The sequence below is a fragment of the Nerophis lumbriciformis genome, linkage group LG10 (assembly GCF_033978685.3).
Source record: "Nerophis lumbriciformis linkage group LG10, RoL_Nlum_v2.1, whole genome shotgun sequence".
Lineage (NCBI taxonomy): Eukaryota > Metazoa > Chordata > Actinopteri > Syngnathiformes > Syngnathidae > Nerophis > Nerophis lumbriciformis.
Genome location: NC_084557.2, coordinates 7,608,066 through 7,673,270, shown reverse-complemented (window position 1 = coordinate 7,673,270; position 65,205 = coordinate 7,608,066). Strand labels below are relative to the sequence as shown.

At 37.8% G+C, this 65,205-nt stretch overlaps 2 protein-coding genes across 5 annotated transcripts; one reads left to right on the top strand and one right to left on the bottom strand.

Annotated features, from left to right (window-relative positions):
* The first annotated feature begins 5,217 nt into the window (after nucleotides 1-5,217).
* On the top strand, nucleotides 5,218-15,974 carry gcnt3 (glucosaminyl (N-acetyl) transferase 3, mucin type). The gene is made up of 2 exons (XM_061970367.1): nucleotides 5,218-6,192; nucleotides 14,986-15,974. Exons 1-2 carry the CDS (start codon nucleotides 5,348-5,350, stop codon nucleotides 15,386-15,388), a joined length of 1,248 nt encoding a protein of 415 aa, XP_061826351.1. The 5' UTR covers nucleotides 5,218-5,347; the 3' UTR covers nucleotides 15,389-15,974.
* Nucleotides 15,975-16,595: 621 nt separating this feature from the next.
* On the bottom strand, nucleotides 16,596-62,777 carry bnip2 (BCL2 interacting protein 2). 4 transcript variants are annotated; one of them, XM_061970369.2, is made up of 12 exons: nucleotides 62,079-62,776; nucleotides 44,369-44,464; nucleotides 44,197-44,264; nucleotides 41,766-41,942; nucleotides 38,182-38,364; nucleotides 35,012-35,114; nucleotides 34,813-34,944; nucleotides 34,654-34,740; nucleotides 34,491-34,589; nucleotides 27,126-27,161; nucleotides 26,901-26,928; nucleotides 16,597-17,289 (listed from the first exon to the last, which is right to left on the bottom strand). In XM_061970369.2, the coding sequence occupies exons 1-11, from the start codon at nucleotides 62,402-62,404 to the stop codon at nucleotides 26,907-26,909; spliced, it is 1,329 nt and encodes a 442-aa protein (XP_061826353.1). In that variant the 5' UTR covers nucleotides 62,405-62,776; the 3' UTR covers nucleotides 16,597-17,289; nucleotides 26,901-26,906. The 4 variants fall into 4 exon arrangements, with proteins under 4 accessions (XP_061826355.1, XP_061826353.1, XP_061826352.1 ...); XM_061970371.2 differs by lacking the exon at nucleotides 27,126-27,161 and having other exon boundaries at nucleotides 16,596-17,289; XM_061970368.2 differs by lacking the exon at nucleotides 26,901-26,928 and having other exon boundaries at nucleotides 62,079-62,777.
* Nucleotides 62,778-65,205: the final 2,428 nt, after the last annotated feature.

Here is a 65,205-nt window from a genome sequence, read left to right as displayed (position 1 = left end):
GTATATTACTTTGTTATAGTACATTATAAAACACACCAATAATCTTGTAATAGATGTATATTACTTTCTTATAGTACATTAATAAACACACCAATAAGAATGTTATTAGATGTATATTACTTTGTTATAGTACATTAATAAACACACTACTAATCTTGTTAATAGATGTATATTACTTTGTTATAGTACATTAATAAACACACCAATAAGATTGTTAATAGATGTATATTACTTTGTTATAGTACATTAATAAACACACTACTAATCTTGTTAATAGATGTATATTACTTTGTTATAGTACATTAATAAACACACTACTAATCTTGTTAATAGATGTATATTACTTTGTTATAGTACATTAATAAACACACCAATAATCTTGTAATAGATGTATATTACTTTGTTATAGTGCATTAATAAACACACCAATAAGATTGTTAATAGATGTATATTACTTTGTTATAGTACATTAATAAACACACTACTAATCTTGTTAATAGATGTATATTACTTTGTTATAGTACATTAATAAACACACTACTAATCTTGTTAATAGATGTATATTACTTTGTTATAGTACATTAATAAACACACCAATAATCTTGTAATAGGTGTATATTACTTTGTTATAGTACATTAATAAACACACCAATAATCTTGTTAATAGATGTATATTACTTTGTTATAGTACATTAATAAACACACCATATAAGATTGTTAATAGATGTGTTACTTTGTTATAGTACATTAATAAACACACCAATAAACTTGTTAATAGATGTATATTACTTAGTTATAGTGCATTAATAAACACACCAATAATCTTGTTAATAGATATATATTACTTTGTTATAGTACATTAATAAACACACCAATAATCTTGTTAATAGATGTATATTACTTTGTTATAGTACATTAATAAACACACCAATAATCTTGTTAATAGATGTTTATTACTTTGTTATAGTACATTAATAAACACACTACTAATCTTGTTAATAGATGTATATTACTTTGTTATAGTACATTAATAAACACACTACTAATCTTGTTAATAGATGTCTATTACTTTGTTATTGTACATTAATATACAACCAATAATCTTGTTAATAAATGTCTATTCCTTTGTTATAGTACATTAATAAACACACCAATAAGATTGTTAAAAGATGTATATTACTTTGTTATAGTACATTAATAAACACACCAATAATCTTGTTAATAGATGTATATTACAACTCCTTTGTTATAGTACATTAATAAACAACCAATAATCTTGTTAATAGATGTATATTACTTTGTTATAGTACATTAATAAACACACCAATAAGATTGTTAATAGATGTCTATTACTTTGTTATAGTACATTAATAAACACACCAATAAGATTGTTAATAGATGTATATTACTTTGTTATAGTACATTAATAAACACACCAATAATCTTGTAATAGATGTATATCACAACTCCTTTGTTATAGTACATTAATACACACCAATAATCTTGTTAATAGATGTATATTACTTTGTTATAGTACATTAATAAACAACCAATAATCTTGTTAAAAAATGTATATTACTTTGTTATAGTACATTAATAAGCACACCAATAAGATTGTTAATAGATGTATATTACTTTGTTATAGTAAATTAATAAACACACTAATAATCTTGTTAATAGATGCATATTACAACTCATTTGTTATAGTACATTAATAAACACAGCAATAATCTTGTTAATAGATGTATATTACTTTGTTATAGTACATTAATAAACACACCAATAAGATTGTTAATAGATGTATATTACTTTGTTATAGTACATTAATAAACACACCAATAATCTTGTTAAAAGATGTATATTACTTTTTTATAGTACATTAATAAACACACCAATAATCTTGTTAATAGATGTCTATTACTTTGTTATAGTACATTAATATACACACCAATAAGATTGTTAATAGATGTATATTACTTTGTTATAGTACATTAATGAATACACTAATAATTTTGTTAATAGATGTATATTACTTTGTTATAGTACATTAATAAACACACCAATAATCTTGTTAATAGATGTATATTACTTTGTTATAGTACATTAATGAATACACTAATAATTTTGTTAATAGATGTATATTACTTTGTTATAGTACATTAATGAATACACTAATAATCTTGTTAATAGATGTATATTACAACTCCTTTGTTATAGTACATTAATAAACACACCAATAATCTTGTTAATAGATGAATATTACTTTGTTATAGTACATTAATAAACACACCAATAATCTTGTTAATAAATGTCTAATACTTTGTTATAGTACATTAATAAACAACCAATAATCTTGTTAATAAATGTCTAATACTTTGTTATAGTACATTAATAAACACAACAATAAGATTGTTAATAGATGTATATTACTTTGTTATAGTACATTAATAAACACACCAATAAGATTGTTAATAGATGTATATTACTTTGTTATAGTAAATTAATAAACACACTAATAATCTTGTTAATAGATGCATATTACAACTCATTTGTTATAGTACATTAATAAACAACCAATAATCTTGTTAATAAATGTCTATTACTTTGTTATAGTACATTAATAAACACACCAATAAGATTGTCAATAGATGTATATTACTTTGTTATAGTACATTAATAAACACACCAATAAGATTGTTAATAGATGTATATTACTTTGTTATAGTACATTAATAAACACACCAATAATCTTGTTAATAGATGTATATTACTTTGTTGTAGTACATTAATAAACACACCAATAATCTTGTAATAGATGTATATTACTTTGTTATAGTACATTAATAAACACACTAATAATCTTGTTAATAGATGTATATTACAACTCCTTTGTTATAGTACATTAATAAACACACCAATAATCTTGTTAATAAATGTCTATTACTTTGTTATAGTACATTATTAAACACACCAATAAGATTGTTAAAATATGTATATTACTTTGTTGTAGTACATTAATAAACACACCAATAATCTTGTAATAAATGTCTATTACTTTGTTATAGTACATTAATAAACACACCAATAAGATTGTCAATAGATGTATATTACTTTGTTATAGTACATTAATAAACACACCAATAATCTTGTTAATAGATGTATATTACTTTGTTGTAGTACATTAATAAACACACCAATAATCTTGTTAATAGATGTATATTACTTTGTTATAGTACATTAATAAACAACCAATAATCTTGTTAATAAATATCTATTACTTTGTTATAGTACATAAATAAACACAGCAATAAGATTGTTAAAAGATGTATATTACTTTGTTATAGTACATTAATAAACACACCAATAATCTTGTTAATAGATGTATATTAATTTGTTATAGTACATTAATAAACACACCAATAATCTTGTTAATAGATGTATATTACTTTGTTATAGTACATTAATAAACACACCAATAAAATATTGTTAATAGATGTATATTACTTTGTTATAGTACATTAATAAACACACCAATAATATTGTTAATAGATGTCTATTACTTTGTTATAGTACATTAATAAACACACCAATAATATTGTTAATAGATGTCTATTACTTTGTTATAGTACATTAATAAACACACCAATAATCTTGTTAATAGATGTATATTACTTTGTTGTAATACATCAATAAACACACCAATAATCTTGTAATAGATGTATATTACTTTGTTATAGTACATTAATAAACACACCAATAATCTTGTTAATAGATGTATATTACTTTGTTATAGTACATTAATAAACACACCAATATGAATGTTATTAGATGTATATTACTTTGTTATAGTACATTAATAAACAACCAATAATCTTGTTAATAAATGTCTATTACTTTGTTATAGTACATTAATAAACACACCAATAAGATTGTTAATAGATGTATATTACTTTGTTATAGTATATTAATAAACACAGCAATAAGATTGTTAATAGATGTGTATTACTTTGTTATAGTAGATTAATAAACACACCAATAATCTTGTTAATAGATGTATATTACTTTGTTATAGTACATTAATAAACAACCAATAAGATTGTTAATAGATGTATATTACTTTGTTATAGTACATTAATAAACACACCAATAAGATTGTTAATAGATGTATATTACTTTGTTATAGTACATTAATAAACACACTAATAATCTTGTTAATAGATGTATATTACAACTCATTTGTTATAGTACATTAATAAACACACCAATAATCTTGTTAATAAATGTATATTACTTTGTTATAGTACATTAATAAACAACCAATAATCTTGTTAATAAATGTATATTACTTTGTTATAGTACATTAATAAACACACCAATAAGATTGTTAAAAGATGTAATTACTTTGTTATAGTACATTAATAAACACACCAATAATCTTGTTAATAGATGTATATTACTTTGTTATAGTACATTAATAAACAACCAATAATATTGTTAATAAATGTCTATTACTTTGTTATAGTACATTAATAAACACACCAATAAGATTGTTAAAAGATGTATATTACTTTGTTATAGTACATTAATAAACACACCAATAATCTTGTTAATAGATGTGTATTACTTTGTTATAGTACATTAATAAACACAGCAATAAGATTGTTAATAGATGTATATTACTTTGTTATAGTACATTAATAAACACACCAATAATCTTGTTAATAGATGCATATTACTTTGTTATAGTACATTAATAAATACACCAATAATCTTGTTAATAGATGTATATTACTTTGTTATAGAACATGGGACAATGCACATTAATGGACATATCAAACGTTTTAATGTGCCAGATTGTAGTCAAAGGCTCATTTTTCATGCTCATAGTTTTGCTGTTTTTATCTGCCACACGTAGAAAGCCGGTCAGTGAAAATAATGCATACATCAAACTGGTCCCTGGTGGAAAAAAGGTTGGGGAACCTCGGTGTGAAGGACAGTTTGGATCAATACATGCACGGTGCAGACCTTAGACCAGGATCAGTCACAGTAGGAACCTTATCTTATAGATCACTGTTTTCACCAAGTACCACCTCAGAAAACACTCGGCTCTCCAAGTATTACTATAATTGACCAGAATCTAGTATAGTAGCGTAGTAGGTCTAAGTATTCATTCAAAACAAGGCAGAGGTTTTATTTAACAAGTATATTCATTGTATGGTGCTACTGTAGACTAGAGCGGCACACAAATGGTGCCTAGAGTGCAAGTCAAGCAGACACGCCTCCTGACTAATAAAAGCCTTGGTGGTGCCAAACCTAAACACACAAGAGCATCCTCTTCTTGTCTGCAATGAACAAGAGAAGGATCTTTGACAAGTTCCTCAGAGGCCGCCTGCTGACGTCCGTCATCCTGGTCCTCGCCAGTCTTCTCACACTCTTCACCCTGAGGAAGCCGGACTTTAAAACGCCACAGCAGTTCTCCGCCGACCACCCCGGATGTTCTGCCATCCTCACAGCAGACCTGCGGCACCGCGAGGAGCACCTGGAGCGTCTTCTGTCCTCCACCCAGAGACGCCACCTCCTCCAGGAGGACTTCTACGTCAACCTGACCCGGGACTGCCAGGTCTACGTCAGCCGCAGAGGTTTCTTCACGGTTCCTCTCAGCGAGGAGGAGAGGGAGTTCCCCATCGCGTACTCCATGGTGGTCCACGACCAGATCGAGATGTTCGAGCGCCTCCTGCGGGCCGTGTACGCGCCCCAGAACGTCTATTGCGTGCACGTGGACCGGAAGTCCGCCGGGAAGTTCCGCGCCGCCGTGGAAGCCATCGTTTCCTGCTTCCAGAACGTCTTCATCGCCGACAAGTTGGAGAAGGTGACCTACGCAACATGGTCCAGAGTGCAGGCGGACCTGAACTGCATGGAGAGCCTGTCCAAGTCTCCGGTGCGGTGGCGGTACCTGCTGAACACCTGCGGCACAGACTTCCCCATTAAAACCAACAAAGAGATAGTGGAAGTCCTGAAGGTCCTGAACGGGAGGAACAGCATGGAGACCGAAGCCACCAACGACTACAAGAAGCAACGCTGGTTGTATCACTACAACGTTACCCGTGACGTCATCAGAACTGACGTGAAGAAGAGCCCGCCGCCCATTCGGACCCCGATGTTCTCCGGTAACGCCTACTTTGTGGTCAGCAGGTATAGAAGAATTATTGTAGCAAAATGTGTTTCTCTATCGCATTGTGTACTCATTTTTGTGTCTGTACCTCAATTTGTGTGTGTCATTGAGAGGCGTGTTTTCAATTGTGTGTCCTAGGGGTGTAACGGTACACAAAAATTTTGGTTCGGTACGTACCTCGGTTTAGAGGTCACGGTTCGGTTCATTTTCGGTACAGTAAGAAAACAACAAAATATAAATTTTTTGGTTATTTATTTACCAAATTTGTAAACAATGGCTTTATCCTTTTAAAGGGGATACATTATCACAATTTCAGAATTGTTAAAACCATTAAAAATCAGTTCCCAGTGGCTTATTATATTTTTCGAAGTTGTTTTCAAAGTTTTACCCATCACGCAATATCCCTAAAAAAAGCTTCAAAGTGCCTGATTTTAACCATCGTTATAAACACCCGTCCATTTTCCTGTGACGTCACATAGTGAAGCCAACACAAACAAACATGGCGGAAAGAACAGCAAGCTATAGCGACATTAGCTCGGATTCAGACTCGGATTTCAGCGGCTTAAGCGATTCAACAGATTACGCATGTATTGAAACAGATGGTTGTAGTGTGGAGGCAGGTAGCGAAAACCAAATTGAAGAAGAAACTGAAGCTATTGAGCCATATCGGTTTGAACCGTATGCAAGCGAAACCCACGAAAACGACACGACAGCCAGCGACACGGGAGAAACCGAGGACGAATTCGGCGATCGCCTTCTAACCAACGATTGGTATGTGTTTGTTTGGCATTAAAGGAAACTAACAACTATGAACTACGTTTACAGCATATGAAATACATTTGGCAACAACATGCACTTTGAGAGTGCAGACAGCCCAATTTTCATCAATTAATATATTCTGTAGACATACTCTCATGTCAGCAGGCCAGACGAGGCATAAAAAGACAGCAAGCTACAAACATCTACAATAAATAGCTTACCGCTACCGCTTACAGCTACACTGGCATCGACAAGTAGGAATGACAATAATCCATAGCAGCTGGCTGATTGACACCAGGTGTGGCCAGGTGCCAATCAGCCACAGCTGAAGGGACACAGCACTCAGGGAGACAAGTAGGAAACTCAAAACATAACTAAACTGTCAGTGACAAACCTGACAGTTTTATTGCAGCGCTGCGGTGTCGTCCTTCTGTGTCACAAGGAAAAGAAGAGGCAAGCTTTATGTGGGTAGGGGCGGGGGAGGCTCCCAGACCGTAGTTGAGGGGCGCAGGGGAGACGTTCCTCGTACTTCGGGGGTAACATCCTTCACTTTACCCGGAAGTGGGTCTTTACCGCTGAGGGTGAATGACGAGGCCGGCAGTTTGTTGCAACTTTGTGACTTTATTGGACGCAGCCATCCACCAAGCTAGAGCACCTGCACGCACTCACTGTCGCCGGTCCCTCACCTCTCTCGCCCACTCGTCACTCACCTCACATGCTGTCATATCTTAAAGGGCCACACACACACACACACACATACGCTACTCTCATAACAACTTACAAGACTTCATGGTGAAGCCAGAAGTCGAGTTTCTTAACATGGAGACATTCTCAATACTTTTCTTTTGTCGAGCACAAAGAAAATAACATTTTATTTAAATGTAAGTTGTGTCTTGGATCAAATATCCTATCTAGTTAAAGTTAAAGTTAAAGTGCCATTATGTTGCAGCTATTTAAAATAGTTTTGTCAATTTGTTCTGGCCTGAAATAAATTGGCCCTTTGAAACATATCTTTGTCTTTGTGTGTTGTATGTAAACCACATCGCTTTCTGAGTTCAGTGATGCAAATGCATGTCAATTTGATCAACAGATTGTATTATTCTCCAGTGCAATAACAGTACTGAAATGAAGGCTAAAAGGGCATTAATGGGAGCCTTAAAAAAAAGGAACTAAATAGTTACTTTTCACAGTAACGCATTACTTTTTGATGTACGTAACTGAGTTAGTAACTGAGTTACTTTTGAAATAAAGTAACTAGTAACTGTAACTAGTTACTGGTTTTCAGTAACTAACCCAACACTGGTTAGGCCTAAGCAGTGTAGAAAAATGGATGGACCGAGGACGGACTAATGACTGAAAACGCTGTTATGTTCATGCCGGGCCAGTAGTAGGCGGTGTGGAATTATAAACAGAGACATTGTTGTCGTGTGAACTTTTTTTCAAAGAACGCTGACAGTGAGCATTACCTCCGTCTGTATCTCGTTTTAATCGAGCAGGTCTGAGGCCGCTCAGGTTTTCTGCGGGTTTCAAGGGTGTCTGGTCTCATACCGGCTCTAATGTCAGACTCACTGCAGCGGAACGAGCTGGCTTTGTGCTGCGGGCCTGACGTTAACGGTTAATGGGGCATCCCTGCACCTGCCTGCACACACACACTGTAAACATAATAATAATGGCCCTAACTGTTTGCCTGTCCTTTTGTTAACCAGGATCTGGAAGATTAGAACAATGCAAGTTGTTTTTGTCTGCACTCAGGCCTACGAGAGAGTGCCCAGTCTAACTAATTGAGGCAAATTTGATGAGCTAGTCAATGCGGGCGAGGCCTCCCTGACGCTCCCTTAAGAGTTAAAGAGATGAAGTAATGCACGGCTGAGTATATGCTGGAATCGGACGGTCACACTCCACCATGTCTTTATGCTGGATGTCAATATTCCCGTGCAGGGAAGAGCGTTACGGTCAGTACACGCAGGCCTGTGAGATTGAAAGGCTTTACAGGAGCGCTCTTCCTGCTGGGAGCCGGGATGCCGCCATTGTTCACGAGCTGACAGCGATGAAGCCCACAAGAGCTGTCAGACCAGTCAATGGTCCCTCCCAATGAAAGACAAAAGATAATAGATGTTTTTTTGGAGTCCTTTGCTGAAAGACTTGTGCCAAGGCTCCATCACCTGCACCTGACTCTGGCCTTTGACTCTCCTGGTTGACTCACAAACACCTGTACACCAAAAGAAGAAGGGGTGTGGGTCCCACGGGGTACAATCTGTACTGTTGGACCCTGCAGACATTACCACTAGGCAGTACACTTCAGGTTGCCACGGTCATTTTCATTGCGGATGTACTTTGTGGACGCCGTCTCTGCTCTACACCCTGTAAGTCTTTGCTGTCGTCCAGCATTCTGTTTTTGTTTACTTTGCAGCCAGTTCAGTTTTAGTTTCGTTCTGCATAGCCATCCCTAAGCTTCAATGCCTTTTCTTAGCGGCACTCGCCTTTTGTTTATTTTTGGTTTAAGCATTAGATCAGTGTTTTTCAACCTTTTTTGAGTTAAAGGGGAACATTATCACAATTTCAGAATTGTTAAAACCATTAAAAATCAGTTCCCAGTGGCTTATTATATTTTTCGAAGTTTTTTTTCAAAATTTTACCCATCACGCAATATCCCTAAAAAAAGCTTCAAAGTGCCTGATTTAACCACCCGTCCATTTTCCTGTGACGTCACATAGTGAAGCCAACACAAACAAACATGGCGGAAAGAACAGTAAGCTATAGCGACATTAGCTCGGATTCAGACTCGGATTTCAGCGGCTTAAGCGATTCAACAGATTATGAATGTATTGAAATGGATGGTTGTAGTGTGGAGGCAGGTAGCGAAAACGAAATTGAAGAAGAAACTGAAGCTATTGAGCCATATCGGTTTGAACCGTATGCAAGCGAAACCCACGAAAACGACACGACAGCCAGCGACACGGGAGAAAGCGAGGACGAATTCGGCGATCGCCTTCTAACCAACGATTGGTATGTGTTTGTTTGGCATTAAAGGAAACTAACAACTATGAACTAGGTTTACAGCATATGAAATACATTTGGCAACAACATGCACTTTGAGAGTGCAGACAGCCCAATTTTCATCAATTAATATATTCTGTAGACATACCCTCATGTCAGCAGGCCAGGGAAGCTAGGGTCGATATTCTTCTCTTGATCATCTTCGGTGGCATACGGGACGGTGTGAGCCAAGACATCCAATGGGTTTAGCTCGCTCGTCTGCGGGAACAAACTGCCGGCATTGCTTGCCGTGCTACCGAGGTCCTTTGTCCCTGAATTGCTCACACACTCCGGCAGATTCAATGGGGGTCTGGCGGCAGATTTCTTTGACTTTATGGTTGGAAATGCATCTGCTTTGAGTGTCGCAGGATATCCACACATTCTTGCCATCTCTGTCGTAGCATAGCTTTCGTCGGTAAAGTGTGCGGAACAAACGTCCAATTTCTTGCCACTTTGGCATCTTTGGGCCACTGGTGCAACTTGATTCCGTCCCTGTTCGTGTTGTTACACCCTCCGACAACACACCGACGAGGCATGAGGTCTCCAAGGTACGGAAAACAGTCGAAAAAACGGAAAATAACAGAGCTGATTTGACCCGGTGTTTGAGAAAATGGCGGATTGCTTCCCGATGCGACGTCATCGCTCCGAGAGCGAATATTAGAAAGGCGTTTAATTTGCCAAAATTCACTCATTTAGAGTTCGGAAATCGGTTAAAAAAATATATGGTCTTTTTTCTGCAACATCAAGGTATATATTGACGCTTACATAGGTCTGGTGATAATGTTCCCCTTTAACATTGGGAACACTATAATAATTCTGCCCACGTTAATCAACATTAAACTGCCTCAAGCTGTTGCTCAGATTAAATAAAATGACAAAATTTTCCTTCTACATATAAAAAGTGCAACATTAAACAGTTTCAAGTCAACTCATCATGCTTAATTTATTACAGCATTAGGGAAGCCTGTAGTTGATTTATCATGTAAATGTTATATTTTGATCAACATGTGATAGCAGGGACCCTGCCATTCAAAACTAGAAGCTGCATTACTAATGATTAATGTGTTTATTATAATTTGGGGAGAGTCCACTGCCTAAACGCTAAGCACTGACTACATGCGCTCTGAACACGCACTGCTGATTGGCTGTTACCAATCAGATGGTTGTGTGGGTGGGACAATGCTGGGTGCTGTGTAGAGGACTAACAGAGACCGAGGCAGAAGGAAGCGGAGGCAGCTACTTAATATGTCCGTGTGGAAACTCGTTCGGTATACCTCCGAACCGAACCGAAAGCCCGTACCGAAACGGTTCAGTACAAATACACGTACCGTTACACCCCTAGTGTGTCCGTATTTTGATTTATGTGCGTAAAAAATGTTGGCGCATTCTACCTTCCACATTTCTCATCCAATTCAAACTGTTCCAGCCTATTCAGGAAACGCCGGCTTTCCCTTGAAAAATTCCCAGATTTCCAGGTTTTCCGGGCCATTTTTTTCAAACTTCCACCATTTTCAAATTTTTCAACCGATTCAAACCATTCCACCTTCAACACATTCCACTCATCCTGGACATTCAAACTATGTTTTCCAAGTTCAAATAAATTCCAGGATTTGCCAGAATTCCCGTTTTTCCAAACCCTATTTTCACACTTTTTTTCTGGCGACTACTCCTTCCACATTTTTCAACCGCTCCACCGTCAAAATATTCCTCTTAATCAGGACAAAAAAAAAGTTGTTTTTTAACTGGAAAAATTCCCAGTTTCCCCGAAATTCCAGGAATTCCGTAATATCATTTCTCAATTAAAAATGTTACTACTTTAACATTTCTCGACCGATTTGAAAAATTCCAACACCAACCATTTCAACTCATTCAGAACATTCAATTTATTTATTTTTTAACAATTTAAAAAAAATTCCTGCTTTTCCCGAAATTCCATGAAATTTCCATTGAAATGACTGGGACATTCTTCAAAATTCCACAATTCCCACATTTTTCATCCGTTTCAAACTGTTCCAATTCCAAAATATTCAGCCTGTTCAAAATTGTGTGCTCTATTTCAACAATTTATAGAAATCGGATTTCCAAGAATTACCAGTTTTCAGGGGCATTTTCCCCATTCAAAATTTGTCCATTTTTTAAACTTCCACAATTCCCACATTTTTCAACCTATTCAAACCATTTCAACATCAACACATTCCACTCATCCAACTAACACTTTCACAAGTCCCAAACCTAATTCCGTTTTTCCAGGAAATTCAAACACTTCAACATTCCAGCTATTCTTACATTTATACTACATTTTGTCAGCGCTTCATTTCAACTTCAGCGTTGAAGTATTCACACGCAATTCCTTAACGAATTGCCTCATCTAGTTTATTGATGCTGTCTGCTATTGAACATCAACATTGCCATTAGAGACGTAGTATTTGTAATATGTACCAATATTACAGCAGACATCACTTAAAACAAGTTGTTCGGATCCGCAAATCCTTGTGTGACGTCATAGGTCAACCAGGAAAAACTAAGTCAGTTATCCGCGCTAAAATTAAATGAGCACCCCCGGTGTACGGGAGGCGCATGACCAATTTGAGATTGTGCATGGTCACTTGGACTTCACATGTTGGTGAAAATACAAAAAAATCGAACGGTTTAAGAAATCAGTGAAAATACAAAAAAATCGATCTGTTTGAGAAATCAGTGAAAATACAAAACATCAAACTGTTTGAGAAATCAGTGAAAATACAAAAAATCGATCTTTTTGAGAAATCAGTGAAAATACAAAACATCAAACTGTTTGAGAAATCAGTGAAAATACAAAAAACTTGAACTGTTTAAGAAATCAGTGAAAATACAAAAAATCGATCTATTTGAGAAATCAGTGAAAATACAAAAAAATGTAACTGTTTGAGAAATCAGTGAAAATACAAAAAAATCGAACTGTTTGAGAAATCAGTGAAAATACAAAAAATCGAACTGTTTGAGAAATCAATGAAAATACAAAAAATCGAACTGTTTGAAAAATCAGTGAAAATACAAAAAATCGAACTGTTTGAGAAATCAGTGAAAATACAAAAAATCTAACTGTTTGAGAAATCAATGAAAATACAAAAAATCTAACTGAAAAATCAGTGAAAATACAAAAAATCGAATTTTTTGAGAAATCAGTGAAAACACAAAAAAATCGAACTGTTTGAGAAATCAGTGAAAATACAAAAAATCTAACTGTTTAAGAAATCAGTGAAAATACAAAGAATCAAACTGTTTGAGAAATCAGTGAAAATACAAAAAAATCTAACTGTTTGAAAAATCAGAGAAAATACAAAAAATCTAACTGAGAAATCAGTGAAAATACAAAAAATCGATCAATTTGAGAAATCAGTGAAATTACAAAAAAATCGATCTGTTTGAGAAATCAGTGAAAATACAAAAAAATCGAACTGTTTGAGAAATCAGTGAAAATACAAAAAAACAACTGTTTAAGAAATCAGTGAAAATACCCAAAAAATCGAACTGTTTGAGAAATCAGTGAGAATACAAAAAATCGAACTGTTTGAGAAATCAGTGAAAATACAAAAAAATCGAACTGTTTGAGAAATCAGTGAAAATACAAAAAAATCGAACTGTTTGAGAAATCAGTGAAAATACAAAAAAATCGAACTGTTTGAGAAATCAGTGAAAATACAAAAAATCGATCAATTTGAGAAATCAGTGAAATTACAAAAAAATCGATCTGTTTGAGAAATCAGTGAAAATACAAAAAAATCGAACTGTTTGAGAAATCAGTGAAAATACAAAAAATCTAACTGTTTGAAAAATCAGTGAAAATACAAAAAAATCTAATTGTTTGAGAAATCAGTGAAAATACAAAAAAATTGAACTGTTTGAGAAATCAGTGAAAATACAAAAAATCTAACTGTTTGAAAAATCAGTGAAAATACAAAAAATCGAACTGTTTGAGAAATCAGTGAAAACACAAAAAAATCGAACTGTTTGAGAAATCAGTGAAAATACAAAAAAATCTAACTGTTTGAGAAATCAGTGAAAATACAAAAAAATCTAACTGTTTGAGAAATCAGTGAAAATACAAAAAATCTAACTGTTTGAAAAATCAGTGAAAATACAAAAAATCGAACTGTTTGAGAAATCAGTGAAAATACAAAAAAATATAACTGTTTGAGAAATCAGTGAAAATACAAAAAAATCGAACTGTTTGAGAAATCAGTGAAAATACAAAAAATCTAACTGTTTGAAAAATCTGTGAAAATACAAAAAATCTAACTGTTTGAGAAATCAGTGAAAATACAAAAAAATCTGTTTGAGAAATCAGTGAAAATACAAAAAATCGAACTGTTTGAAAAATCAGTGAAAATACAAAAAAATCGAACTGTTTGAGAAATCAGTGAAAATACAAAAAAATCTAACTGTTTGAGAAATCAGTGAAAATACAAAAAAATCGAACTGTTTGAGAAAATCAGTGAAAATACAAAAAATCTAACTGTTTGAAAAATCAGTGAAAATACAAAAAATCGAACTGTTTGAGAAATCAGTGAAAATACAAAAAATGTAACTGTTTGAAAAATCAGTTAAAATACAAAAAATCGTACTGTTTGAGGAATCAATGAAAATACAAAAAATCGAACTGTTTGAGAAATCAGTGAAAAAAAAAGAAATCAAACTGTTTGAGAATCCGACTAATTTAGTGCATGGAAACGTAGCGACGGAGAGTCTAATTTGGTTGACTTCAGCACAGAATAAGATGAGTGCAAGGCGCTGACTAGTGGTGAGTACTGGGAAAGGAAATGTGAAGTTTTTTTTACACGTTCAGATCGTCGCACGGACACACAAATCTTACACGGAAAAAGTCAGGTATAAAAAGAAGACATCAAAATACGGACACACAAATTTAAACACACGGTTCTGATGACACACACAGATGGAGACACAAACGTGTACACAACAATCGGACTACAGACACACAGAGTGAGATAGTTCTGCTCCAATAATCCTTTCATAAGCAGGGCCTTTGTGGACCACGTGCTTCATGACCGGGAGGTCCGGGCCCTGCTGCAGTGGGAGAAGGACACCTACAGTCCGGACGAGCACCTGTGGGCCACCTTGCAGAGGATGCCCTCAGTCCCCGGGGCCGTGCCCGCCAACGCCAAGTACGACCTGTCCGACATGCAGGCCTTGGCGCGGGTGGTCAAGTGGAGCTACCTGGCGGGGGACGTGAGGAAAGGGGCCCCCTATGATCCGTGCTCCGGGGTGAATAGAAGGGCGGTTTGTGTCTATGGGCTGGGGGACCTGCAGTGGCTCCTGGGACAACATCACCTGCTGGCCAACAAGTTTGACCCCCTGGTGGATGATCTTGTCATCAGGTGCTTGGAGGCCATTCTGCACTTTAAAGCTTTAGATGCCAGATAATTCACTCTGATTCTACCAGACATCCATTTTCTACTGCTTGTCCCTTTTACAATTCTAGACAATAATCATGCAATATGGACTTTTATACAATCACCACACCAGGCTGGGGTTCTTGTCTCTGACCATTCACTTTAATGTCTTTAATGTCTTTAGTCACACCTCTCACTCACATTACTTTTTGGAATGATTGCCCCACTTTTGTCAGGGAAAAATGACATGAAATTGACTTGATATATTGTGGATTTTGTATATTGGTTGGAATGAAAACAAAACTTCTTGAACAAATATTTAACTCTTGAGACAAAAACACGTTAGGCACTTCATGAGTGCATCGAATTTTATGGCGCCATCTTGTGGGCGATGCGTGTAAATACGCTCATTTGGACTTCTAGTAAAAAATAGTTTTGTGGAAAAACAATACAAATATGCAATGTACAGTACAGGCCAAAAGTTTGGACACACCTTCTCATTCAATCTTTATTTTCATGACTATTTACATTGTCAAAACTATGAATGAACACATGTGGAGTTATGTACTTAACAAAAACAAAATTGAAATAACTGAAAACATGTTTTATATTCTAGTTTCTTCAAAATAGCCTCCCTTTGCTCCGATTACTGCTTCGCACACTCTTGGCATTCTCTCCATGAGCTTCGAGAGGTAGTCACCTGAAATGGTTTTCACTTCACAGGTGTGCTTGAAGCACATGGAGAGAATGCCGAGAGTGTGCAAAGCAGTAATCGGAGCAAAGGCTGGCTATTTTGAAGAAACTAGAATATAAAGTTAAAGTATCACCGATAGTCACACCCACACACACTAGGTGTGGTGAAATTAACCTCTGCATTTGACCCATCCCCTTGCTCACCCCCTGGGAGGTGAGAAGAGCAGTGAGCAGCAGCGGTGGCCACGCCCGGGAATCATTTTGGTGGTTTAACCCCCAATTCCAACCCTTGATGCTGAGTGCCAAGCAGGGAGGTAATGGGTTCCATTTTTAGAGTCTTTGGTATGACTCAGTGGCCTAGTGGTTAGAGTGCCCGCCCTGAGATCGGTAGGTTGTGAGTTCAAACCCCGGCCGAGTCATACCAAAGACTAATTACTCGGCCGGGGTTTGACCTACCAATCTCAGGGCGGACACTTTAACCACAAGGCCACTGAGCAGGTGACTACCTCTTGAAGCTCATGGAGAGAATGCAAAGTAGTAATCGGAGCAAAGGGTGGCTATTTTGAAGAAACTAGAATATAAAACAAGTTTTCAGTTATTTTGTTGTTAAGTACATAACTCCACATGTGTTCATTCATAGTTTTGATGTGACAATCTACAATGTAAATAGTCATGAAAATAAAGATTGTGTCCAAACTGATCAAAAATAGCGCTCTGACTCGCTGGAGTTGCCTTTTGTGAACATTGTTGTCCCTCCACATGAAAAAAATAACGCTTTATTTTTTCTCCCCAGGACAGTAAAAATAAAGGCGGGGTCAGAGACCTAAAAAAATGCACTTTTAAAATCAAGAGCAACCATAAAAATATATTACTTTCTCTCCTTTTGAATATAAATATATATTTCAATGCAATAAAGCAGTACATGCATCATTGATTTGTAACAGAGTGCCTTAAATAAAGTAACAAGGAAATGCACTCATTTGGACAGGACACAGCAACACTAAAAGGGGATTAAAAGGAGGAAAAACAACAAGCAAAGAGTTCCACATATGTAACAGGCAGCATGGCTTCAACAAGGCACTTTTCCAGTCTCATCACCCAAAACACACAAGGGGGGGGAAAAAATCGAGTGGCAGCGCTTTAAACATTCTTCATCCTTCTCTTGCTCTGTTGCTCAAGGGTCACTCGGGCAGGGCAGCGGCGGCCGTTTCCACTTTGCTGTGCACGTCCTGGTCGATCCTGCACATGCAGACATGTTGTACTTTACTTTTAACCCTTGTGCAAGCTTTACATGGACTACACATGCTTCAAAAGAGTAGAAGTGTTACAAGTAGGAGTGGCCAAAAAAATAATTATCAGATTAATAGCGATTCTTATTTGTAACTATTCTTAGTCGATTAAAAAAACTTTTTTTCCCCCCGAATTGTGTGCAAATTACAGCTTAAACCATAAACCAGTAATACATCTTTTTTTTTTTTTTTTTTTCAATGATTTAAATATTTTTTTAAACTTCAGATCCATCCATCCATCCATTTTCTACCGCTTATTCCCTTTGGGGTCGCGGGGGGCGCTGGAGCCTATCTCAGCTACAATCGGGCGGAAGGCGGGGTACACCCTGGACAAGTCCATCTATTGTATTTAGGGATGTCTGATAATGGCTTTTTTGCCGACATCCGATATTGTCCAACTCTTAATTACCGATACCGATATCAACCGATACCGATATGTACAGTCGTGGAATTAACACATTATTATGCCTAATTTGGACAACCAGGTATGGTGAAGATAAGGTCCTTTTTAAAAAAAAATTATAAAATAAGATAAATAAATTAAAAATATTTTCTTGAATAAAAAAGAAAGTAAAACAATATAAAATCAGTTACATAGAAACTAGTAATTAATGAAAATGAGTCAAATTAACTGTTAAAGGTTAGTACTATTAGTGGACCAGCAGCACGCACAATCATGTGTGCTTATCTTATATATCTATATATCTATATATATATATATATATATATATATATATATAATCTTATATAATATGTGTGCTGTACCCTTTGCAGACTGTATTGATATATATTGATATATAATGTAGGAACCACAATATTAATAACAGAAAGAAACAACCCTTTTGTGTGAATGAGTGTAAATGGGGGAGGTTTTTTGGGGGGGTTAGTGCACTAATTGTAAGTGTATCTTGTGTTTTTTATGTTAATTTAATAAAAAATAAAATAAAAAAACAACGATACCGATAAAAAAAACATACAGATCATTTCCGATATTACATTTTAAAGCATTTATCAACATCTCTAGTTGTATTGATATGAAGTTATTTATTTTTTTGGAATGTTTTATAGCCTTTTTGTCAAAAATACAATTTTCTTAATAGAAAAATGCAAAATATGCCTAATTTCTAAGAGTGGTATGTTTGAGTTTGGATAATTGCAGCCTTAAATAGATGAATAGTTGAAGACAACATTGATTCTGAAACAGAAGACAAATTGTTTCCAGTGCAAAACTGAGCTAGAATGGGTACAAAAGCAGGCAGGACTTGGTTGAGTTTGCCTACGATCATTTCCACTGCGTTTAAGCAATTCTCAAAGCTGTGAGAATGATGCCAGTTTTTGTGGCGCCATCTGGTGGTTAAAAGCCGCAGTCACACCAAAATAATATTTTCTTGTTTTCCCAATCAGCAAGAATTAGATTCCTTCAGTTTTCATGTCAAAAAGCATATTAATTGAACAGGATTACAGTCTGTTTAAAAATAGCAGTTATAATGGGAGTCAATGGGGCTGAAAGAATATGTTTATATCCAATAATAACAACGTGGCACTCAAAGGCACAATGCAATTTTTAATCAACAAAAACTCCCAGGCAATATTCAAGACTGCTAACCTTCAAACTGAACAATCATAACATAAAGGAACACATCTAATGGGCCCGAGGGTTGCACAAGAGTTAATTAAACAGCTTTATAACATTAAAACACTTTCTTCCATGTGGTGACCATCGGTCTGAAACAGTTAGGATGCAGGGACACATGGTGTGGTGGGACTATAGACTATAGACTCCATTTAATAATAGTCAGGAGGACTTTGAGGCCAAAAATCTAATGATTTTTAATGAGTAGTAGTTTTTACTTTAGTTCAGTTATTGTGTACTATTGACTTTATTGTGATCAAACAATTGTATGTAATAAAACAACAACACAATAGTTTAAATATTGTGATTTTCAAGGTAAAAGTTGATTTTCAAGACAAAAAATTATTTAAGGTAAAAGTTGATTTTCAAGGTAAAAGTTGATTTTTAAGACAAAAAATGATTTTCAAGGTAAAAGTTGATTTTCAAGACAAAAATGATTTTCAAGGTAAAAGTTGATTTTCAAGACAAAAAATGATTTTCAAGATAAAAGTTGATTTTCAAGACAAAAAATGATTTTCAAGACAAAAAATTATTTTCAAGATAAAAGTTGATTTTCAAGGTAAAAGTTGATCTTCAAGACAAAAAAATGATTTTCAAGGTAAAAGTTGGATTTTCAAGACCAAAAAATATTTTCAAGGTACCGTATTTTCCGCACTATAAGGCGCACCTAAAAACCACACATTTTCTCAAAAGCTGACAGTGCGCCTTATAACCCGGTGCGCTTTATTACGATTCATTTTCATAAAGTTTCGATCTCGCAACTTCGGTAAACAGCCGCCATCTTTTTTCCCGGTAGAACAGGAAGCGCTTCTTCTTCTACGCAAGCAACCGCCAAGGTAAGCACCCGCCCCCATAGAACAGGAAGCGCTTCTTCTTCTACTGTAAGCAACCACCCGCCCCCGGAAGAAGAAGAAAAAACGCGCGGATATCACCGTACGTTTCATTTCCTGTTTACATCTGTAAAGACCACAAAATGGCTCCTACTAAGCGACAAGGATCCGGTTCATAAAAAGACGCAATCTCTCCATCCGCACACGGATTACTACCGTATTTCACAGCAACTGATATTCCTGTGACCCGCACTGTGGAACGGGAGCACGTACGGTGAATATTCGCACCACAGGGAATGAGAAGTCATCCTTCACTGTGGTTCTAGCTTGCCATGCTAACTTCCACCCATGGTGATATTCAAAAGGAAGACCTTGCCAAAAGAGACCTTTCCAGCCGGCGTCATCATAAAAGCTAACTCGAAGGGATGGATGGATGAAGAAAAGATGAGCGAGTGGTTAAGGGAAGTTTACGCGAAGAGGCCGGGTGGCTTTTTTCACACAGCTCCGAAGGCGAACACACCTTCACTAAGACGGGCAGACAGCGCCGGACGACATACGCCAACATTTGCCAGTGGATCGTAAATGCCTGGGCAGATATTTCGGTCACAACTGTAGTCCGAGCTTTCCGGAAGGCAGGATTCACAGAACTACTGGACAACAACAGCGACACTGACTCCGATGACTTCGACGAGACGGAACCGGCCATTTTGGATCCCACGCTTGCGCAACTTTTCAATTCGGACACCGAAGACGAAGAATTCGAAGGATTTACGAATGAAGAATAACTTCAGAAGGTGAGCGCTATGTTTATTTTGTGTGTTGTGACATTAACGTTCGAGCAACATTATGTTGCTATTGCTCTACACCATTTTGAATTTTACTATGTTTGTGATTGCACATTTGCGTACATTTTGGGACAGAGTTGTTAGAACGCTGGTTTTCAATATATTATTAAAGTTTGACTGAACTATCTGACTGTTTTTTTGACATTCCCTTTAGCGCAGCGTAGGCGCGGCTTATAATCCGGGGCGGCTTATTGGTGGACAAAGTTATGAAATATGTAATTCATTGAAGGTGCGGCTAATAATCCGGTGCGCCTTATAGTGCGGAAAATACGGTAAAAGTTGATTTTCAAGACAAAAAATGATTTTCAAGGTAAAAGTTGGATTTTCAAGACAAAAAATGATTTTCAAGGTAAAAGTTGATTTTCAAGACAAAAGTAGATTTTCAAGGTAAAAGTTGGATTTTCAAGGTAAAAGTTGGATTTTCAAGACAAAAAAAAATTTAAGGTAAAAGTTGATTTTCAAGATAAAAAAAGTTTTTCAAGGTAAAAGTTGATTTTCAAGGTAAAAGTTGGATTTTCAAGACAAAAAAAGATTTTCAAGGTAAAAGTTGATTTTCAAGACAAAAGTAGATTTTCAAGGTAAAAGTTGATTTTCAAGACAAAAAAAAATTTTCAAGGTAAAAGTTGATTTTCAAGATAAAAAAAGTTTTTCAAGGTAAAAGTTGATTTTCAAGGTAAAAGTTGGACTTTCAAGACAAAAAATTATTTTCAAGGTAAAAATTGATTTTCAAGACAAAAAATTATTTTCAAGGTAAAAGTTGATTTTCAAGACAAAAAATGATTTTCAAGGTAAAAGTTGATTTTCAAGACAAAAAATGATTTTCAAGGTAAAAGTTGATTTTCAAGGTAAAAGTTGGGCTTTCAAGACAAAAAATGATTTTCAAGACAAAAAATGATTTTCAAGATAAAAGTTGATTTTCAAGGTAAAAGTTGATCTTCAAGACAAAAAAATTATTTTCAAGGTAAAAGTTGGATTTTCAAGACCAAAAAATATTTTCAAGGTAAAAGTTGATTTTCAAGACAAAAAATTATTTTCAAGGTAAAAGTTGATTTTCAAGGTAAAATTTGGATTTTCAAGACAAAAAATTATTTCAAGGTAAAAGTTGATTTAAGACAAAAAATTATTTTCAAGGTAAAAGTTGGATTTTCAAGGTAAAAGTTGGATTTTCAAGACAAAAAAAGATTTTCAAGGTAAAAGTTGATTTTCAAGACAAAAGTAGATTTTCAAGGTAAAAGTTGATTTTCAAGACAAAAAAAAATTTTCAAGGTAAAAGTTGATTTTCAAGATAAAAAAAGTTTTTCAAGGTAAAAGTTGATTTTCAAGGTAAAAGTTGGACTTTCAAGACAAAAAATTATTTTCAAGGTAAAAGTTGATTTTCAAGACAAAAAATGATTTTCAAGGTAAAAGTTGATTTTCAAGACAAAAAATGATTTTCAAGGTAAAAGTTGATTTTCAAGACAAAAAATGATTTTCAAGGTAAAAGTTGATTTTCAAGGTAAAAGTTGGGCTTTCAAGACAAAAAATTATTTTCAAGGTAAAAGTTGGACTTTCAAGACAAAAAATTATTTAAAAGGTAAAAGTTGGACTTTCAAGACAGTTATTTTCAAGGTAAAAGTTGATTTTCAAGGTAAAAGTTGATTTTTAAGACAAAAAATTATTTTCAAGGTAAAAACTGATTTTCAAGGTAAAAGTTGATTTTGAAGACAAAAAATTATTTTCAAGGTAAAAGTTGATTTTCAAGGTAAAAGTTGATTTTCAAGACAAAAAATTATTTTCAAGGTAAAAGTTGGATTTTCAAGACAAAAAATGATTTTCAAGGTAAAAGTTGATTTTCAAGACAAAAAATTATTTAAGGTAAAAGTTGATTTTCAAGGTAAAAGTTGATTTTTAAGACAAAAAATGATTTTCAAGGTAAAAGTTGATTTTCAAGACAAAAATGATTTTCAAGGTAAAAGTTGATTTTCAAGACAAAAAATGATTTTCAAGACAAAAAATGATTTTCAAGATAAAAGTTGATTTTCAAGGTAAAAGTTGATCTTCAAGACAAAAAAATGATTTTCAAGGTAAAAATTGATTTTCAAGGTAAAAGTTAGATTTTCAAGACCAAAAAATATTTTCAAGGTAAAAGTTGATTTTCAAGACAAAAAATGATTTTCAAGGTAAAAGTTGATTTTCAAGGTCAAATTTGGATTTTTCAAGACAAAAAATTATTTCAAGGTAAAAGTTGATTTTCAAGACAAAAAATTATTTTCAAGGTAAAAGTTGATTTTCAAGACAAAAAATTATTTAAGGTAAAAGTTGATTTTCAAGGTAAAAGTTGATTTTTAAGACAAAAAATGATTTTTAAGACAAAAAATGATTTTCAAGGTAAAAGTTGATTTTCAAGACAAAAATGATTTTCAAGGTAAAAGTTGATTTTCAAGACAAAAAATGATTTTCAAGACAAAAAATGATTTTCAAGGTAAAAGTTGATCTTCAAGACAAAAAAATGATTTTCAAGGTAAAAATTGATTTTCAAGGTAAAAGTTGGATTTTCAAGACCAAAAAATATTTTCAAGGTAAAAGTTGATTTTCAAGACAAAAAATGATTTTCAAGGTAAAAGTTGATTTTCAAGGTAAAATTTGGATTTTCAAGACAAAAAATTATTTCAAGGTAAAAGTTGATTTTCAAGACAAAAAATTATTTTCAAGGTAAAAGTTGGATTTTCAAGACAAAAAATGATTTTCAAGGTAAAAGTTGATTTTCAAGACAAAAGTTGGATTTTCAAGGTAAAAGTTGGATTTTCAAGACAAAAAAAGATTTTCAAGGTAAAAGTTGATTTTCAAGACAAAAGTAGATTTTCAAGGTAAAAGTTGATTTTCAAGACAAAAAAAAATGTCAAGGTAAAAGTTCATTTTCAAGATAAAAAAAGTTTTTCAAGGTAACAGTTGATTTTCAAGGTAAAAGTTGGACTTTCAAGACAAAAAATTATTTTCAAGGTAAAAATTGATTTTCAAGACAAAAAATGATTTTCAAGGTAAAAGTTGATTTTCAAGACAAAAAATGATTTTCAAGGTAAAAGTTGATTTTCAAGACAAAAAATGATTTTCAAGGTAAAAGTTGATTTTCAAGGTAAAAGTTGGGCTTTCAAGACAAAAAAATATTTTCAAGGTAAAAGTTGGACTTTCAAGACAAAAAATTATTTAAAAGGTAAAAGTTGGACTTTCAAGACAGTTATTTTCAAGGTAAAAGTTGATTATCAAGGTAAAAGTTGATTTTTAAGACAAAAAATTATTTTCAAGGTAAAAGTTGATTTTCAAGACAAAAAATTATTTTCAAGGTAAAAGTTGATTTTCAAGGTAAAATTTGGATTTTCAAGACAAAAAATTATTTCAAGGTAAAAGTTGATTTTCAAGACAAAAAATTATTTTCAAGGTAAAAGTTGGATTTTCAAGACAAAAAATGATTTTCAAGGTAAAAGTTGATTTTCAAGACAAAAGTAGATTTTCAAGGTAAAAGTTGGATTTTCAAGACAAAAAAAAAATTTTCAAGGTAAAAGTTGATTTTCAAGACAAAAAAAGATTTTCAAGACAAAAAAAGATTTTCAAGGTAAAAGTTGATTTTCAAGACAAAAGTAGATTTTCAAGGTAAAAGTTGATTTTCAAGACAAAAAAAAAATTTTCAAGGTAAAAGTTGATTTTCAAGATAAAAAAAGTTTTTCAAGGTAAAAGTTGATTTTCAAGACAAAAAATTATTTTCAAGGTAAAAGTTGATTTTCAAGACAAAAAATGATTTTCAAGGTAAAAGTTGATTTTCAAGGTAAAAGTTGGGCTTTCAAGACAAAAAAATATTTTCAAGGTAAAAGTTGGACTTTCAAGACAAAAAATTATTTAAAAGGTAAAAGTTGGACTTTCAAGACAGTTATTTTCAAGGTAAAAGTTGATTTTCAAGGTAAAAGTTGATTTTTAAGACAAAAAATTATTTTCAAGGTAAAAGTTGATTTTCAAGACAAAAAATTATTTTCAAGGTAAAAACTGATTTTCAAGGTAAAAGTTGATTTTCAAGACAAAAAATGATTTTCAAGGTAAAAGTTGATTTTCAAGGTAAAAACTGATTTTCAAGGTAAAAGTTGATTTTGAAGACAAAAAATTATTTTCAAGGTAAAAGTTGATTTTCAAGGTAAAAGTTGATTTTCAAGACAAAAGTAGATTTTCAAGACAAAAAATTATTTTCAAGGTAAAAGTTGATTTTAAAGTGTGGAACCAGTGTGTTTGACCAGCTGACCAACATTTTGGTGGAAAAAAAAAAGTCATGCATTAGTAAACTTGCATGACATCAAGTGAGACTTCCATGATGAGTATTGAACAATTCATCTTCTTTTGCAACACATATGAAAAGATGGACAATAGCTTAGTGTTCCTCACACTAGTTCCAAAGTTAAAGGAAGCGTTATATATTGTTTGTAAAGATAAGTTGTTTTCTGCGAGGGTAAAGTGAAAAGTGTGAGGTGTATCTCCTACAACACATGTCTACATACATCTACATGACTAAGTTAGATACCATTGCATAACTTATTTTTTACACCGAGTGACAGTTGGGAACGTTAAAATAACTTAAAGGTTTTCTAGCACAGTCAATAAGGTTTTTTGATGAGTGTTGACTCTGGAAGAGATTATTTATTTTTCCATTATTTCCTGAGGGGAAATGAAGTGATAATATTCAAACTTAGAGCTTCCTCTCTATATTTATGTAAACTCTAATATCAACACTAGCAGGAGTTAATTTTTGCATTAGGCTTGTACGCTATACCGGTACTAGTACCGGTATATACTATCATGGTACTAATGAATCAAAAACGATACTATACTCTGTTTGAAAAGTACCTGTTAGCCATATTTTTTTTTACGGGCATGACGGCGACAAATAACGTAAATTTCTTACAAGTATCATTATCACTGCAGGACGAGGAATAGCTAAACATGCTTCATTCACTACACACCGTAGGAGGATACAATAGCTCACCGGCGTCACAATGTAAACAAATGCCATGGGTGGATCGACACCTGACATCCACTGTAATGATACCAAGTACAGGAGCGTATCTAGTCGATACTACTATGATTATTTAAAAAAAAAAAAAAAAAAAAAAAAAAAAAAAAATATATATATATATATATATATTATTTTCTATAATTTTTTTAAATTGATATCATATTTATAAACTCAGTAAATACGTCCCTGAACACATGAAAACTTAAAATTATGACCAATGTATGATCCTATAACTTACCGGTACTTGGTATCGGATCGATACCTAAATTTGTGGTATCATCCAAAACTAATGTAAAGTATCCAAACAAGAAAAGAATAAGTGATTATTACATTTTAACAGAAGTGTAGATAGAACATGTTGAAACAGAAAGTAAGCGGATATTAACAGTAAATGAACACGTAGATTAATAATTAATGTTTACAGCTTGTCCCTCATAATGTAGACAAAATAATAGGTGTATAAATGACACAATATGTTACTTCATATTTCAGCAGACTAATTAGGAGTCTTTGTTTGTTTACTTACTACTAAAAGACAAGTTGTCTAGTATGTTCACTATTTTATTTAAGGACTACATTGCAATAATAAACATATGTTTAATGTACCCCAAGATTTTTTGTTAAAAATACAGCCAATAATGCCATTTTTTGTGGTCTGCTTTATTTAGAAAAGTATCGAAAAGTATTGAAATACATTTTGGTACCGGTACCAAAATATTGGTATCGGGACAACTCTATTGTCTGCAAATGCACATTATAAATAAATAATTAAGATAAAATAATAATTATAAACAATAATAAAAATTACGATAAAATAATTAAGATAAATAAATAATTATAAATATAATAACATATATTGTGAGTCATTCTTGCAAAGTAATGACTTGAATGTGCAACATCCCCAACAGAGGAGTCAAGTACTTGTATTTTTATGTTTTTAGCAACAGTTTTTAAAAAAGTGCCTACGTGATGTGCTGCATCCCCTCTGAAAAATCCAATTAAAGCCCAAAACAGATGAACAGTCATTGCTTGATAAGTGTGCAGATTGCTTTAAGTGCACATGCTTGTGAACATTAGATTTGCGGTGAGTCATGCAAACAAGCTGTGAAGGCTCAAATCAGTGTCAGGGAGGACGAGGAGGCACCATGTGAGCGTGCAAACCACACAACCACTTCCTTGTAGACACACCCATTTTACTTAGGAAAACTGGAATTTACTTACCGAATATCAAAAAAATCCCAATGTAAACCTTTCGTCGGAGAAAACATACATGCCAGTAATTATCAACACAGCGAGAGGCTTGAAATGAAACCACACAGGACACAAAAAGTGTCTAATTGTGAGTGAGGTGGGCCCTCTAAGGGTCAGCGGATCTTGGTTAGTTTTGTGAAAAGCAAAGTGCTGACACCAAGCCCTGGGTAAATAAAAAAAAAAAATGCAGAATACCTTTTATGGCTTTTCCTATTTTTTTCCTGGTCAAACCTTAAGAAGGGAGCAGGGAAATTAAGTTTGAGAGAGCAGAAAAGACAGCCAGAAGCAACCAAACATCCAAACTACAATGTTTGTTGTACAACATGGAAGAACCTTTCGCCTGAGGGTGTATTCTTATCTTAGTAGATGTTTTTCTACAACATACACACCTGCATGCGAGCCTATTTCATTGCCGTGCAGTAAGATCTTGAATAAAAAAAAAATGTCTATCACATTTGGGTAAATATTGAATGATGATGTAAAACGCAGAATTGAACAATTTAAAAAAATCCCTTCAGTGCAGGAGACATCAATTCAATGACTATCTAAAACTCAAAGTGTATTTTACACGGTAGGTCGTGAGGTGTCAAACTGGTTTTCCACTGAGGGCCACATCACAGTTATGGCTGCCCTTAGAGCAGGGGTGTCAAACTCAAATACAGAGTGGGCCAAAATTTAAAACTGAAACAAAGCCGCGGGCCAAGGTTGAACAAATGAACCTTTTAATAGGGACCCAAACAAGTTTTGCATTGAATATTGAACAAGCAAGGCTTGTATAACTTTAGAGTGACATGCAAAATCCAGTTTCAAATAATAATAATAATTAAAAAATATCAATGGCATATCAAATACAATTACAATTAAAATTGAATGCCTCTTTTCTATTTGCAGCCTTCTGAGGTAAATATCAACATTAACTTTTTCCACAGGCTAATAAATTAGAAAATAAAATAACAATGAATAAACCAACCATTCAGGACTTTAAACTGCTCAGTTTGCAACACACTGATCTAATCTGATGTGCCCAAGCCAGATACCTGCCATCTTTTCTTGGATGCTAGTTCATTAATGTCGGGGCTCAGGCTTTGAGCTGAGGCAACCTTCATTATCGAATAAAGTTGTTCATCTCCTATTCCACTCGGACCACAGTCTTGGGGGCGTGCTTTAAAGGCACTGTGTTTATCGTCCTCCACGAGCTGTCGTCACGTCTGCTTTTCATCCATTCCAACAACGTGCCGGCCCGATCACAAAATATGTGCGACTTCAGCATGCACACATGTAAATGCAATTCATACTTGGCCAACAGCGATACAGGTTACACTGACGGTGCCCTTATAAATAACTTTAACACTGTTAGAAATATGCGCCACACTGTGAATCCACACCAAACAAGAATGACAAACACATTTTGGGAGAACATCCGCACAGTAACACAACATTAACACAACAAAACAAATACCCGGAATCCCATGCAGCCCTAACTCTTCCGGGCTGCAATATACACCCCCGCTACCACCAACCCCCACTCCCCCTGTGCGTCGGTTGAGGTGGGCGGTGTTGGGGGTGCATATTGCAGCCTGGAAGAGTTAGGGCTGCATGGGATTCTGGGTATTTGTTTTGTTGTGTTTATGTTGTGTTACGGTGCGGATGTTCTCCCATAATGTGTTTGTCATACTTGTTTGGTGTGGGTTCACAGTGTGGCGCATATTTCTAACAGTGTTAAAGTTATTTATACGGGCACCGTCAGTGTAACCTGTATCGCTGTTGGCCAAGTATGAATTGCATTCCCGTGAGTGTGCGTGCTGGAGCCGCACGTGTTATGTGACTGGGCCAGCATCCGCTGGACTGGGTGAAAAGCGGACGTGATGATTTTTGGGAGGGGCACTGAAAATTGGGAGTCTCCCAGGAGGGTTGGCAAGTATGAGAAATAGTGGTGAATGCGGTGATACCGCGGCACCGCCGCTGAATATAATCGGCGGGCCAGCTCTAGTGTTAATTTGATATCGTCTCATGAGCCAAGTGAAATTACGCGGCGGGCCAAATTTGGCCCGCGGGCCAGAGTTTGACACCCATGCCTTAGAGAGCCACTTGTAACAGTAAATACTATAAAAGTATAAGGATTTGCCTCATGATATTGTTACACAATTAACTATGTATTTGATTATTGATCTAGAATCTGTAGATTTTGCGGTAAAACAAATGATCGCTCAGTCGCCGAAATTTTACCATAAAATCTATGGTTATTCTTTTTTAAAGTGTATTACTGTAAATGGAAAACAACTGTACGACTATTTTTTACGGTAAAATTTTGGCAACTAAGCTGCCAGGTTGTTTTTTTTGTCTGTTTTTTACCATACAATCTACGTTTTTTTGTTTTGTTTTTACAGTTTATCACTGTAAATGGAAAATGTTACCACTATTTTTTGAGGTAAAATTTTGGCGACAGATTTTTTGTGTGTCATTTATCCAGTGTACAAATTGATTGATGACTTGCTTTAAAATGAAAAGTCAAACAGATATTTAAGTATTTTTTTGTTTTTTTAAACAAAAATATATGTGTTGCATTATTAGATAGTATTAACATTGAAAAGATATGCAACTGTGTGCAGTACACGTATTTTTTCTGTCAAAATTGAGAAAAATGAAGTACTTTATCAACACATTATCTGCATGCTTTCACGGGCCACATACTATATGATGTGGTTTTTGATTGATTGGAACTTTAATTAGTAGATTGCACAGTACAGTACATATTCCGTATAATTGACCACTAAATGGTAACACCCGAATAAGTTTTTTAACTTGTTTAAGTCGGGGTCCACGTTAATCAATTCATGGTGGGCTAGATTTGGGCCCTGAGCCTTGAGTTTGACACCTGCGCTGTAATAGTGTTCAACAGTTTATACACTACTCCCATCTAGTGTCTCGAAACTGCAACTACCTTCAAATTTACTGCAATTATTTTACCACTTGGCTACCAGACCACTGGTAAATAGCGCCCTTGGCAAGTTGGAAATTGTATTACTGTATTTATTGGCAGGCTTAAATAAGTCATAAAAAATGTAATGATTATCACAATCGATCAATGTAAAAACTTACATTGTGATACAGTTTTCAGACATATTGCCCAGCCCTACACCTTAACCACTGCAAGCATAATTCAAATTTAAACAAAGAACAAAAAATTACTTTGAAAAAACTAAATACAATGATTTAAACATATTGGAAATCGACAAGCATTCCGAAACAGACTGTTTGGAAGTACGCCTGATCAAGTGGTACTTCCCAAACTCTGTTGTATTCTACCAGAGATTTTTAGGACCTTCAAAGACCAATGTCAACTATTGTTAACAAATCAGAGGCTCTTAAAGCGCACATGAGGGGAGGGCTTCAATGCATCTGCAATCCCCTGATTCACGTACGATTGTACGCTTACATTTTCTTTCCAGGAAGTTGACCTCTAAACCAGTGGTCCCCAACCACAGGTCCGAGGACCGGCACCAGTCCGTAACGCATTTGCTACCGGGCCGCACAGAGACATTAAATGATTTATAACCGACCGCATTTTCTCCTACTTAAAGGGGAACATTATCACAATTTCAGAAGGGTTAAAACCATTAAAAATCAGTTCCCAGTGGCTTATTTTATTTTTCCAAGTTTTTTTTCAAAATTTTACCCATCACGCAATATCCCTAAAAAAAGCTTCAAAGTGCCTGATTTTAACCATCGTTATATACACCCGTCCATTTTCCTGTGATGTCACATAGTGAAGCCAACACAAACAAACATGGCGGAAAGAACAGCAAGCTATAGCGACATTAGCTCGGATTCAGACTCGGATTTCAGCGGCTTAAGCGATTCAACAGATTACGCATGTATTGAAACGGATGGTTGTAGTGTGGAGGCAGGTAGCGAAAACGAAATTGAAGAAGAAACTGAAGCTATTGAGCCATATCGGTTTGAACCGTATGCAAGCGAAACCGACGAAAACGACACGACAGCCAGCGACACGGGAGAAAGCGAGGACGAATTCGGCGATCGCCTTCTAACCAACGATTGGTATGTGTTTGTTTGGCATTAAAGGAAACTAACAACTATGAACTATGTTTGCAGCATATGAAATACATTTGGCAACAACATGCACTTTGAGAGTGCAGACAGCCCAATTTTCATCAATTAATATATTCTGTAGACATACGCTCATCCGCTCTCTTTTCCTGAAAGCTGATCTGTCCAGTTTTGGAGTTGATGTCAGCAGGCCAGGGAAGCTAGGGTCGATATTCTTCTCTTGATCATCTTCGGTGGCATAAGGGACGGTGTGAGCCAAGACATCCAGGGGGTTTAGCTTGCTCGTCTGCGGGAACACACTGCCGCCATTGCTTGCCGTGCTACCGAGGTCCTTTGTCCCTGAATTGCTCACACACTCCGGCAGATTCAATGGGGGTCTGGCGGCAGGTTTCTTTGACTTTATCGTTGGAAATGCATCTGCTTTGAGTGTCGCAGGATATCCACACATTCTTGCCATCTCTGTCGTAGCATAGCTTTCGTCGGTAAAGTGTGCGGAACAAACGTCCAATTTCTTGCCACTTTCGCATCTTTGGGCCACTGGTGCAACTTGAATCCGTCCCTGTTCGTGTTGTTACACCCTCCGACAACACACCGACGAGGCATGATGTCTCCAAGGTACGGAAAACAGTCGAAAAAACGGAAAATAACAGAGCTGATTTGACTCGGTGTTTGAGAAAATGGCGGATTGCTTCCCGATGTGACGTCACGTTGTGACGTCATCGCTCCGAGAGCGAATAACAGAAAGGTGTTTAATTCGCCAAAATTCACCCATTTAGAGTTCGGAAATCGGTTAAAAAAATATATGGTCTTTTTTCTGCAACATCAAGGTATATATTGACGCTTACATAGGTCTGGTGATAATGTTCCCCTTTAACTTTCGCCACTCCCACCAGACACACCAATAAGCTTGTTCATAGCTGTATTATAAAACTCCTAATAGGAAGTCGCCATTTGCTATATTTGTTACATCTTTCTTACATGGGACAATGCACATTAATAAACATATAAAATGTAAAGGTGCCAAATCGTGGCCAAAAGCCAGGTTCCATCTAGCTAGGTTGATGACCTAAGATCAGGGCAGATCAGGAACAAAGTGACCATAGTAGTTAAAGTGCATAAGGCAGATGGAGAAGTGCTAAATTGTTGCATATAATAATTGTGCTAAAGGAACAAAATACACATCTCCTTTGGCCTAGTAAGTTAAAGCGCTGGTATTATTGCACATTGTCCTATTACATAAGTAGTTAGCAATAACGGATGTAGTTACGCATGAAAATTTGGACCAAAAAGTTAACATTAGTGTATCTATCTATGAAATATTGCACAAAATATGAATAAATAACATTTAGAATGGAAATAGAAATCCACATAAATATATTGGAACTACCGGTACTGTATTTTTAGGAGTATAAGTCGCACCGGCCGAAAATGCATACCGTATTTTCCGCACTATAAGGCGCACCTAAAAACCACAAATTTTCTCAAAAGCTGACAGTGCGCCTTATAACCCGGTGCGCTTTATATATGGATTAATATTAAGATTCATTTTCATAAAGTTTCGGTCTCGCAACTACGGTAAACAGCCGCCATCTTTTTTCCCCGTAGAAGAGGAAGTGCTTCTTCTTCTACGCAAGCAACCGCCAAGGTAAGCACCCGCCCCCATAGAACAGGAAGCGCTTCTTCTTCTACTGTAAGCAACCACCCGCCCGCGTAGAAGAAGAAGAAGCGCGCGGATATTACCGTACGTTTCATTTCCTTTGTGTGTTTACATCTGTAAAGACCACGAAATGGCTCCTACTAAGCGACAGGGATCCGGTTCATGAAAAGACGCAATCTCTACATCCGCACACGGATTACTATTTCACAGCAACTGCCTAAAGACTTTCAAGAAAAGCTGGCTACTTTCCGTGCATATTGTAAAAACAAGATAGCTGAAAAAAAGATCCGGCCAGAGAACATTATCAACATGGACGAGGTTCCACTGACTTTTGATATTCCTGTGAACCGCACTGTGGATACAACGGGAGCACGTACGGTGAATATTCGCACCACAGGGAATGAGAAGTCATCCTTCACTGTGGTTCTAGCTTGCCATGCTAATGGCCAGAAACTTCCACCCATGGTGATATTCAAAAGGAAGACCTTGCCAAAAGAGACCTTTCCAGCCGGCGTCATCATAAAAGCTAACTCGAAGGGATGGATGAAGAAAAGATGAGCGAGTGGTTAAGGTAAGTTTACGCGAAGAGGCCGGGTGGCTTTTTTCACGCAGCTCCGTCCATGTTGATATACGACTCCGTGCGCGCCCACATCACGCTGGTTTTTAATATATTATTAAAGTTTGACTGACCTATCTGACTGTTTTTTTGACATTCCTTTAGCGCAGTTAGATGCGGCTTATAACACGGGGCGTCTTATAGGTGGACAAAGTTTTGAAATATGCCGTTCATTGAAGGCGCGGCTTATAACCCAGGGCGCCTTATGGTGCGGAAAATACGGTAAATATATTGGAACTACTGTATTTTTAGGAGTATAAGTCGCACCGGCCGAAAATGCATAATAAAGAAGGGAAAAAACATATATAAGTCGCACTGGAGTATAAGTCACATTTTTGGCGGAAATTTATTTGATAAAAGCCAACACCAAGAATAGACATTTGAAAGGCAATTTAAAATAAATAAAGAATAGTGAACAACAGGCTGAATAAGTGTACGTTATATGAGGCATAAATAACCAACTGGTATGTTAACGTAACATATTATGGTAAGAGTCATTCAAATAACTATAACATATAGAACATGCTATACGTTTACCAAACAATCTGTCACTCCTAATCGCTAAATCCCATGAAATCTTATACGTCTAGTCTCGTACGTGAATGAGCTAAATAATATTATTTGATATTTTATGGTAATGTGTTAATAATTTCACACATAAGTCGCTCCTGAGTATAAGTCGCACCCCCGGCCAAACTATGAAAAAAAAACTGCGACTTATCGTCCGAAAAATACGGTAATGTCAAGTATTTCTAGCTTTCTTATATATCCATGCTCTTGTCCTTGAATGTGATGTATCACCTAAACCCATCAGATACTAAAGCCTAAACAAAGCATACTACTAGCAAAAATTTGTAAAAAAAAAAAAAAAAAGTCTATGGAGAGCTTTTTTGCAAAAGGAAAAGGCCAGGGGCTCCCACTAATTGAATGTTATGGTGAGTTTTTTTATGTATTCATTTTTCATGCACTTATTTTCTATATCTATCTGCCAAACGTGGAAGGCCGGTCCGTGAAAATAATGCCTACATTAAAACCGGTCCCTGGTGCAAAAAAGGTTGGGGACCCCTGCTCCAAACCACAAGGATGTCACTCACTCATTTCGTTACACAAACGTGGAAGATTTGGCTGCAAATATATCCAATTGTCATGGTGGGATAACTGGTGATGATGGCACATGGACAACAGTGTGCTGCTTGTTAAAGAAGGGGGGAGTACTCACAGCTTGATACAATCTGGTATGGACACGTACTCCATGGGGACCAACTCTGCCAGGTCTGTCAGGCTGTACACGTACTTGATTTTCTGACTAAATTTGGTGCTGTAAAAAAAGGGTTGAGTTATAAAAGCAAGAACTGATGAAGAATGTGCACGGTCTCTCTTACCTAATGAAAGGTTTAGTGAGTGCCAACACGGTGCGAATGAACCAAGAGGGATGGACGATTATCAATGACTTTAGGTTCTTCCTTAACCTGGAAAACAGCAAGTTATTATAGGTACATTTTAAGACACCATATTGCTATTGTAATTAAAGTGACAATCACCTTCTGTCAATCTGCTGATAACATTTTCTGAGCCAGCCGACAGTTGGCATCTTTTTCCGAGAGGTTGCCCCGTTGAGATAGACAATCATGTAGTTCTCTGCCACCAGAAGCTCAAGTGTGCCGATGACATACCTGCAAGAGTTTCATTCCATTAGCCGCGGTTATGAAAGGGTCTCTCACGAGGCAGATAAACACTTACTTGAATAAATTGTCCATGATGTATCTGTAATTTGGTTGACTGCTCTCAGGCATGAAGCACACAGCAAAGACAATTATGGCATTCAAGCCGTCGCCATAGTAACCTGCACGGAAAACATCACTTAGTGTTTACTATTGAAAAGCCTGCTTATTTCCCTTTTAAATTGTGTCCACTCGCAAGGAACAAATATTTATGGAAGTTTACATGAGCCAAATCTTCCAAATATTATACAGCCGTCGACACAGCACAGTCGTCGTTTAAAGCATATTCTACAATTTTATGGTCTTGAATTAAACATTCTCAAACGCAAAAATGGCTAAAACTAAAAATACCGATTAGGGATGTCCCGATCCAGGTTTTTGCACTTCCGATCCGATACCGATATTGTTTTTGCATTTCCGATCCGATACCGATACTGACTGATACCGATACTGACCGATACTGGCCTATCCGAGCATGTATTAAAGTTTAAAGTTATTTAGTTTACTTAGTTGTCAGAATCATGTTGAAAAGGGTTTTAGTACTCTTGATAACAACTAGCCAGCTGAATTAGAGGAGTTTGAATAATACACAATGGTTGGTAACAAGAAACTGATCTGTTTATTCAAGGATAAACACAAAATAGACAAAATTATACATGACAAACAGAAATGGCATCATTGAACTAGGGCTGGGCGATATGGCCTTTTTTTAATATTGCGATATTTTAAGGCCATATTGCGATACACAATATATATCTCGATATTTTGCCTTAGCCTTGAATGAACACTTGATGCATATAATCACAGCAGTATGATGATTCTGTGTGTTTTGATTGATTGATTGAGACTTTTATTAGTAGGTTGCACAGTGAAGTACATATTCCGTACAATTGACCACTAAATGGTAACACCCCAATAAGTTTTTCAACTTGTTTAAGTCGGGGTCCACTTAAATTGATCCATGATACAGATATATACTATCAGATATATACTATCATCATAATACAGTCATTCATCCATCCATCCATCTTCTTCCGCTTATCCGAGGTCGGGTCGCGGGGGCAGCAGCCTAAGCAGGGAAGCCCAGACTTCATACAGTCATCACACAAGATAATCACATTGAATTATTTACATTATTTATAATCCAGGGTGTGGAGGGGGGTGCCTGATGCAAGTGTCAAAAAGACAGCCAAAAGAGTTTGATATGAGAATAAATCTAAAGTTAAAATAAAGGGTAGAAATGCATCCATTTGCAGGAAATGTAGTCTTGATTTTCAAAATGTTCTTTCAAGGCTTGCATGTCTACATTAAAACATTCTTCTTCATACTGCATTAATATATGCTACTTTTAAACTTTCATGCAGAGAAGGAAATCACAACTAAAAAAATCACAAATTTTTTCATACGGTGTTGATGTGGAAATTTTTTGCCATTTTGATGGTGTGGAGTCTGGACGTGTGGCACCGAATGAAGATAAGCGTCTCGACAGACGTCACAATATTTGAACAATGATGACGAAAACTGTTGTCTCTGTCGTGTCCGTGTGTCGAAAATTGTTATGCGCTTATTTTTTTTATTTGATTTTGTGCGTGGCATAGATTTGCCGTGCGCAGAGGACCCTTGAGCAGGCGCGCACCTTAGCGGCTGCGCTAGCATCACAGCTAACGTTAGCCATGCCGCTACCTCGCTCTCTGCTGGGAGAGGACGTATATGTATGTAACGTATGACGTGACAGTATGTGACGTATGACGTGACAGTATGTGACGTGTGTAAGAAGGTGCGCTCGCTGTCTGTGAGAGGGAGACACAGGAAAGAGTGAGAAGAGCCTGTCGTGTAATGCCAGCAGCTAAAAGCAACTGCGTGAGAATTGTGGATGTGTTGAAGGTGTGCTGGAAAATGCGGAACGGAAATTACGGAGCAGCAGAAAAGTGGAATGTATTATTTAAATAGGTGCGTTGGAAAACACGGACCGGAGTTTTTTTTTTAAACTGGATCTGGATCGGCATTTTCCCATGCCTTGCCGATACGCAATTTTTGGCAAATATCGGCAGCCGATCCGATCCAAATATCGGATCGGGACATCCCTAATACCGATACTACAGTAGTATTTGCCACTAAAGGAGACCAAACCAATCAGAGCGCCATGTTCAGTATCAAGGCCACTGATTGGCTCAGCCTCAGACAGTATTACTATATTGGATTAAAATATCTTTAAAGTGACCATAGGGTGTTATTTCATGTCCAGGGGCCTCTCAGGGTGCTGAAAAACCTATTTATTATCCCACTTCTCTGTGAGCGCTTTGAGTATCTAATAATAGAAAAGTGCAATATAAAATCTACCGTATTTTTCTGACTATACGTAAGTCGCAGTTTTTTTCATAGTTTGCGACTTATACTCAGGAGCGACTTATGTGTGGAATTATGAACACATTACCGTAAAATATCAAATAATATTTAGCTCATTCACATAAGAGACTAGACGTATAAGATTTCATGGGATTTAGCGATTAGGAGTGACAGATTGTTTGGTAAACGTATAGCATGTTCTATATGTTATAGTTATTTGAATGACTCTTACCATAATATGTTACGTTAACATACCAGGCACGTTCTCAGTTGATTACCGTATTTTTCGGAGTATAAGTCGCACCGGCCGAAAATGCATAATAAAGAAGGAAAAAAACATAAGTCGCACTGGAGAATAAGTCGCATTTTTGGCGGAAATTTATTTGATAAAAGCCAACACCAAGAATAGACATTTGAAAGGCAATTTAAAATAAATAAAGAATAGTGAACAACAGCCTGAATAAGTGTACGTTATATGAGGCATAAATAACCAACTGGTATGTTAACGTAACATATTATGGTAAGAGTCATTCAAATAACTATAACATATAGAACATGCTATACGTTTACCAAACAATCTGTCACTCCTAATCGCTAAATCCCATGAAATCTTATACGTCTAGTCTCTTACGTGAATGAGCTAAATAATATTATTTGATATTTTACGCTAATGTGTTAATAATTTCACACATAAGTCGCTCCTGAGTATAAGTCGCACCCCCGGCCAAACTATGAAAAAAACTGTGACTTATAGTCCGAAAAATACGGTAATAGGACTTTAATCATGCAATCTACAACATTAAACTACGAGTGCTGCTGTTAGAATATGTCCTTGACACTGACCTCCATGGCTTATAACTCGCTTGTAAGGGTCAATGGCCGTCATGTCCACCCTGTGCTCCTGGTCTCCAAAGCGAAACACCCTCCAGCGTCTGCCCTCCTCCCTTTCCTCTGAGGCAGAGTACTGTTGGACTGACTCCACGCCCTTCTCTAGTAGTTCTGTAGATTTGGGCTTGGGGAGATCATCTGGGAGAGAAAAAGGGGGAAGACAAGGGAGTCATTTTGTATTCATGCTTTGGTTAAATAATTACTCCAACATGTGTGGTGGACTGATCATTATAGTAGACATGCTGCATCGATCTCAATTACAAATATACTGGATTTCCTAATATAATGGCAGGAGATGTTTATTTCCTTTAAATTGAATTGCAGATGGAGGTTTTTATTTAAGTATCTGTTAAATAATAGTTAACAATACTAGCTAACTAGAGTTCAAAACAAGGAAAAAGGACTATTGTTAGGAAATGCAGAGGAAAAAGTGAGAACCAAAGCAGACTGGGAAGAATGAACAGTAAACATTCACCACATTGTGGAGTGTGCGCGAGCGGATGATGCATCACACCACTAATTCTGCTAGAGTGAAGGCCATTATATGAGGAAATGCAGCAAATCTCTTCATTTACAACCTGCACAGCTCACATTTTCATGTGCATTGATACGGAGTGGATGATCTGGGAATGTCACAGTGATATAACAGAAATAAACGAGCTGCAGAAAGCAAAGAATCATCAACAGTGGCAAAATAACCTTGATGATTGAAATATTTGAGTGATTAAGGATTAGCCGTATTTATATTTACGCTGTACTTACGCTTAACAAGTAGACTAATAAACCATACTAACCTGAGCATGAACTTTTGATTTGATATCTTGGCTTTTTACAAGAAACTACTGATATAAACATGTGTTTATTTGGATCTGTATGCAAAGACTACTAATACAGTGTGTAAACTATACTTTTAGTTGTGTTGTTTATCACTATAGTTTGCATTTTGTCCTAAATCACAAGAAATTGCTATTTGCAGAAATGATGCAAACATTATAACATGGTGTTTCTTAAAAATGAGGTCAATTTCAGGAGAGGGGGAAACAATGTCATGCACAAAAAAAAAATGATAATGATGATAGAAAAAGAATGAAACATGAAAAAGGGCCATGATTTATTTTGTCATCAATCTGGACACGGTGTGATTGACCATGAATGAGGGGGGAACTGTTCATGAGACCTTACCACAAGCACCAGAGAGAAACCTGTTGCTGCCCTGCAGCCTGTTTCCAGGCAGGCAACGGAAACAAGTCTTCCATGTGAAAAAGCAGAAGGCAGCGGTGTGGAAAGACAAAAACAACACAGCACATTTTAACTAACACTTTCGTGTGTGGCCTACCCAAAACCCGCGTAATCAAGGAAGCATCACACTATACGGACAGAAAAATGGGACTCTTAATTGTGAAATTATTATTCAGTGGTTAGGCTGGATCATGTGACTTTATACTTGTACAGGCCAAAAGTTTGGAGACACCATCTCATTCAATGAGTTTTCTTTATTTTCATGACTATTTACATTGTAGATTGTCACATCAAAACTATGAATGAACACATGTGGAGTTATGTACTTAACAAAAAAAGGTGAAATAACTGAAAACATGTTTTATGTTCTATCCATCCATCCATCCATCCATCTTCTTCCGCTTATCCGAGGTCGGGTCGCGGGGGCAGCAGCCTAAGCAGGGAAGCCCAGACTTCCCTCTCCCCAGCCACTTCGTCCAGCTCTTCCTATGGGACCCCGAGACGTTCCCATGCCAGCCGGAAGACATAGTCTTCCCAACGTGTCCGGGGTCTTCCCCGCGGCCTCCTACCGGTCGGACGTGCCCTAAACACCTCCCTAGGGAGGCGTTCGGGTGGCATCCTGACCAGATGCCCGAACCACCTCATCTGGCTCCTCTCGATGTGGAGGAGCAGCGGCTTTACTTTGAGCTCCCCCCGGATGGCAGAGCTTCTCACCCTATCTCTAAGGGAGAGCCCCGCCACCCGGCGGAGGAAACTCATTTCGGCCGCTTGTACCCGTGATCTTGTCCTTTCGGTCATAACCCAAAGCTCATGACCATAGGTGAGGATGGGAACGTAGATCGACCGGTAAATTGAGAGCTTTGCCTTCCGGCTCAGCTCCTTCTTCACCACAACGGATAGATACAGCGTCCGCATTACTGAAGACACTGCACCGATCCGCCTGTCGATCTCACGATCCACTCTTCCCTCACTCGTGAACAAGACTCCGAGGTACTTGAACTCCTCCACTTGGGGCAAGATCTCCCCCCCAACCCGGAGATGGCACTCCACCCTTTTCCGGGAGAGAACCATGGACTCGGACTTGGAGGTGCTGATTCTCATCCCAGTCGCTTCACACTCGGCTGCGAACCGATCCAGTGAGAGCTGAAGATCCTGGCCAGATGAAGCCATCAGGACCACATCATCTGCAAAAAGCAGAGACCTAATCCTGCAGCCACCAAACCAGATCCCCTCAACGCCTTGACTGCGCCTAGAAATTCTGTCCATAAAAGTTATGAACAGAATCGGTGACAAAGGGCAGCCTTGGCGGAGTCCAACCCTCACTGGAAACGTGTCCGACTTACTGACGGCAATGCGGACCAAGCTCTGACACTGAGCATACAGGGAGCGGACTGCCACAATCAGACAGTCCGATACCCCATACTCTCTGAGCACTCCCCACAGGACTTCCCAAGGGACACGGTCGAATGCCTTCTCCAAGTCCACAAAACACATGTAGACTGGTTGGGCAAACTCCCATGCACCCTCAAGGACCCTGTCGAGAGTATAGAGCTGGTCCACAGTTCCACGACCAGGACGAAAACCACACTGTTCCTCCTGTATCCGAGGTTCGACTATCCGGCGTAGCCTCCTCTCCAGTACACCTGAATAGACCTTACCGGGAAGGCTGAGGAGTGTGATCCCACGATAGTTAGAACACACCCTCCGGTTCCCCTTCTTAAAGAGAGGAACCACCACCCCGGTCTGCCAATCCAGAGGTACCGCCCCCGACGTCCACGCGATGCTGCAGAGTTTTATGTTCTACTTTCTTCAAAATAGCCACACTTTGCTCTGATTACTGCTTTGCACACTCTTGGCATTCTCTCCATGAGCTGTGACTTGAAAACCATTTCAGGTGACTACCTCTTGAAGCTCATTGAGAGAATGCCAAGAGTGTGCAAAGCAGTAATCAGAGCAAAGGGTGGCTATTTTGAAGAAACTAGAATATAAATATTGTTTTCAGTTATTTCACAATTTTTTGTTAAGTACATAACTCCACATGTGTTCATTCATAGTTTTTTACAATGTAAATAGTCATGAAAAGAAAGAAAACGCATTGAATAAGAAGGTGTATCCAAACTTTTGGCCTGTACTGTATATTTGTCCAGCAGGAAATGCACCTGTGAAGAGGTTAACCCATGACAAAAAAACAACTCTTTCATTGACAGGTTGCACTTTTGCAGGTTAAATAGAGACCACGTGTCCTAACAAAGTTGACTTAGCAGTGCATTGCAAATACAACCGTTGGAAAAGGCCCTTACCTTCCCATTCAAACTCAATGCTGTTGTCGGAAGGTGTGTCCATGTCATCCAAGTCCAGCTCTGTACTTTCATCCAACTCATCAGACAGAATAGAACCTTCACTACGGTCGAGAGTGAGGCTGATGTCCGGAGCCGCAAGCTTCTTCTTCTCCTTCTTGCTATGGTTCACTGTGTAGCCTAGAAGATGAAAAGTAACAATCAATGTTTCACAGACTTTTAATCCTTACACAGTTGTGTCTTACAATTAAGAGATGTTTTTCCTGGCAATACTCCATAGCTAGAGGACGGGAAGAAAAGTCCATTCTAAAGTTCAGCCAAAGTTTACCGAGAGTAATGAGCACAATTAACACCTTCAAGTGTTCTCCTCTGCGTCATGTGTAACTAGGCCTGCAGATACCATTCTACACAGCGTCCAGACTGGCCACATTAGAGAGACTAAACATGTCTACATTTAATATTGATAAAAACTGAGCATTATCATTTCCGTGAAGGCTGTTCTGATGGCGGACTTGAACTAGATCAGTTGTGTCAAACTCAAGGCCCGGGGGCCAGATCTGGCCCGCGACATCATTTTATCTGGCCCGCAAATGCCTGGAAATGATATGTGTCAATAAAGTAATTCATATTTTCTCACTAAAAGTAATGCATTTTTTTTCATTTTGACAGAAAAAATATATGTACTGCTTGAAATTGCATACCTTTTAAACTTTAATAGTATCCAATATTGCAACAAATATTACAGTATATGTTTTTGTCTAAATAAAAATACTTAACTTTACAGCAAACTACCCATCAAATGAATAAAAATGACAATACATTTTACGTTGTTCTTTACAGCAGTGTTTTTCAACCTTTTTTCAGCCAAGGCACATTTTTTGCGTTGAAAAAAATGCGGAGGCACACCACCAGCGGGAATCATTAAAACACAAAAAAACAGTTGACAGTAAAAAGTCGTTGTCGCAATTGTTGGATATGACTTTAAAGCATAACCAAGCATGCATCACTATAGCTCTTGTCTCAAAGTAGGTGTACTGTCACCACCTGTCACATCACACCCTGACATATTTTGAGGTTTTTGCTGTTTTCCTGTGCGTAGTGTTTTAGTTCTTGTCTTGCGCTCCCATTTTGGTGACTTTTTCTCTTTTTTTTTGGTATTTTCCTGTAGCAGTTTCATGTCTTCCTTTAAGCGATATTTCCCGCATCTACTTTGTTTTAGCAATCAAGAATATTACAGTTGTTTGTATCCGTCTTTGTGGGGACATTGTTGATTGTCATGTCATGTTCGGATGTACATTGCCTTTGCTCCACAGTAAGTCTTTGCTGTTGTCCAGCATTCTGTTTTTGTTTACTTTGTAGCCAGTTCAGTGCATAGCCTTCCCTACGCTTTAATGCCTTTTCTTAGGGGCACTCACCTTTTGTTTATATAGACAGCACAGACACTCAACAACAACACATCATTTGCAGACTATAATTACTGGTTTGCAAAAAATATTTTTAACTCAAATAGGTGAAATTAGATAATCTCCCACGGTACACCAAACTGTATCTCACGGCACAGTGGTTGAAAAACACTGCTTTACAGCATATTAGAATAGAATAGAGTTTTATTATCATTATTACAGTGAACAGGTTCAAAGAACAACGAAATTGGAGAAGATCCCCTAAGGTGCGTACACAGTAATTTAGTAATATAAATAGTAAAAAAAAGATAAAAAAGAAGATGTTAATTGAAAAAAACTACTAAAGTTTTTTGCGTTAAAATTATTTTGACTGTGCTGCCAGTTTTTGACTATAATTTTTCATTAAAAAAAGAAGTATACCGTCTTTTCATTTACAGTAATACACCATTGTGTATTACTGTAAATGAAAAGACGATATATTTGTTTTTACGGTAGAAAAACTGGCAGCGAAGTTGCCAGAATAAAAAAAGAACTCGTACTGTTTTTCCATTAACAATATGATGTTGTAAAAACCAATGTCAATTTAACACAAAAATTCTGGCAACTAAAAAGCTGCCAGCTTTTTCCGTAAACCCCTCCCCCCGAAAAACAGTGGTACTGTTTTTACATTTACCGTAAAATGTTGTAATTTTTTTTTTAAACACTATATTTTACAGTAAAATTGTGTAAATGTAAAGTTTTTACTGTAAAATGGACAGTCTACTTAAAACAATTTATATAATTAATAATGAAATCCAAAGGCAAATTCATACATTATTCACTGTTACATGCGGCCCTCTGATGGCAGCCATAACTGCCATGTGGCCCTCAATGAAAACCACTTTGACATGCCTGAACTAGATTGTACAAGTGTACCTAATGAAGTGTCCACTGAGTGTAGCCGTGTTTACATCCCCTTGAGTCACATATTGTTATTTTCAATCAACAACAAGTGGATGTGTCATCAATGTTAACTGCTTTGTTTTCATTACCAGTGTCTCCCTCTTCAGAGGCTCCAGCAAATAACTCGTCGTCGAGCTCCTCTTCCTCAGGCAGAGGCCTAACAAACAAAGTGATCAGATTAGTTGTGGGTTTCTATTGACTTGTGCAGTGCAGAGCAGCGAGTTCCATCCTTGCATGCCCTCCATGTGAGCGTCAAACTACCGTGGAAAGTCCTCATCCTGCCACTCTTCCTTAAGCTCGACTCCCTCCATTCTTAACCGAGCCTCTGTAGTGGCGACTGATTCCTGACGCTCCAGGCTGGGGGGATAAAACAAACAAAAGATAAACTATAGCCGTTTTCTCTGGCTTAAAGACTCTCCTGAATGTCAAGTGTGTCCATTGCAATGAGGGTAAGATGAAAAGATCAGTTTTACAAGAATACCGAATTTGATGGACTTGCATAATCTGTTGTGGAATGGCCAAACATGTCAGAAGGAAAATTGTGCCCTCATTAAATTCCTCTGAGACATAAGACTTTACAAAGTTACGACAAGGGAAGAACAACATGAAACACTTAACCTTAAAAGGCGGTTTTATTTTGTTAATGAAATGGTCCTCTTGCAATCACACCTACCGTATTTTCCGCACTATAAGGCGTACCTAAAAACCACAAATTTTCTCAAAAGCTGACAGTGCGCCTTATAACCCTGTGCGCTTTATATATGGATAAATATTAAGATTCATTTTCATAAAGTTTCGGTCTCGTAACTACGGTAAACAGCCGCCATCTTTTTTCCCGGTAGAACAGGAAGCGCTTCTTCTTCTACGCAAGCAACCGCCAAGGTAAGCACCCGCCCCCATAGAACAGGAAGCGCTTCTTCTTCTACTGTAAGCAACCACCCGCCCGCGTAGAAGAAGAAAAAGCGCGCGGATATTACCGTACTTCATTTCCTTTGTGTGTTTACATCTGTAAAGACCACAAAATGGCTCCTACTAAACGACAGGGATCCGGTTCATGAAAAGACGCAATCTCTCCATCCGCACACGGATTACTATTTCACAGCAACTGATATTCCTGTGAACCGCACTGTGGATACAACGGGAGCACGTACGGTGAATATTCGCACCACAGGGAATGAGAAGTCATCCTTCACTGTGGTTCTAGCTTGCCATGCTAATGGCCAGAAACTTCCACCCATGGTGATATTCAAAAGGAAGACCTTGCCAAAAGAGACCTTTCCAGCCGGCGTCATCATAAAAGCTAACTCGAAGGGATGGATGAAGAAAAGATGAGCGAGTGGTTAAGGTAAGTTTAAGTTTACGCGAAGAGGCCGGGTGGCTTTTTTCACGCAGCTTCGTCCATGTTGATATACGATTCCATTTGCGGCCACATCACGCTGGTTTTAATATATTATTAAAGTTTGACTGACCTATTTGACTGTTTTTTTGACATTCCTTTAGCGCAGTTAGATGCGGCTTACAACACGGGGCGGCTTATAGGTGGACAAAGTTTTGAAATATGCCGTTCATTGAAGGCGCGGCTTATAACCCAGGGCGCCTTATGGTGCGGAAAATACGGTAAATGTAATGGTGGAGCTTTGGTCAAAATCTTGCATTGATTTTTTTTACAGACCATTTAAACCACTTTCTAACTGTCTCTTTAGAGGGCATTCTTATTTATGTGCCGAAGCTCTTCTTCAGGCTGATTCCCCTTCAACTGCCTCTCCACCCTGTCAGCCATGTTGTCATTTTTAGTGCTTTCATATCTGAATCCGATTTTTTAGCCAAGTACATTTAACACACAAGGAATTTGACTTGGTGGACTGTGCTTTCTTTGTTCAATGCAAGAAAGAAAGAAAACCGTGACAACTAGAAGAGAGCGCTGTACCGAATCGATTTATAAATTAGAACTATATGCTACTTTGTATTAGAAGCGGAAACAGTGGAGGATTTTAGCATGCATGTGCATGTGCGAGGCAGTCTGCCTCAAAACAAGAGGATAGAGAAAAATAAGGAACTTATTTACTACAACTGAATAATAAAGAGCATCCTGAAAGACCAATTCCACCCCAGGCACTGCCACCTAGAACTACTACCCTCGGGCAGACGCTATAGGGTGCTAAAAGCAGGCACAAATAAGACTAAAAAACAGTTTTTACCCAAGAGCCATAGTAGCATTAAACAGGCCTGAGTGAGCACAATGTGTCCGTCATGTCCTCATGTGTCATGTCTTTTTATTTTTTCGGACTAAAATGCGCAATAATGTTATGTGTGTATATGTATATATATATGCATATGTATGGATATACGCATGTGTGTGGATATATACATATCCATACCTGCCAACTTTTGAAATCAGAAAAACCTAGTAGCCAGGGTCCAGGGGCCGCAGGCCCCGGTAGGTCCAGGACAAAGTCCTGGTGGGGGGTTCGCCCCCCGACGCAAAATGATTGATTGCATTCAGACAGGTTAAAATGTTGCTAAAACCATCACTTTTCTATCAGTCACAGTGACTTTTCAAAACAAAAATATTACAGCAAAAATCATATGGGTTGATTGACATGTTTATTCTGTAAGCTATTAATTAATTAATTATTTTGACAGTTAATGCCAGTTATCCTGTCAACCTTTCACAAGACTTCAATTTGTTAATTAAAAGTGTAAACAGTATAAACACTTTTTAAAGTAAACAAATGGTAAAACAGTACTAAACAATTCCATTAAAAAAAAATGGTGTCATTATTAACTTTCTGTCCAAGCTTGTATAATCTACTGCCTTGTTCAATTGTAAAAAATATTCTGTGCCTAAAATTCACATTTCTATCACAATTATCATACTGTAAATATGGTAAGCTAACTTTATTAAAATTAATAGTCCTGTCAATAGCATGGAATTACAATTCAAATGTAGTTTTTTTGTAAGCCTTTCAAAAGAATTCAAAATATGAAAAATTAATGAAAATTAATTTAAGCCATCAGACACTTGAAACGTGGCACATCACATCTCTAATGTAATCAACTTTTCAACAGAAATAGCACTGCAAAAATATTAAGGACATACTTCTGTATTTTGGTAGTTATGCTGTCAACATTTAACAAGATTTCTTCAACTTGGACTTGAAAGCATAAATAGTATAAACACTTTTAACAGTATAACAGTACTAAACAATTCCAATAGATAACATTGGTGTCATTACCTTTTTGTGGCTAAAATCCAAATTTAGCAACGGCATTAGACTTGTGTTTTTTTGTCCCAACGTGGTCTTTTACATCGCTAATTCCTCCGTGTCCGATCGAAAAATCTTGTCTGCACAAGGTGCAATTCGCGTAGTTTTCACCCTTTTTGGAACGGATAACTATTCCCGGATAGGCTTTTGAATATTCTTCACGGAATGACTGCAGTTTTCTTTTCGGTTTAAGACTCGTTTGCGATTTTTCTCCGGCTGATTCCATGATCGTTCGCTCGTTTGGAAACAATGGGCAACAGGTGCCTCGTGCTTGGCAGCGGTGCTATAAATAGCCTCGCGCATGGCATTCGGAATGGCTCGATAGGAAGTTACGGGAAGCAGTGTCGATTGTGATTGTTGTTACGCGATTTCGTGAATAAAACTTAAAAAAAAAAAAAACTTTTTTAATTAATGAAAAACCGTATTTTTTATCACTGCAACCGTAACCCGGAATAGGTTGATGAAAACCGTACTAATTACGGGAAAACCGGAGTAGTTGGCAGGTATGCATATCTATAGATACATATCTTCTTTTATCTTTTTTGTTATTATTATATTACTACATTATTGTGTATGCACCTTAGGGGATCTGCTCCAATTTTGTTGTTCTTTGAACCTGTTCACTGTAATAATGACAAATAAAACTCTATTCTATTCTAAATGGCGGAATGACGCAAAGCTCTTTGTGTAAACCTCAACTATAAATGAGATATCTGATGATGTAACTAAGGCAAAATACGTTACTATTAGGGGTGTAACGGTACGTGTATTTGTATTGAACCGTTTCGGTACGGGGGTTCCGGTTCAGTTCGGAGGTGTACCGAACGAATTTCCACACGGACATATTAAGTAGCGTACCGCACGTTGTGTAAACAATGCACATCGAGGCACAACACACGGCATGCTAGCAGCTAACGGGCTACGATAGACTGACCATACGTCCTCTTTTCACCGGACATGTCCTCTTTTGCGGAGCTGTCAGGCCGGAGTTTCTTAAATGCCTCAAATGTCCGGCATTTTGAGTTAGGGTTGCGTGTATTTTCAATGTACGTTCAGGGTTAAGAAGGGGTTAAAAACAAAACAAACAGCAGCATTGGTGAGGGAGGGGCAGAGACAGAGAGAGAGAGAGAGCTATGATAAACGCGCATGAGTCGCCAGGCTCTGCTTTTTATCCATAGATTTATCTGATTTAATTTTTGATTATCTATAGCAGGGGTGTCAAAAGTGTGCCCCGGAGGCCATTTGCGGCCCACAGCTAATGTTTTAAAGGCCCACGGCACATTCTAAAAATACTATTAAAATAAACAAAAACATAACAAAAGTGAAATAAAAAAAGCTTAAAGGTTAAATGTAATTTAGAAAAAGTTGCAATGTTGACTAATAAAACAAAGCTGTTTTTTTTTCTTTCAAACTGTCATTGCTCAAAACATAATATTGAATCAAAATCAATGTTATTATCAATTATTGACCTATCCAAGGTTCTGATTACTTCACATCAAATATTCCACTCACAAAAATATTTTTGGTGGAAGATTTTGCAAATTTGGTAAATAAATAACCCCAAAATGTATATTTTGTTGTTTTCTTACTGTACCGAAAATGAACCGAACGGTGACCTCTAAACCGAGGTATGTACCGGACCGAAATTTTTGTGTACCGTTACACCCCTACTTACTATAGTATCAAATTCCAATCTGCCGGTTTGGCGAAAGTTTTGAAGAAAGCAAGTTTGTTTTATGAATATCTCCATCATGCCTCCATGGTTTGATTTCTAATTATCAGGCCTTATTGGTAACCTAAATGCACAAAAACAGGGCAAGAAAGTTGGTTTTGCTTAATAGGACCTATTTAAACTCTGCATATGTTCATGTTTTATAAGTTCTAAAGCAGTGGTTCTCAACCTTTTTTCAGTGCTGTACCCCCTGTGAATTTTTTTTTAATTCAAGTACCCCCAAAGCATTTTTGGTTGAAAAAAAGAGATAAAGAAGCACTATGTCATCAGTTTCTGATTTATTAAATTGTATAACAGTGCAAAATATTGCTCATTTGTAGTGGTCTTTCTTGAACTATTTAGAAAAAAAGATATAAAAATAACTAAAAACTTGTTGAAAAATAAAAACAAGTGATTCAATTATAAATAAAGATTTCTACACATAGAAGTAATCATCAACTTAAAGTGCCCTCTTTGGGGATTGCAATAGAGATCCATCTGGATTCATGAACTTAATTCTAAACATTTCTTCACAAAAAAAAGAAATCTAACATCAATATTTATGGAACATCAAAAATCTAGCTGTCAACACTGAATATTGCATTGTTGCATTTCTTTTCACAGTTCTTTTTGACAGACATTTTAGTGGGAAACCTGTGCTTGTGCTTCACTGAGTTTATGAACTTACATTCATATTTTGTTGAAGTATTATTCAATAAATATATTTATAAAGGATTTTTGAATTGTTGCTATTTTTAGAATATTTAAAAAACATCTCACGTACCCCTTGGCATACCTTCAAGTACCCCCAGGGGTACGCGTACCCCCATTTGAGAAGCACTGTTCTAAAGTATTGTAAAATGATCAGCATTCAGTGTCTTGTCAATAATGTAAATGACACTTCACACATTGTCTTTTAGCAGAGATTCGGCCTGAGTGGGACAAAATCAGCTACTTTTAACATCAATTGCTTGCATTTTTACCATTCTAATCATATTATTTTGTGACTTTCATGATCTGCAACTTTTAATCGAAAAAAAACCCTGATGTAGACATCGTTGTGTTAGGCTTGGATGATATACCGATTTTTTCGATAAATTAGAGTTTTTTTGTTGCAGACAATTTAAAAAAATGTTTTTCTTCTCTTCCTCCAGCATACTTTTAGCCCCCGTTAGCTTCCATAGGCCTCGCCTGGCTACTTACTTACTGAGCAGAGATTCAGAAGCCTGGTTAATAAGAGCGAAATGTTTGTTCCAAAGAAAATAAAAGTGTTGTCAGTGCTTTAGATTTGTGGCAACAGGCATGGAACAATTGACTACACGCTGCAAAGTTTGTTAAAAAAAAGGCAGCAGCACAACAAACGTATTCCAGCATCTGAAACAGCATCAAGCTAAGTGGGAGGAAATGCAACTCTCATCGAGGCGAACTAAACCGCAACAACAAACAAACTCTACTTTAGAAGCAGCTTATTGTGGCTGAATAATTGACACACAAGGCTAGGTACCATGTATCATGAGAAAAAAGAAGAATGCATAGAGCTCATACGCATGTGTGCTGCTGCAAAACTCTTTTGGAATTATAAGGCATGATGTAATCATCAATACAGGGATATTTGTGCAATAAAATGTGTACATTGTCTTTAACATCAGTACACACTAACAAGAAGCTCATGATACTTTATGGAAAGGCCTGTGTTTATCCACTTACTAAAACTATAGTCACCTCGATATTTTACTTGTTTACTTATTTGCATGCAATGTGCAATGCTACATTTTTATTTACAGAAGTAGTTTTTTCAAGCAGAAGTATTGCCTTCCGGAGGAAGCTCTTAAGTTCTTAGAAGAAAAAAAAATACCTAAAAAGTACAATTTATATCAGTTCTAAAAAGAACAACATCATGCTAATTTGAATGTTGCCAAGAGTAATATGCAGTGTCATTTCAAACAACTATTTGTGATCAAATAAACGCAAAACTTGTTTTGAAATATACATGTCATTTGTATTCCTTGGTTTCTTTAAAAAATAGGGCAAAATTGGAAAAAGAAAATCGTACTTCGAATTTTTGTGAACAAAATCGGACATTTTATTTTGAGGCCATACTTTATGTATTTATAAAGTAAAATGTAGTTCACTCCGACGAAGTGGCTTAGTGGCTCTGATGTCAAATAAAACTTGATAAAAACGGTCAACGTTAAATGAGACATCGGGAATGCTCATGAGACTCCAGCTCAATAAGCATCTTGAGTACTTTAAAGGGGAACATTATCACAATTTCAAAAGGGTTAAAACCATTAAAAATCAGTTCCCATTGGCTTATTTTATTTTTCGAAGTTTTTTTCAAAATTTTACCCATCACGCAATATCCCTAAAAAAAGCTTCAAAGTGCCTGATTTTAACCATCGTTATATACACCCGTCCATTTTCCTGTGACGTCACATAGTGAAGCCAACACAATCAAACATGGCGCATAGAACAGCAAGCTATAGCGACATTAGCTCGGATTCAGACTCGGATTTCAGCGGCTTAAGCGATTCAACAGATTACGCATGTATTGAAACGGATGGTTGTAGTGTGGAGGCAGGTAGCGAAAACGAAATTGAAGAAGAAACTGAAGCTATTGAGCCATATCGGTTTGAACCGTATGCAAGCGAAACCGACGAAAACGACACGACAGCCAGCGACACGAGAGAAAACGAGGACGAATTCGGCGATCGCCTTCTAACCAACGATTGGTATGTGTTTGTTTGGGATTAAAGGAAACTAACAACTATGAACTAGGTTTACAGCATATGAAATACATTTGGCAACAACATGCACTTTGAGAGTGCAGACAACCCAATTTTCATCAATTAATATATTCTGTAGACATACCCTCATCCGCCCTCTTTTCCTGAAAGCTGATCTGTCCAGTTTTGGAGTTGATGTCCAATGCAGGCCAGGGAAGCTAGGGTTGATATTCTTCTCTTGCTCATCTTCTGTGGCATAAGGGACGGTGTGAGCCAAGACATCCAGGGGGTTTAGCTCGCTCGTCTGCGGGAACAAACTGCCGCAATTGCTTGCCGTGCTACCGAGGTCCTTTGTCCCTGAATTGCTCACACACTCCGGCAGATTCAATGGGGGTCTGGCGGCAGATTTCTTTGACTTTATCGTTGGAAATGCATTTGCTTTGAGTGTCGCAGGATATCCACACATTCTTGCCATCTCTGTCGTAGCATAGTTTTCGTCGGTAAAGTGTGCGGAACAAACGTCCAATTTCTTGCCACTTTCGCATCTTTGGGCCACTGGTGCAACTTGAATCCGTCCCTGTTCGTGTTGTTACACCCTCCGACAACACACCGACGAGGCATGATGTCTCCAAGGTACGGAAAACAGTCGAAAAACGGAAAATAACAGAGCTGATTTGACTCTGTGTTTGAGAAAATGGCGGATTGCTTCCCGATGTGACGTCACACGCTCCGAGAGCGAATAATAGAAAGGCGTTTAATTCGCCAAAATTCACCCATTTAGAGTTCGGAAATCAGTTAAAAAAAAAAAGGTATTTTTTCTGCAACATCAAGGTATATATTGACGCTTACATAGGTCTGGTGATAATGTTCCCCTTTAAGGAACTTCTGGGGTTTTTTTCATGAGAAGTGATGCCAAGAAGCGATAGCAAAAACATGCGATTATAACCATAGAACAGGAAACAACTTTATTGCCATTGGTTAGGACTACATAGTTATGCCATTTTCCCATCCTTTTTAATTACCTAGCCAGTCATTTCATGTTTTGTCAACTGTAACAATTTGCAACTTGCCACCTAATCAGATCACTGACTACCTTGGAAAGCTTAGCATCTTGTATTTAAAGGGCTAAGCTTCTATAAACCACAAGGGTCCCTTCACTAATGCCGATCATCTGTATGTTTGCTGTACAGAACTTCCTTTGATGCAATAATCACATACTGTACTGCTATTTGCGCACCAAGACAGAAAAATGCTGGGTATTTTGGTACTCAACATAACATATTTGCAGCTTATACAGTATATGCAACTAATCCGCACATAGCATACAACCTGGAAGGTCCAAGTGGTACAAGAATATTAGAAGTTTAAGATGTGGATCAATAGTGTGTTGATTGTAATACTGCAAACATAACATGGTCAATGTAAAAATACCAGTTTTATAGTATTACTGCACCTATATTGAACAATGCAAAGTGCGTTATCTATGTATATAAAGATGTAGTTTGACTAATGTTTAAGATGATACTGCAGTCCTGTTTCTTTAGAATCTATTAGCTTGCGACTCGAGCGCTGCCTAAATCTTGGGGCTCATTATGTACAAACTTCCAATAAATAGCTCAGAGGTTTAGAAGGGCAGCGATTGATAAGTAATCCAAGCACACAATGGCAATTAACTGCAGCAGAGGTACGACCAATTGTACAGCCTGTCAAACAACATTTGAATACAAAACATACCAGTTACCTACTGTAGCACGGGCAAGGGAGTTGTCATGCAATTCTAATAATAATCATTTTTATGATAATGAGCAATTTAAAACAAATCATGGACTGGTTTTATACCTGTTACCTATCCACTTCGTGCCTCGTGGCACATAAGGCCCTCACAGAGCTTCTCCACTTCTTAAAAGTTAAAGTACCAATGATTGTCACACACACACTAGGTGTGGCGAAGTTATTCTCTGCATTTGACCCATCACCCTTGGTCACCCCCCGGGAGGTGAGGGGAGCAGTGGTCCGCAGCTGTGGCCGCGCCCGGGAATACTTTTTGGTGATTTAACCCCAAATTCCAACCCTTGATGCTGAGTGCCAAGCAGGGTCCCATTTTTATAGTCTTTGGTATGACTCGGCCGGGGTTTAAACTCACAACCTACCGATTTCAGGGCGGACACTCTAACCACTAGGGCACGGAGTACGATCGGCTGCTGCAGTCCTCGCCTCCGACCATGAGTTCCATCCTCCCGCTTTCCTTTCTTTCTCAACGGTATGCCTCTAGGTGGTCTTCCCTTTCTTCTTTTCCCCTCTGGTGCCCAGGTCATGGCTATGCTGCAACTGTTGTTGTGGTCCTGCCGTAGTATGTGTCCAATCATCTTCCATCTTCGTAGCTTTACATCCTCACTGAGTGGCTTTCTAGCAGTTCTTTAGTACAGATGTGATCTTGCCAGCACATTCTGAGTATTCTTCGTAGGCATTTGTTATGGAATACGTCAACCGTACAGGTTTCAGACCCGTACAGCAATACTGGTACTACTAGTGTCTTGTACAGTTTTAGTTTTGTTCTTATTGTGATGCTGTTGGAGCTACAGGTCTTTCCAAGTCTGATGAATGCGCCTCTCGCTTTTGATAGTCTATCCTTCAGGTCCTTCATGCCGTCTAAAGTAAAGTAAAAGTTTAAAGTACCAATGATTGTCACACACACACTAGGTGTGGCGAAATTATTCTCTGCATTTGACCCATCACCCTTGATCACCCCCTGGGAGGTGAGGGGAGCAGTGGGCAGCAGCGGTGGCTGCGCCCGGGAATCATTTTGGTGATTTAACCCCCAATTCCAACCCTCTCTCTCTCCCTCTTTACAAACTGTGGCTCCCAAGTAGGTGAACTGGTCTACCTCTTCGAAATCTTTTCCATTGATTTGGATTTTTTCCTGGTTTCTTGCATTGATCCTCATTGTTTTAGTCTTTTGTGTATTGACCCCGAGTCCTACTCGCCCGGCTTCTTCGTCCATCCATATTGTTTTACTCTGCATGTGCTGTTTTGTGGAGGACAGTAATGCTACGTCACCTGCAAAGTCCAGGTCGTCGAGTTTTGATGTTAGCTTCCAGCGAATTCCATTCTCTCCCTCTTTAACTGTTCTTCGCATTATCCAATCCATCACGATCAAGTACAGGAATCCGGACATATTACATCCTTATGTGACACCGGTTTTATACAAGCAGCCTTAAAGGGATCACATACTTTTCTACATTAAAACACTTCCTTGTGGTCTACTTAACATGTAATGGTGGTGCTTTGGTCAAAATGTTGCATCGATTATGGTTTACAGACTATATTCAAGCAACTTTCTGACTGTCTTTTCAGGATTTGCCATTTTGTAGGCCGTCTTATTTACGTGCATCCACTTTGACTGCTTATTCTCGTCAGCCATGTTGTAGTTTTTAGCACTTCCATATCGAGTCTACTGACGGATACAGTACAAGTTCGAACTATACGCTACTCTGTATTTTTGGGACTTATCCAGATCCCAAATACACTAAAAACAGGCACCAATAGGTAAGAAAAGTTGGTTTTGCACAATAGCTACTTGTGTTTTATTTACAAGACATGACTCGTGTTTGATTACAAAGCAGATCTCCACTCAAACATCTCACCCTTGTTGTGCTATTTTGAGGTCATTTGTCATTAAAGAGACACATGGTCTGTATTGAAGAGTTTACGCACATATAGTTTGACTCTTCAATGAGCAGCTCAAAATCAGGTGGTTCAATACCAGTTGAAGAGACCCCTGATATAGAGAATCAAACCAATCAAAAACAGAATGTGTATGTTTTGTCAAGTGTGAAATTAATACCTCTTTGACAGTGATCGCTCATTATATACAGTACAGGACAAACGTTTGGACACACCTTCTCGTTTCAATGTGTTTTCATGACTATTTACATTGTAGATTGTCACTGAAGGCATCAAAACTATCACACCTGTGAAGTGAAAACTATTTCTGGTGACTACCTTTTGAAGCTCATCGAGAGATTGCAAAGAGTGTGCAAAGCAGTAATCAGGGCAAAGGGTGGTTATTTTGAAGAAACTAGAATACAGGGGTTAGTGCATGCGCCTCACAATACAAAGGTCCTGAGTAGTCCTGAGTTCAATCCCGGGGTCGGGATCTTTCTGTGTGGAGTTTGCATGTTCTCCCCGTGACTGCGTGGGTTCCCTCCGGGTACTCCGGCTTCCTCCCACCTCCAAAAACATGCACCTGGGGATAGGTTGATTGGCAACACTAAATTGGCCCTAGTGTGTGAATGTGAGTGTGAATGTTGTCTGTCTGTCTATCTGTGTTGGCCCTATGATGAGGTGGCGACTTGTCCGGGGTGTACTCTGCCTTCTGCCCGAATACAGCTGAGATAGGCTCCAGCACCCCCCGCGACCCCAAAAGGGACAAGCGGTAGAACATGAATGGATAGATGGATAGAATATAAAACATTTTTCAGTTACTTCACCTTTTTTTGTTAAGTACATAACTCCACATGTGTACTTTCATAGTTGTGATGCCTTCAGTGACAATCTACAATGTAAATACGGTAGTCATGAAAATAAAGAAAATGCATTGAATGAGAAGGTGTCCAAACTTTTGGCCTGTACTGTGTGTGTATATATATTAGAGCTGCAACTAACGATTAATTTGATAATCGATTAATCTGTCGATTATTACTTCGATTAATCGATTAATAATCGGATAAAAGAGACAAACTACATTTCTATCCTTTCCAGTATTTTATTGGAAAAAAAACAGCATACTGGCACCATACTTATTTTGATTATTGTTTCTCAGCTGTTTGTACATGTTGCAGTTTATAAATAAAGGTTTATAAAAAAAATAAAAAAAATGCCTCTGCGCATAGCATAGATCCAACGAATCAATAACTAAATTAATCGCCAACTATTTTTATAATCGATTTTAATCGATTTAATTGATTAGTTGCTGCAGCCCTAATACATATATACATATATACATTATATATATATATATATATATATATATATATATATATATATATATATATATATATATATATATATATATATATATATATATATATATATATATATATAAAATATACTTCTTGTATTAGATCTAGATATTGTCTTAAGTGCAATTGAAGAAACTAGAATAATAGAACTAGAATGTTCTAAATAAGCAAAATGTGTTCTAGACCAAAAATCACTTCATATTCTCTACTGCTCGCAAGTGTTACCATATCGGAGTTATTGTGTAGAAATATGGGGAAATAACTACAAAAGTACACTTCATTCATTAACGGTGTTACAAAAAAGATCAGTAAGAATAATTCATCATGTTGGATATAGAGAACATACAAACTAACGTTTTTTTTGTTATCAGTATCGGTTTTTTTTTGTTTGTTTTTTATTAAATCAACATAAAAAACACAAGATACACTTACAATTAGTGCACCAACCCAAAAAACCTCCCTCCCCCATTTACACTCATTCACACAAAAGGGTTGTTTCTTTCTGTTATTAATATTCTGGTTCCTACATTATATATCAATATATATCAATACAGTCTGCAAGGGATACAGTCCGTTAGCACACATGATTGTGCGTGCTGCTGGTCCACTAATAGTACTAACCTTTAACAGTTAATTTTACTCATTTTCATTAATTACTAGTTTCTATGTAACTGTTTTTATATTATTTTACTTTCTTTTTTATTCAATAATTTTTTTTAAATGTATTTATCTTATTTTATTTTATTTTTTTAAAAAGGACCTTATCTTCACCATACCTGGTTGTCCAAATTAGGCATAATAATGTGTTAATTCCACGACTGTATATATCAGTATCGGTAATTAAAGAGTTGGACAATATCGGAATATCGGCAAAAAGCCATTATCGGACATCCCTCGTTTGTATGCTTGTGAATCTGGGCTATCCATTAACTAGTTATTATGTCGAAGGGGGCAGAAAATATAAGATTTTCTTCATCCTGTTCCTTCTCAAGCATAGGTGTGCAAATATGTGTTTTGTTGTTAAAGTTTAATTGTCTATTGATCAAAAATGCACATCAATGACGGAGATAAATAAAAATGAAATGAAGTGCGGCTAATGTAATGGATCTACAACAGTGGTTCTTAACCTGGGTTCGATGGAACCCTAGGTGTTTGGTGAGTCGGCCTCAGGGGTTCGGCGGAGGTCAAGACACACCCGACTCATCGTGTAAATAAAAACTTCTCCCTATCAGCGTATTACGGATACGGCAACAGCAGAAGTCACACTGATTTGTGTAATTTGTTGTGAGTTTATGCACTGTGTTGGTTTTGTTGTTTGAACAAGGTGATGTTCATGCACGGTTCATTTTATGCACCAGTAATAAAACATGGCAACACTTTAGTATGGGGAACATATTCACCATAAATTAGTTGCTTATTAACATGCAAATTAGTAACATATTGGCTCTTAACTAGTCATTATTAAGTACTTATTAATGCTTTAAAAGGCATGGCCTTATTATAACCCTAACCCTAACCAAATAACTCTAAATTAAGTCTTTGTTACTTCGAATATGTTCCCCTAGTGCAGGGGTCTGCAACCCGCGGCTCCGGAGCCGCATGTGGCTCTTTGATCACTCTGATGCGGCTCAGCTGCATACTTGCCGGCCCCCTGATTTTCCCGGGAGACTTCCGGATTTCAGTGCCTCTCGCAGAAACCTCCCGGGATTAATATTCTCCGATTTTCACCCTTGCAATAATAATAAGGGCGTGCCGTGACGGTACAGCATTTAGCACCCTCTACAATCTGCATTGTCAGCTTTTGTTATATGCATTTTCTGCTAGCACACGTAAGTGACAGCAAGGCATACTTGGTCAACAGCCACACAGGTTACACTGACGGTGGCCATATAAAACAACTTTAACACTCTTACTAATAATGCGCCACACTTTGAACCAAAACCAAACAAGAATGACAAACACATTTCGGGAGAACATCTGCACCTTAACACAACATAAACACAACAGAACAAATACCCAGAATCCCATGCAGCCCTGACTCTTCCGGGCTCCATTATACACCCCTCCTACCACCAACCCCGCCCCCACCCCAACCCTGCTCCCTCACACATCAACCCCCCCTCTCTCTCTGTGTCGTTTAAGGTGGGCGGGGTTTGGTAGCGGGGGCGTATAATGTAGCCCGGATGAGTTAGGGCTGCATGGGATTCTGGGTATTTGTTTTGTTGTGTTTATGTTGTGTTATGGTGCAGATGTTCTCCCGAAATGTGTTTGTCATTCTTGTTTGGTGTGGGTTCACAGTGTGGCGCATTATTAGTAAAAGTGTTAAAGTTTTTTATACCGCCACCGTCAGTGTAACCTATGTGGTTGTTGACCAAGTACGCCTTGCTGTCACTTACGTGAGCAAGCAGAAGCCCCAAACAACGTATGGCTGGGCTGGCGCGGTGGATGTAGTGAGCGCTAAATGCTGTACCATCACGGCACTTTCGAGAGAATAGTTGCCCTGAAATTCGTAGTATCATACCTGCCAACTTTTGAAATCAGAAAAACCTAGTAGCCAGGGTCCAGGGGCCACAGGCCCCGGTAGGTCCAGGACAAAGTCCTGGTGGGGGGTTCGCCCCCCGACGTAAAATGATTATTAGCATTCAGACAGGTTAAAATGTTGCTAAAACCATCACTTTTCTATCAGTCACAGTGACTTTTCAAAACAAAAATATTACAGCAAAAATCATATGGCATTAGACTTGTGTTTTTTTGTCCCAACGTGGTCTTTTACATCGCTAATTCCTCCGTGTCCGATCGAAAAATCTTGTCTGCACAAGGTGCAATTCGCGTAGTTTTCACCCTTTTTGGAACGGATAATTATTCTCGGATAGGCTTTTGAATATTCTTCACGGAATGACTGCAGTTTTCTTTTCGGTTTAAGACTCGTTTGCGATTTTTCTCCGGCTGATTCCATGATCGTTCGCTCGTTTGGAAACAATGGCAACTGGTGCCTCGTGCTTGGCAGCGGTGCTATAAATAGCCTCGCGCATGGCATTCGGAATGGCTCGATAGGAAGTTACGGGAAGCAGTGTCGATTGTCATTGTTGTTACGCGATTTCGTGAATAAAACTTAAAAAAAAAAAAATTTTTTAATTAATGAAAAAACTTATTTTTTATCACTGCAACCGTAACCCGGAATAGGTTGATGAAAACCGTACTAATTACGGGAAAACCGGAGTAGTTGGCAGGTATGTAGTATGCCGGAAAAGTCGGCAGACTACGGCTTGTCAAGTATGACGCTGTCAAGCGTCACTCATATAAAACCCGCGGGCCGCACTAACATTAAAATTTTATATTAAGGTGTGGGCCGCGTGTCTGAGACCCTTGGTTTATACATAGCACAAAGCAAAAAAAAACCTTCGTAAACAGTGTTATTTCATGTTAAATTTCAAAAGATTTTTGTGGCTCCCATTGTTTACTTTAATTTGTGAAACTGGTCAAAATGGCTCTTTGACTGGTAAAGGTTGCCGACCCCTGCCCTAGTGTCCAAAAAACTCAAAATGAAGTCTTTGTTACTTAGAATATGTTCCCCTAGTGTCCATCCATCCATCCATTTTCTACCGCTTATCCCTTTTGGGGTTGCGGGGGGTGCTGGAGCCTATCTCAGCTACAATCGGGCGGAAGGCGGGGTACACCCTGGACAAGTCGCCACCTCATCGCAGGGCCAACACAGATAGACAGACAACATTCACACACTAGGGCCAATTTAGTGTTGCCAATCAACCTATCCCCAGGTGCATGTCTTTGGAGGTGGGAGGAAGCCGGAGTACCCGGAGGGAACCCACGCAGTCACGGGGAGAACATGCAAACTCCACACAGAAAGATACCGAGCCCGGGGTTGAACCCAGGACTACTCAGGACCAGAGGTGGGTAGTAACGCGCTACATTTACTCCGTTACATCTACTTGAGTAACTTTTGGGATAAATTGTACTTCTAAGAGTAGTTTTAATGCAACATACTTTTACTTTTACTTAAGTATATTTATAGAGAAGGAACGCTACTTTTCCTCCACTACTTTTATCTACATTCAGCTCGCTACTCGCTACTAATTTTTATCCATCTGTTAATGCACGCTTTGTTTGTTTTGGTCTGTCAGACAGACCTTCAAAGTGCCTGCCTTACTGGTGACGTTTCACTTCGTTCCACCAATCAGATGCAGTCACTGGTGACGTTGGACCAATCAAACAGAGCCAGGCGGTCACATGACCTGACTTAAACAAGTTGAAAAACTTATTGGGGTGTTACCATTTAGTGGTCAATTGTACGGAATATGTACTGTACTGTGCAATCTACTAATAAAAGTTTCAATTAATCAATCAAAAGTGTGAAGGAAAAAAGATACTTTTTTTATTTCAACCGTACATCCCGTCAAAAGCCTAAAGACATGAGGACGTTCCTGTCTTCACAATAAAAGTGCCGCTCCGTCGCGCCTGCGCTTTCAAAGTAAGAGTCTCCGAAAGCCAGCGCAAACAAGCTAGCAAGCTACGGAGTTTGCCGCCAATATATTTCTTGTAAAGTGTATAAAAACGAATATGGAAGCTGGACAAATAAGATGCCAAAAACCCACCACTTTCATGTGGTATTAGACAGAAAGGAGGAACTTTTCTTCTCCTCCATTTGAAAACGTGGACGTTATCATCACTACTGTCTGATTACAATCAATGCAAGTCATCAGAATCAGGTAATACACCAACTTATATTCTTGTCTTCATGAAAGAAAGGAATCTATATGTGTTAAACATGCATGTATATTCATTAAAACACCTTTAACATGTAAACAAAAACGGCAAAAATAAATAAATATAAATTATATACTCTATATATCAATGTATGTATATATATGTGTGTATATATATATATATATATATACGTGTGTGTATATGTTACTCATCAGTTACTCAGTACTTGAGTAGTTTTTTCACAACATACTTTTTACTTTTACTCAAGTAAATATTTGGGTGACTACTCCTTACTTTTACTTGAGTAATAAATCTCTAAAGTAACAGTACTCTTACTTGAGTACAATTTCTGGCTACTGTACCCACCTCTGCTAGTGTTACCAAAAACATATAACTTTGTCTTGAATTTGAAAGAAAACAACGTTTAATTTTTCACTAAAGAAGGTTTCGGTGAATGCGCATATGAAACTGGTGGGTTTCGGTACCTCCAACAAGGTTAAGAACCACTGCTCTACAACAACATACCTTCCAATGCGCTCAGATGGCGTGCCAGCCTTCTGACTATTGTCAACAGTCGTCCTTTCCTGTGAGCCGCTTCTTGTTTTGGTTAGACTCTCCTCAAGTGCCTCCTCGCCATTTTCCACCGTGGACGCCGTGCTGTGTTGCAGTTCGTCCAGTTCCTCCTCGTCCACTTCTCCGGACACCCCAGAAGACGACGGGCTCGACGTCTCTCTGTCCCGGAAACCCTCCTCGGTCCGCCTGGGTGTGCCCAAATCTGTGCGACTATTGTTCAAATTCATGTCACTTACACCCTTCAGAGCCGCTTCACTTTCTATCACAACGGAGGCCATGACTTCCACGTCTCTTACCGCCCTGTTTGAAGGCGAGAGGGACCGCGTTAGTTACGCAATAGCTATCAGTCACACCGCACAAATATGACACGACTGGTGCTTAGCGTGTTAGCTTTAGCACCTCGCTTTGTTGTCGCCGACAACGAGCTAATGAGCCGACACACTACATATCGTCTCAGAGTGGTGGACGACGCACCGGGTGAGGAAATAGTAACCCGGACCCATTAACGATATCGCAGAAATAGTACGGGAGTGTAAAAAAAAACAGTCCTTGCTTTTCTGAGGTAACACTGCGCACAATCGGCTCCTTTCCTTCCTTGCTTCCTCCAAGCGAGCAGTGCGCTCATAGACATGTTATAAGTAGACGCAGCATTGGCTGATGTGACGCGAGAAATTGGGCCGCCATATTGAAGTGGTGATGAGGGAGCCGGCGAGTAGCCTAAACCAGTGGTTCTCAACCTTTTTACAGTGATGTACCCCCTGTGAAAATTGGAAAATTGTTTTAATTCAAGTACCCCATACTTGCCAACCCTCCCGGATTTTCCGGGAGATTCCCGAAATTCAGCGCCTCTCCCGAAAACCTCCCGGGACAAATTTTCTCCCGAAAATCTCCCGAAATTCAGGCGGACTCAGGTCCATGAGGACCTGAGTCCGCTAACCCACAATATAAACAGCATACCTGCTAGAGATGCGCGGATAGGCAATTATTTCATCCGCAACCGCATCAGAAAGTCGTCAACCATCCGCCATCCACCCGATGTAACATTTGATCAGAACCGCACCCGCCCGCACCCGCCCGTTGTTATATATCTAATATAGACGATGCAAGGCATTAGTGAGGTTATAAAGCTTTTGCCTGTTAAAGAAAGGAGACTGATCCAATGCAGCACAGACATTCGCGTGCCACGCTGTCACGACCCAGACGCACACCAGTGCGCAATCATATGGGAGCCGCGCTGAGCACACCTCCAAGTGCGTCTCGCTGCCGGCGACGGCCGGGTATGGGCCCGACGCTCCAGCGCCATCCATTTTCAGGGCTAGTTGATTCGGCAGGTGGGTTGTTACACACTCCTTAGCGGGTTCCGACTTCAATGGCCACCGTCCTGCTGTCTATATCAACCAGGGTGAGCCCCACCCCTTTCATGAGCGCACTGCGCGCGGAGTGACCCCTGTTACGCGCCCCCGGCAACAGGGGTGGCGGGCAGGTAAGCTGCGCGGGCGGAGCGCGCGGAGTGACCCCTGTTACGAGCCCTCGGCCCCGGGGGTGGCGGGCAGGTAAGCTGCTTACCTGCTGCGCGTGACGCCGGCCGCGGCGAAGGCGGACTAGGCGGGGTGTCGGTGCGGTGGGTGCGGTGGTGACCCTGGACGTGCGTCGGGCCCTTCTCGCGGATCGCCTCAGCTACGGCTCCCGGTGGGGCCCTCTCGGGGGAAGGGGCCTCGGTCCCGGACCCCGGCGAGGCGTCCCTTCTCCGCTCCGTAAAAGTGTCCATCTCTTCTTTTTTTTTTCTTCTGTTGTGGCATATGCAGCAGGTGCCTGCTCGTTTTTCGTATGTGGGTAACAACATTTAACTATGTATATATATATTTCCGAATTGGTTTAACTGCCACCCGCCTGAATCTATTTAAAATCTTTTTTTTTTTTATTTCAACCGCCCGACCCGACCCGCGGATAAAATCTAATTTTTTTTAATTTCATCCGCCCGATCCGCGGGTAATCCGCGGGTAATCCGCGGACTCCGCGGTTGTGCCCGCAAACCGCGCATCTCTAATACCTGCCCAATCACGTAATAACTGTAGAATGATGGAGGGCAAGTTCTTGGTTTCTTATGTGGGTTTATTGTTAGGCAGTTTCATTAACGTCCTCCCAGCGCGGCAACAACACACAACAACAGCAGTCACTTTTTGTATACCGTAGAGCAGTTTGTCTGCCGTAAACAGCAATGTTGTGACACTCTTAAACAGGACAATACTGTCATCTAGTGCATTTGATTAAATCACTTTTGTGCGTGCCACACATCAATGCACCATCAGAGACCTGTTCAGCATGGTTCGAAAAATAGTGACAGAGAATAGAACAAGGATGGACAATTCAACCCTTAACTCAACAATGAGTAGATGAGTGTTATGTGTGTGCATATGTGTAAATAAATGAACACTGAAATTCAAGTATTTATTTTATATATATATATATATATATATATATATATATATATATATATATATATATATATATATATATATATATATATATATATATATATATATATATATATAATAAAATACATATATATATATATACGTATATATGTGAAATACTTGACTTGGTGAATTCTAGCTGTAAATATACTCCTCCCCTTTTAGCCACGCCCCCGTCCCACCCCGACCACGCCCACCCAACCCCCCTCCCCCCACCTCCCGAAATCGGAGGTCTCAAGGTTGGCAAGTATGAAGTACCCCCTAATCAGAGCAAAGCATTTTTGTTTGAAAAAAAGAGATAAAGAAGTAAAATACAGCACTATGTCATCAGTTTCTGATTTATTAAATTGTATAACAGTGCAAAATATTGCTCATTTGTAGTGGTCTTTCTTGAACTATTTGGAAAAAAAGATAGGATTTTATTTATATTTATAAAGGATTTTTGAATTGTTGCTATTTTTAGAATATTTAAAAAAAATCTCACGTACCCCTTGGCATACCTTCAAGTACCCCCAGGGGTACGCGTACCCCGTTTTGAGAACCACTGGCCTAAACTGACAAGTTGACAGGTAGAAAACAAAGATGGTGTTCAGCGTTTTCCTGCT

Coding starts and splice junctions, on each gene's coding strand:
- bnip2 (XM_061970368.2), bottom strand. CDS start 62,404: ATGGCCTCCGTTGTGATAGAAAGTGAAGCGGCTCTGAAGGGTGTAAGT. Junction 44,465..62,078: donor CCATCTGAGCGCATTGGAAG/GTATGTTGTTGT, acceptor TTATCCCCCCAG/CCTGGAGCGTCAGGAATCAG. Junction 41,943..44,196: donor CTCTGAAGAGGGAGACACTG/GTAATGAAAACA, acceptor TTCATCTTCTAG/GCTACACAGTGAACCATAGC.
- gcnt3 (XM_061970367.1), top strand. CDS start 5,348: ATGAACAAGAGAAGGATCTTTGACAAGTTCCTCAGAGGCCGCCTGCTG. Junction 6,193..14,985: donor GCCTACTTTGTGGTCAGCAG/GTATAGAAGAAT, acceptor TTTCATAAGCAG/GGCCTTTGTGGACCACGTGC.